Source organism: Nomia melanderi, chromosome 3 (assembly GCF_051020985.1).
Source record: "Nomia melanderi isolate GNS246 chromosome 3, iyNomMela1, whole genome shotgun sequence".
In the NCBI taxonomy this organism is placed as follows: Eukaryota; Metazoa; Arthropoda; class Insecta; order Hymenoptera; family Halictidae; genus Nomia; species Nomia melanderi.
This window is the reverse complement of record NC_135001.1, coordinates 5423896-5479237: the sequence shown is the minus strand read 5'-3', so window position 1 is coordinate 5479237 and position 55342 is coordinate 5423896. Positions and strand designations below refer to the sequence as shown.

Sequence of the window (55342 nt, the reverse complement as noted above, 5' to 3'; positions counted from 1 at the left end):
CCTTCCCAACGATCATACGATTACAGTATTATACAAATTATATGTTAATTGAGAAGGTCGAAGTTACGCGCGGATTGCGTTTGACGGAAGCCTAATCAATTAATCCTAGAATACAACGTTGCGAACGGATGACCGATTACAATAACCGGACAATCCTGTTTCTCTGTAATATTTAGAGTTCGTACTTTCAAAAGGGATAACAGATACGCCATCATTATCATCTAAAATTTCGACGTTACCTTTCCCCGCTGGAAGTTCTGCATACTTCAAAAAATCCTCGTAAAGAATCAACGTTGAACGCCGCGATTTCATAGAACAAAATACAGAAAATGGAAAAGATACCAAATCCTTTGATTAAATTATTATTACTGCACGTTCATTTAGCTAAATGTCACCGCATCAGCTAGCATGATTTATAATATAGAAATGTTTTCAAATAATCATCGTTTAATGAACCATAGTAATTTGATTTAGGTGTCGTCGGTGATCTCCACAGCATTCAACGTGTTAACCTGTAATAGTGATCCTGCATCTCGGCCAGACACGCAAAGTTCACGCAGCTGGTAACAAGTTCCGCGGGAAGAAAACAAGCCTGGAGGGTTCCGGCGATCGCGAATGCGGCCGAGGGCGGACGGGCAAGACCTCGGTGGACGATCCGTATTTCCGGCGGCCTCCCGACGAAGATGATTCGAGGCGTGGCCCTCGCGTGCGCCAGTTCCATCCGGGATCCGCGTTTTCGTTGTCGGCGTTCACGAGATCACCGTGGAGAACACGTCGAGCAGGCTTCTGCGGCACTCCGGATAAAGGGCGTGGCAGTTTTCGGCCGACACCTGCTCGCCCAAACGCTCGGCCGCCCGGTACTCCCTGTCCCCGTACTCCTCGTACTCCTCCTCGGTGCTCGACGGCCTGGAATTCCACGGAATTCACGAGTTTCGAGCGTCCGATCACGAAGAATCGAGGATCGATCGCTCGCGAGAGAGATCGGGCCGTGCGGGGGTAGAGGTGGGGTGGAAAAGAATTCGGGAGCGGGCGCTCTGGGTCGGGACGTGGGCGAGAGAGCGCGTCCGTGGGGTTCGCGGGATCAATAATACGAGCGAATACGCGAGAAACCCGCCAAGTTATTTCGCACCCCGGCCCCGTTAATTGATCCTGCGTTCCGCGGACATCGTTTAATCCCCGTGCAGCCGCGCGCCGCGCACTCCTAATCCACCGTTACACGTTATGTCATCGGAGCATTGATTCAATGCTCCGCTGCGCGGCCTGCCGCCGATCTTCCTCTCGCGCGGTGTACGCCGAGTTGTCGGAGAGTCGGCGCTCGGGCTCGAGGCAAGAGGTTTCGCCGCGAGTTTTATTCGCTGGTATTTCGTTTATAACTTTACGAGCATCCACCCACTGCGATGAATTAGACCCGCGTTCCTTCCGAGCGCAAAACTCGCCAAGGGCGCGGGAAACTTACCTGAACAGCGCCTGCAGCAGCTGTCCCAGTAGGCTGTGCTTGTCGTCGAAAGGCACGGACGCTGCCTCGCAGATGGCTTTCATCAGACAAGCCTTCCCGCCGAACCCGTACAAACCTGCGGCTTTTTCCAAGATTCTGTAGACGCTCCATCTGCTGTTCTGCGCGCGGGAGTAGTAGACTCCCGGCTCAGTGAAGTCCGAAGCGTTGGCCGGCATATTGAACACGATCTTCGCGAAGTAGCCGACGATCACGCTCTCCCTGTCCAGCTGCAACGGCGTCCCCAGGCCGAAGATCAGCTGTCGACATGCGTGACGGAAACCGTGAAACTTTTACGGAGTAATTTTCCTCGGATACGGGGAATTCCGCAGCTAAAATCCAAGTCGAAACCGCGGGAACGATCTACCGGGGCGAAACGATCGATCTCGAAGCGGTTTCGGCCGGGCGAACGGTTCGAACGAATAATAAGAAGCTCGGAAACGTTTATTTCCGAGCCCTATCTCAGTTTCTGCAGGTGTCCGTCCCTCTTAAACCCCTTCTGTGAAACGTTTCCGTGAAATCCGTCGCTGCTGGTCGACCGTCTCCGGATACCGAGCTGGTTCGGGGTCGCGAGATTCGATCGGAAAAGTCGCGGTTATGGCGGTTATTCATAGGGGGCGTACCGTCCAAAGAGGAAATTGGATGAACCGAGATGGGATCGGGTTAAGGTCCAACAGCGTCCGAGCGCGTTCCCCTCCCCGCGTCGTCCGCGAGCGAATCGAGAAACCGCTTGCCCGCGGTATCTCGACCGCATTTCCGTCGAGCGTTTGCCAGAGGAATCGTGAACCCGCGGGCGAACCGTGCCAGTGATGTTTACGGATGCCTGCAACGCTTTTTCCGAACCAGAGATATCACTCTCCGGACGTCATCTTCTCGATACCGCAGGAATACATCCACCGAATCCCGATTCGCCTAGATTATCGAGGAACGCGCGAGACGTTACTCTACCAGCCGAAGATACCGATGCGAAAGCTTCAGTATCTTTTTATTTCTTTCAGAAGAATCACGCAACATTGACACTAGAACTGCCGAATGGGTCAAAATTACCCGTTCATGAATTATTCTTTTACAATTATTGATAAGGCAGTTGATGCTTCTTTGCGGAATTACTGAAGAAATTGACTTAGTAACATGCAAATTGAATCATAAGTAATTGAAATCTCAATAGCTGTCTTAGAGTCCCTATAGAAAAATTTGAAAATTTCAATTTGACTGCTGTAGTTCTAGTGTCAACGCTAAAACCACGAGCAATTGAATCGACTTTTTGAGATTCATCAATAGAAACTTGAAAAGTGCATCCATTGAGACTTGAATTAACCCATATAATTCAGTTTGCGTGTTTAAATAATTTTAGTAATATCTCTGAACATCTGTTATATTTCAAATAATTGCAAACTGAGGAAATAAAGAATGGGTCATGTTGTCCCGTCTGGTAGTTCTAGTGTGAAGCAACCGAATCTACTTTGTGCAGTGCTTCAAAGCAAAATTTCAACACATACACATACGAATTTCTATAAGAAAATGTTTCACTCGTTAAGATAATCACCTTCGTTAATCCGCCACTCTTTCCCAAAGACACCGAGGCCTGCTCTCCCGATAAAATTCGTTTTTCCTGAAGTCTATCAAAGACCGCGCGAAGTTCTACGGTAATCTAATCTGAAAGCTCTTTCCCTTCGTTCTTTCCCTTCACTCGTACTTACGATCAAAGGTGTATCGTTATCGCTATCGCCGTCCCGATTATTAGAAGCGGTAGACGGGACCGGGACTCGGTGGTTCTCGGCATGTATCGATCTCGATTGGCAGCAGGCCGACGCTCGATGGAAAAACGCTTGACGCCCTTCCACCTCGCCCTCCGCGAATCTCGTTAAACTGTCCTCCCCAGACGCGCGCGCGGCTCGAAACGATTCTCCGTGGAAATTCGCGGTTTTATCGAAAATTCATACCGGGCCACGATGCCGTGTGTACGTGTGCATGAATATGTATAGAGCGCCGGCACAGCACCAGCCGGGCCTGGCGCACGTGCGCGCGCGGCCTGGATAGAGGCGGTATCCACCTGGCGCAGAAATTGGATGAGCCCTGAAAAGGTCAGGTGGGTCGCGTTAGCCGCGCGATACGGCCCCCGAAACACGCCAATCGAACCGCGCCGGCCGAATCTTCCGGGACCGATTATTATCATTCGCCCCGTTCCTCCGCGATTGCGATCTTAATCGGCCAAATAGATTTCCCGCGATCGCCGATGGACGTTCTATCCCTTGCTCGGCATTCGACCGGTCCATCGAATCGCCGTTCGCAAACGCGCGAACGGAAGGGAACTGCGCGTGTTCTGTTTATCCGTTTATAGGAGTAGTTTGAAAATAGAAGGATACGACGCAGTCCGGCCGCCTGTGGAATCTTCAAATTCGATTATGCACATAATGAAAATTGAAAACTAGCAATATGTTGCTAAGTAATCTGCTACTTAGTGATAAGAAAACATAGTGATTTTCATTTGAAATATCAAAACTCTATGCAAATAAATTCGTGTCTCTATACAACGTTGGAGTAACACGAAATATCCATTGTTGAAAACCTTCATAATATCCACGTGATGTAACAAAAATATAACCATATGTTTACCTCTGTACTTTACTACCCTTGTTCGAAGCGTTTTATTGTATCACTTAATTTATCGAGCTTCGTCCAGAAGGCGGCTGTCCAGCCGCACTGTGCGACGAGAGGAAAAAGTGTTTTCGTAGAAGCACGCTAGGAAACGCGATACCGGTGCAAATTTGCTAGATAGGTGTTATTACGAGGAGGATCCGTCGGTTGGGAAGCGAATCGCGCGAAAGAAGATCCTGACGAACCAGAAATTCAAGTTTCCGAGGGAGCCCGGATCGGTCGGTGAATTCCTCGACCGCACAAAGCGGAATCCGGTGGTCCGGGCGGCGGATTCGACTGGAGATCCGTGGGGCGCGTCGGTGCCGCTGGTCACGGTCTCGTTCATCCTATCAAGCCGCGGCGGTTGTAATCCGAACGGCGACCATTTCCAAACACAGTGGATGGAAAATTGGATGAGCCTCGGACATGTGGCTCGACCAGGAATTATTCAAGGAGCGGCCGCACCGTAAACGCCGGACGGTTTCGCGCGACACCACCCCTGACCCGAACGTTTCTCTTTCGGAATAATTGACTGGACGGATGATAATCGAGCGCGGATTCGCCGCCGGTGCTTACCGGGTTGCTCCGGGCGACGCGCAACGCTTTTCATCTTCCAGCTCGCTTGCAGCTCGACGCTCGACGTTAATGGGTACTCGTTTTTAGGCGGAGACGATCGCTCGTTATCGTCCGCTGCCGGTCCCGTCGTGACAACGCGATCGTAACCTGTTCCTCCCTTTTTCTCTCGCTTCTTCCGTTCGTTCGCGAAAACGCTCGGTCGTCGTTGGCGATATGAAGATAATAGTAAAATGAATTTATCGCGGACTCGTCCATTAGAGCTAAATTTCGCGACATTGTTGCGTTTGCCTTGTTTTTACTCGCACTTTTGTTATAATGTTCCATTACGTTCGGTAAAGTGCTTCCGTCGATGAACTTATTACTATTATTATTCAATCTTAATTATAAATTTCTCTACAAGCATGAACTCGCGGAGATTGGGCAAGCGAACGACAGTGACAATCGAAGGAGAAACGGCGGCTTCTCGGAGAAAGCGGAAAGGAAACGATCGAAATAAACGATTACAAGACAGCCATTCTAAAAGCTAGCGTCGCGAAACGTATTCCCCGATAGGTCTGGCGCAAACGAGACCGAAAGCGTGTAGCGAGTGAGATCCCCAGTTTTCCGATACCGCGAGCTCACGAATTCGTCCCGAGCGACGGAAGAAAAGCGGAAGCCGATGCGAAGCACTTGAGCGACGCGCGGCTGAAGCCTCGATTGGCCGCAGAGATGGCTGATTACCCTCGTCAGGCGGGATCCGTGAGGCTATACGTACCAATAACTGCGAGTCATGGGGGAAAACAAGGGCTCTGGTTCGCCGTGAGGGACTTTCGATCAGCCCGGTCCCGTTCCTCGCCGTGGAATCGTCGCCATCGCCTCCATCGCCGCCACTGGAGCCGCCGCAATCGTTCTCCGGAGTCTGCGACAGACACCGCGACAGGCAAACGAGCAACAGCGTCAGGAAGACGTTCGTACCAGTCATCGGAGCGGAGCTTTACAGGCCCGGAGCGACGGGAATACTCGCGAGGCGAAGTCTGCAGCTCGGCCAGCTGGCACCGATCCTCGAATCTCCTCGAGCGAACGTTCGACCGAGATATTTCGCGCGGGAAACGAGTCTTCGCGGTACCGGTCGGCGGAAGAGTAACCGGTCCCGTTCGAGTTTGTCGAACGACACGCGCCGACGTCTCGCCTTCGTCCCCGGAACGGTTTGCTCGTTCAATTGTCCGTGGTTCTCGTCGATGGGCCAACTAACTCGCGGAGAAGACTTTGGTAACGGGAAGCCTTGTTAACGCGTCGCTCCGAAAGGACCTCTTCCCGTCCCTCTATGTTCGCCTGGCCGTCTACCCTCTCTCCATTTGGATCTTTGATTAGTCTTTGTTTGGCTTTCGAATTCAACTCGGCCGTGAACCCCTCCGCGGCCTTTAATTCCCGCTGATGGGCATTATTCGCGAGCATTGAACGTTCTACTCTACGACGCACCCGGCTCCGTTTCTGCGGACCGTCTTCCGTCTGCCCACGTTGCAGCGCCGACCGCAACGCCGGAATAACGTTTTCGGCTCCCTGTGTGCCGCGCTGCTCGCCACCGTAATTTCCAGACATGGTAAAATGTTCGCGAAGCGCTCGACAGTCTGCCCCGCATTAAATTGAATTACAATCCCCGAACAACCATTTTAAAGATAGCCCTCTCTGTTCCTCTTTCTTTTTCCTTCTTTCCCCTTCTCTCTCTGTTTCTTCGGTTACGTACACGAATCTTTCTCTGGCGAACGCGAGCACGCATACCAGCCTTTATCTATGTCGGTTAAACGATGTCCATTTGTTGTTCCTTATCCGGCGGGCCGAGACGTTCGAGCAGGAAATCGAAAGCTTGTCTCCATAGCGTTTCGCCCGGAGAAAAACGATGGGTGGATTTTCGGTGAATCGCTCGGCGGATATCGCGGGAAAATTCCCCGGGAAGCGCGAAATATTCTCCTCGCGTGCCCTTTAACGCCGCTAAACGAACGTCTCGCGTGTCGCGCTTGCATGGAGATTTATTCGACGGTATTGAATTCCTACTGCGATTTTTCTCTCGACCCCCCGTTGAGCGTACTCGCGGAACCGGAAACAAGAGCAACGGAAGTCTTCGGCGTCCGAGTCGAGACGCGCAACGCCGGTCTCCCCAAGTTCTCGCGGCCAGTTTCCGCTCCGTGAATAGTTCGAAAAACTCGCCGCAGTGGTAACTGATTACTGCTCGGCCATTAGCCTATTAGCGGGTGCTGTTTCCAGTGACGGCGAAAACTCTTGGAACGGGAAATCTGCGTTAACACCTTGCCTTATGGTTTATTTCTCATCTGTGATCAATAGAATAATTTTGTCATTAAGCCTAATCGGACCACGATGTAACTTTGAGTCACATTTGAACTTTTCACTTCAATTTCGATTATTTCATATTGCATTCCCAAAAGTTTTGTTTGGGCTTTGAAAATTTGGTCCCTACAAACAAAAACAATAACATTTTAATCATTCCTTTTATTCTCATAAGTGACTGAGAGTCACATTGTGGTATGATTCGTTACAAAAACACGTGGTACGATTAGGGTGAATAATGTATTGAAAACAGAAAAATTGTATGCATATTCTACGTCCACCTTTGCTCTAAAATATAACAATTGATAACAGAAACATATTTCATTTTAATTCATAAGACTCGAGTAATATTTATTTTTGCTATACTTTATTTAAAATTCTCATCACGAGTCTCACGCGTTATTGTCAGCCAAGGGGTTAACTTGCCACAGAAATTTTTCCATCAGCTGTCGATCGGCGGGGAACTTTATTGCAATTCCGATTCTGTCACGCGGCCGCGGCTATCGGCCGCTAGTCGTGCGCTTGATCGTTCGAAAAATGCGCGCGGCTCTCCGGGAACGCGAATTATTAGTCAGTGTCCATGAAACGAATCGGAAATCTGAGGCTGCGGTGGACAGACTAACGAAGAGTATTTCAGCCCTGATTTCGAAGTAATTCGACGTTTCCGAAATTCTTGAGATCCAACTTTACACGTTCACGACCAGCGTCGCACATTTACGAACGTTGTTGTATCTCGCGCAAAGAAAATGAAATTACTTTCATCTGCGCTCGCATCTGAAATCGTAACGCATAGTGCAATGCATAAAAAACTGACGCAACTGCTCTCTCAGGTTTTATTTGTGTTTTACACAAACGATTTGTTGCCCGTAACTAGGTATTGTACCTACAAAGTCAACTACCGGGAGGAACGCTGGTCGCGAACCTGCTCGAACATCCAAGAATCGACGAGCACCGAAACCTATCCGGTTGTTTCCCCATGCGTACGTATCGGAAATGAATTCGAAGTCTCGACAGGCCATCGCTACGGTCGAGGGAGAGGAGAAAGAAGAACCGGGCGAGCCAATAGTTCGCGAGGTTCCCGATAAATTGTGGGAAGATCGTCCTCGCGAGTGGTTACATCGCCGAGTTCCTCATTTTCGCGTAACGAGAATCATCGACGATTAACTCGGTCCGCGGAAACGAGCGAAACGGAGGGACGGGCCGCGAGACGGGCGATGGAACGATAGGATAAAGAGAGAGAGAGAGAGAGAAAAAGGGAGACAAGGATCGAGTGAAAGAGAGACCGCGAAGCTCAAAGGTTTCGGCCTCGGTGGCGTTGTAACGACGCGGAAGTAAAATCGTATATTGTCGGCCCGTGTTAATTACCACGAATGGCTTTGCCCTGGAAAACCATTCTCCCCGTGTCCCGCGTCCTCCCTCCATCTCTCTCTCTCTCTCTCTTTTCCTCCAGTTTCCCGGTCGGACTCTCTCGGTCACCGGCGTCACGGGCCATTTTTTTTTCCCCCGCTCCGGTCGTTCTACGCCCTCTATAAATTTCAACCGGAGTATTTTCTCTTTTACGTGTACCTGTTATTGAACGAGAGAACTGCCAATAACGTCGGATAACTGCGTCACGTTTCGCCGCGAAACCCCGTTCACCCTCGCCCGCAACCTATCATCCTCCCGCGCCCCTTTGCCGCCGCGCGCCCTGTTCCGGCGTCCTGGCGCGTCCTTCCTTCCCTTGATATTTCTAATATCGTACGACATCGGGACACATAAATTACCACCACCGGCAGCTTTCGATACAGTGTTTCGTTCCAGCCGCAGCTTTCTGCCGCCTCCTTCCTGTGAACCTTTCTTTTAACACGCCAGCGTTTCCTGCAGGGGAGGTTCGTTATCACCGGCACGGAACCGACCGATCTAGCGCCGCGCGATTTATTTCGTATTAAACTGTAGGGGGACGCTTCGGGCAATGCCGTTAACCATCCGGGCACGAGAATCTCTTGAGCGTCTGGAAATTCCTCCCACGAGAAGCTGAATTATGCGTCGGTTCCCGAACACTGGAACTATTACATAGATCAAACGAGCCCATCTTGGATTTATATTTTTACTAGTCTTTTGAACATGTACGCGACACTCCAGAAAATTCTTTGTTTCATTCGCTAGTCAGTGCGCTAAATTGTCAGTCCGATAGACGAAGTAAAACGCTTAAAGCGTTCATTACCATAATCACATATTTGTAACGGCTATAATCCTATATATTACATAATGAAAATGAAATTAATCCTATAGACATTGTTAATAGAAATTATAAACTGAGATATTATATTTAAGAACTCAATGACTCGACTCAGTTTCATTTGTCTAATATTTTGTTTAGATTTATTTGATTGAAGAAAATATAATTGAGGAGACTGCCACCGAAGTAAGCGCTGGTAGTGAACGTGTTAACTCCTTGTCTACTTTAACGAGTTTCACTCGTGATCTAAATTTTGGACCAAACATAAGTATCACGAGTCGACTCGAGGTGATAATACGAGTAAGATCACGGTCGCTATAATTATAGGCCAAAATTTGTTCGGTTAAATGCTATGACAAGGGGTTAAGGATCCACGAGGGCTGAGCACGCGTAACGTTCGTCTAAATTCAATTTCGAAATTATATTTGTGGTGAAACTATAACTTGCTAAATATATCAATATTCTATTTCTACTTTACATTTCGTTTTACGCCTACATGTTTAATATTAGATTTACGGAACCCTTAAAATTGACGGATGCTGAATTTGTTAAACATTATTTAGTAGCAGTTTAAGTCGATCTTGATTCACGCAACTATGCCAATACACATTACAATACTCGAATTTTGATGCTACGATTCTCGAAATCCATAAACACGTAGTTTTCTAGAACTAGTAGAACAAAGTAACTAGTGTTAATGATGCTGCGAGACGAGCAAGCGAAGCGAGAGATAGACAGAAACGAAAAATTAAAAGGAATTTAACCCATTGTCGCACACTTTTAACTTTAAAATCGTGTCCAGGAAAGCAGTTTTTTTAATTGTTTGTTTTGACTTGTTCAGGTCATGAAAAATCGTACGCAAAATCAGCTTTCATGTTATCTAGACTGTTACGTCATTTTTGTCCAATGTATTACTGAAGAATGAACAAGTGAATGCGTACTAATAATATTTCTGTTTTCATGAACACGTTCGCGTGTACGACCCACACTTTTACAGTTAAGTAAATCTGTTTTCAACGTACGCCTTACAATTTTTCAATAGTACAAAATCATAATTAGCAAATTTTAAATTCTTCATTTTTCAATGCGAATTCCAAGCGACCTGAACGGAAACTTCAGCGTGGGTCATATACGACCCTTGGCTCACTATTTATTTTCGCCAATAAGCTCGTGGAATATTTTACTACCGACAATTTCGAAAAAATGCAACAAAATCGTTCATTCTACTGCAAGTGCAAAATTCCGTTTGAAGATAATACATTGATAATAGCAAAACAGTTTGCTTTGATCCGTGGGTGATGAACAATATTGATTAATGTTAAGTTAGTCTAGAAATCTTCATCGCGAGTCTCACTCGTCATTGTACGGCAAGGGGTTAATGAAAATATGCAGGATGGTTATAAATTGCTTACATATTGCCAAAAAAAATGGACGACTATAGCTGTTTGCAGTAATGGGTTAACCTATTAAGTCCCATGAAATTTTTTTTTTTTAATTCTTAGATGGAATTTTGTATTTCGAATAATGAGTGTCCATACTATCTTGGAGAAATAGTGAAAAAAATCTGACATATTCAATACACTACATGTAGCATTGACATATTCATAGATCACCTAATGTAATTGTTCGTAACATTGTTTATGTTCAATGTTAGTGCATATAAATAGAGTTTTCATTATTCTGGAAACATTTATTTTGTAATTCCAAGTTGCAAAAATTTTAACTTTGTTATTTCAAATTTTGTATATAATTTCTCGCGGCAATGCAATCATTTATTCATTCTAAATACTAACTCGTATTTATCCTAATCATTAGATACATTATTTATTAACAAATAAATTGTCTATAACAATTTAGAGTGAGTGATCTATTAATAGATCACTGGGACTTAATGGGTTAAGGAACCAAGCGAGTAACGTTTTGTATCACTATTCGTTGATTTCGGTGAAGTAATCCAGAGGACTTTCCGCGCATTCCGGGAACAAACTGTCGCAGCCTCCGGTTTCCTGTCGTCCTAGGATTTCAGCGGCACGATACATCCGATCGAACTCGGTCTTGAAAGGCTCGGAGGTGGTCGACGGGCTGAAACGCGAACGAAATTACCGCGCGTCGTGTGAAATTTGAAATTCGTATTAGCAATGCAACGGGGATGTCGACGGAAACCGGGATTAGGTGCGGCGCGTTCTTCGTGTAGACTTTATACTATGGAGCAGTGGTTCTTAATCTATACATCGTGACCCGAAATTGGGTCGTCCGTTCGCTTTAATGGCTTATGAACAATTTTCGACAGAGTATACGTAAACGGTCGTTTACTATATTCAATAAGCGTGTCTTCGGCGAGGCATCGATAAAGTTGAGAAATATATTTTCAACGATCGTTCGATACGATTCGAAGTAAACATTAAAACATTTCATTCTCCTTTGGAGTGCCAACGTAGCTGTGAGCGACGCTGAAAGTTTGTCCAAAAAGTGCCAGCGTCGCTGTCAGCAACTCATTTGATACCGATAAATGCAACAGAAAATATGAAAAATTCCATTGATGATTACGAGGATGATTTAACCATCCTGAGAGTGCCAACGTCTGGTACTTTTTGGACAAACACTGGGACAACAGCGACTTTTCATTTTCGATAGCGATAAATGCAACAGAAAATACGAAAAATTCCATTGATGATTACATTTATTGCAATAAAAAATAAAGAGTCTCTATGAGCGACGCTAATTATTTGTCGAGAAAGTGCCAGACGTTACACTCTGGGGGTGGTTAAATCATCCTTCGCGAAATCTAATTGTTTATCCCTTTGGGTCGTGAGCGAGAAAGGTTAAGAACCACTGCTGTAGAGGAACAGCGCCAGGATTTCCGTACTCACGCGAGGAGAAGACGGACGAGCTGCGAGCTGAGGCTGTGAACAGCGGTGAAAGGAACCGCGGACGCCTCGCAGATCGCTCTCAGCAGGCACGCCTTACCCGTCCGCGAATCTCCGAGCACCGATTCCAAGATTTCGTAAATTTCCCATCTGGAAATGACGCGGCGCTCCCCGCCTGCTGGCAAGAAAGTACAGCTAGAAAGAAACTGCCGCGAGAGCGAGTGGGGAACGCGGCTGGGCGAGCGGTTCGAAACGAGCGAGCATCAACTCGGATAAAAGCCAGACGGTTTCCGGCATTGTGCTCGGGAACGGCGTTATAAGGCACGCAACAAAAGTAACCTCGTTAATATGTAAAGGAAGAGGATCGTTCCGTCGTATTCAGACACCGGAGCCTCGTCCGTCGACCCGAGGCCGCGCGGTGCTCTCGCGGATTTCGAGGAATGGGATTGTTACGCTTTCATCCGTGGCGAGCGCGATTACCTTCTTTCAAGAGTAACGCGAAACACTCGTTTCCAACGGAACATTCGAACTTTCGCTCGACATCTTCTCCGAAAGTCCGTTTAGTCTGTCGTCCAATGGTTTCTCTCGTAACATCTTCGTTAATAATTTATCAAAAAATAAAGGAAAATTTCTAATTCATCTGTATCCTTTGTTACTTTGGAACATAGTAACTCATCCTGTGATATTCGCTTGAGTTCGAATGAAATGTTATTTTATTACCGCCTGGTAATAGGAAAGCAAATTTAAATATCGATGAAAAATAGTCTCTTTTTCTAGTAAATGACTGACGATCAAATGATTCTAAATCGGGCAGCTATGAAAGAAATTATAAAGCTTGAAACATTTAGTTCGGTGAACGATATTTCGAAATTTCTAATGATATTTATCGCGATGACAAAGTGCTCTTAGAATAGCTGAGATATCGATGAAATTGAAGGGATCGAACGGGCGAAAGCTAAAGGAAAAGAAGTTAAGAGGAAAAAAGGAAAGATGCTCCGCGAAGAAGAAAGGTCGTGTACCTTTGCGATCCTGCGAGTGGTGGTTATCATCGTCGGCTTCGACACCGCTGCTGATCGATCTGTCATATCGAACGTACGAGTCCGTCAAGTAGGAGGCGTTATACGGTAGGACGTAATTAAATTTCATCACATATCCGATAATCAGGCTGACGTCGACTTCCATGGGTAAACCGAGTCCGAGGATTACCTGGAACCGTTTTCAAATGCACGAAGGTGTCATCGATCGTTTATAATGACCGCCAATCGAATCCCAATTGGCAGGCTCATTCGCGACTGACATTCAACCGAATGAAATTAGATCGGGAAACATAGGCACAGTGAAATTCGGGAACGGGTCGTGCACGCTCTCGCCAGGCCTCGCCAATTTTCGGATTTCAATGCGCGACAGACATTCCCGGTGTAATCGAGAGGGAGCGAGAGGAGCCCCGCTCGATCGCGTCCACCTGGAATCCCGCAATATGCTATCGGGCATCGGTGTCTCAATTTTGAATTGCCGCGACCGAATTGCTCGGGATACGAGTGCTCCGACGGCTTCCGAACGATCGATGTCGATTCTAAGAAGAAACAGGCAAAAGTTGTTGGTCCTTAATCCATTATGTCCCATGAAATTTTTTGTTTTAATTTTTTAGATGAAACTTTGTGTTTCGAGTAATGAGTGTCCATACTATCTTGGAAAAATAGTGAAAAAAATCTGACATATTCAATATACTATATATAGCATGATCTATAGATAGATCACTGGGAACATACGGTAACAGCAATACAACATACTATAACAATTTAGAGTGAGTGATCTATTAATAGATCACTGGGACTTAATGGGTTAACATGTTGACTGCCACGGAAACCTTCAGAGTTTTATGTATCGCTTATTCTTTTGTAGTAAAGATAAGGATGAACATTTACTATTTGGTATCGCAATTTACGTTACACTATCTGGTAATTTACGCTATGACGAGAGAGCGGTACGGACTGCAAAGGATTAACACCTCCAGATTCGCGTCTAGATAATACAATTGAATAGGGGTTAGTTTTGTGTCAAACAATAAGTTAAAGATATAGAATAAAACTTTTTCATATGAGGTTTTGCCTTCGAGAAAATCAACTTCGAATATTCTCCGAGTACTGTCCATGTCTCGTTATTGGATCTCACTGTGGATCCCTCTCTCGACCGAAGTTTACCTTACTCAAGACTACCAACGAGAACAGGACATGGTGAACTGCACGTGTACTCGACGAATATTCGAAGCCCATTCTCTCGAAAACAAAGACTCACACGAACAAATTGGATTCTATATTTCCGACTCAGCTTTAAACGTCGAATCATCCCCATCCAGGTGTACCACCAGTTACACCCTGTAGAATTAAATTTAAACGGCAAAAAAGAAACAGGGGTCAGTCTTCGTAGAACAGAACTATCCTCTTTCCGACTCTCTAATGCTACCACGCCCGTAATACCTGCACTTTAGTCGCGGCAATGTTGCCTGGCGTCGGAAAAACCAGGTACCTTTTGTTCCTATTACCCGCGCGTTCGCTCGCAGCGTCGCGGAACGCGAGTACGACCGACAGCAGAAGAAATCCGCGGCGCATGTTACCCGCGATCCAGCTGAAGCCACTCATCGGACTAGCCCGCGGTTCTCGTTGCGCGGAGATAGACACCGAACGACTCGTTAATAGCCGCAATTAGTTGGTTATCGCTAGTCGAGGGAATAATGAACCGGTCGGTTTCGATCGGCCGGTGGTGCCTATTAACACGAGCGAAGGTGGACGCGCGTCGGGCGAACAGGTTGCGTCGAAATTGCGCCGCGCCGACTGGCCGGCTCTCGGCGAGGATTAACGCGGCGATCAGTTTCTATTCATGAATTGGTAGGCCTGAGCGTATCCCGCGGACGCAAACTTTTCGAGCGCCGCTGCAATTAATGCGGTTCAACGTTGGGTCGAGACGAATCGAGTCGAGTCGAGTCGATTAACGGGCTGGAACCGTGCCGCTTTTTTTTCTCGCTCGGAGTTCTGGGGAGCGGAGATCGAAGTGGCGAGATAAAAGCGAACGAGAGTGCTCGATGCAGTCGAATGCAAGCTCGGGGACGTAAGCGGAATCTAGGAAATGTACGTAAGATCGGCGGAGCTTATCGTCGAAACGGCTTCCTCGGAATTAGACGAGTTTCGGAGGCCAGGTTCAATCTCCTCGAAACGCGAACGGCCGAAAAAACGAACGGGACGGCGAGCGCGAAGATCCGAGCCAATTTAATTCGAAGCTGGATATTAGATTTCATCGGCCATTCGCGGATATCCCGTACGCGGAACATCTCGTCGCAGACGCCGCGGCTCTTTTCGAATTGTATCGTCACGTTCGCGCGACATTTGCATTATTTTCGTATTACGCTCGGTCTCTCGCGCGCCGCGCCGTCCGCCCCGGTCATAAATCTTCTTAACAAGGGCCCGCAAACACACGGGAGAGGAATATATTCTCTGCCTAGCGCAGTACCCTGGGGATTGATTCGTACGGAGAAGGCGATATCGCGGAGAATTCACGCGAATGGCTGCTCCGCGAACCTGGCAAATGTAACGGGAACAAAATGAGGCCGCGCTAAGCGATCATCGCGAGACCCGCCGCGAGTCGACGTCTTTCTTAGACACTGTTTGCTGTTCGTTTGCCAAATCGGTCGCTTTCCAAATTTTCGAAAAATTTCGCCGTCGAAACGTGCGATTTCGACTGCTTCTGTTCATTTCGCAGTGTTATCACTCAATGATAAAGAAACTTACTTTTACGAACTTTCCTTTGGTCATGTGAAAGTTGCGATAATAATGAAATTTAGTCGGAAGATATTCTATTTCAAGTGATTCGTATGTTCGATAGATGAACGGTGAACCTTTAATACATAATGTTTACGTCTACGGTATTTATTTGTTTCTCTTGCGATATTTAACACGTTGGATACCATGGGATCACTGGTGACCACCAAGTAAATCGAATTACTATAGTTCACTCAATTAAACCACGACTATTTTAAAACATCTCTATATTATAAATAATGCTAGTTAGTGTGGTGACACTCAGCTAGATGAATCTGCAATAATAACAATGCAATTCAATCAAATGTTTTAATATTATATTGTAGGATGGGTATTGTGAGTAGGGACAGTTAATATTAATACTATAATATTATGATATAATATTTAATTATATACAGTAAGGAGCATAACTGAACCAATAACCACAAGTTTTGTGTAAATCATTATTTACTGCTAGGAATATATAAGAATAACAAAAAATCAACATTATATTTATTTTTATCATAACTAGAGGTAACTCAAGAAATTTTTTTCAGTGATTAATGTCTCTTCGTTTAGCAATGACAAGAAAAATAGGTTGAATCGGTTTTGCACCACGTTCAATACTTAGCAATATTTAATATATTATTTATTTTTAATATTTCGTCCACAGCTCATGCATATATGTATATTAATACTAGGATTCACCGCACTACGTGCTACGCTATGAAGTCGTTCGCTATGTCGCCGGAGTCAAACTCGCCGTCGTTCGGTCGCTCTCGTCCTTCATCTTGCTCTGCACTTTCTCCCTCTCTCTCTCACATACACACATACACACACGCTTTTCCCGAAGGAAACACACGCACCCTTCGCCAGATTTCTAAAACTAAAACATTCGTCCGACGCATCGTCCCAGACACTTCAGGCACGCGGTTCCACACCGCACTCACACATTCCTACACACAACGCGTGTACGCTCGGCCACCCTACAATATTTTTCTCATTACGAGTACTTTGTACTATACAAACCTGCGGCATTCAACGTGTTGAAGGGAAATTTTTATAATCAACCCTTTGCCTTATAATAACGTGTCAGACTCGCGATGAAGGTTTTAAACAAAACTTAATCAATATAAATATTAGTCTATTATTATGAATGCAAATGAAATATTCTCCTTTTGTTATCAATTATTATAACTAAAGGCAAACATAGGCATAGAATACACCTAAAATTTGTCTCTTTTTTCAATAAATTATTAATGACAAAGTAGTTGCGTCGATCATGGTTGAAAAGTAAATCGTAGGGCGAGGGGTCAACGCACATCCTCGTATCAGTTTCTCCTAGATTCTACTCCGCAGAACTGGCGGATTTCTCTAATAAGCGGCTCATTTATCGGCGATGTCCTGCCTCGCAGACACCCGTCTACGTTTTCTGGAGACGGGACAGATCCGAACGGAGCACGGCGGCGAAGATTAAGATTCGAGTTTGCGGAGATGGTTCTGCTTGTCCTCGTAATTTCATTTCCGGGGATGAATGCGACGGCGGTTGAATCCTGTCCGCGTCTTGATCGCGTCTGGTTCCTCGGTTACCTCGGTTCATTCACCTTTTCTTCGGGCCGATGAATGCTTCCGTGGCTCCAGCTGCGGATTCAGTTTATTTCAGCGACAATCTATTCCCATCTGTACCGGAAGCCCGAAAAGTATCGCTTTACTTTCTCCCTTGGAAACAGACCTTCCCTTAGAAACGCCGCTAGTATAGAGTTCCGACACGTTTATCTGTTCTCGAATGCGACATCAACGAGACGCTGCGTTCATCTCAATTACAAACCCTCGTCCCTCCGCGAGATGACAGAAATACGTTACACGTATATATTTGTATATTTCATTTTCGTCTTGCAGCCAAGAAAGCTGACACAGTTGTACAAACTTTGCATCGTATGCTTATATTCCTACCCATTTAATTTCTACATTTAATTCCCTCTTCAGCTCAACTGTCCTATATCCGAAGAAACTGTCCGAAATATACACTGAAATCCTCTATTATTGCAATTACTTATCACCGCGCGTAATCGATACTCGATTTCCTCAACACGGTTATCTAAAAGTTCACTCGAATCGAATGAAAATAACTAATCGATGATAGAACATCCGCTCCCAAATAGTCGCGTTTCGACCCGCAGAACTGTAGTATCGTAGCTTAAGGCAGTGGGACAGCGAGTATTCGAGTATAACAGGAAAAGGGCCATAAAAGAGAAAGGGACTGATGGACACCAGGCCCATGGATTGGCGAGTTTTCCCGAGCGATGCGTAAGCGAGGATGATGAGTGCGTGGTGGTGAGAGTAGAATGTCGTTGAGAGTTTGTTGAAAGTGCGAGTGAGAAGAATGCTTGTGGGGGAGAGAATGATCTTCAAGTGCGGATGACGAGAGATTTTGGAGAGAGTTGCGTTGGCTTTGGAAGGGAAAAGACCTGTACACTGCGAGCTATATCGTTTCTATTTATTTGTATCTTGTTCGATTAACCACTTGCGCTGGCAACGAATTGAGAAACTCGACACGATCTCGCGCAAAAAATTTTGCCTTCGTGTATTATATATAGATACGTACACAAATATCGTTTGCCAATAATTTTGTACGAAGTAATAGATTTCAGAACAATCTGGAATATGTAATCCAATAAAATTACCAACGTGTACAATATGTCGTTGGTAATTTTCGGACAAAAACATCATGACGTGCGTAACACGTCTATCCAGCGCAAGTGGTTAACTATTCCCATGTTTTTTTTTTAAATAAAACATAATTATTTCCATTAATACCTGTTCAGCACTCGGACTGTTCACCAATGGCACCCGGCTCGTGGGACCAAATTTTAAATAATCGGACTGTCACGAATACTTTGAATATATGCTGAATTTTACTAATCGAAGGACCATCCAATGTTGGAACTAAAGACTTCTAATGACTAACTGACTAACTGACTGACTGAACTTCCTAATGGAGGTTTTCTGAATTGTTTCTGAACTTGTCCCTGATTGAACTTGGTTGCTAATTGAACATGTTCCTGATTCTAATTCTGACTGAGTCCCCCAAGGGCCTTTTTGGTTCTTGTCTCTCCGAGTGCCCTTCTAATTCTGTTGTGACGTGTCAGGGTTTTTCTTTAATTTTCCTGGGCCCACTCCCTCCCTCTCGATGTACAAAGAAGGTGGGGCCTCAGGAGCGGTTTTTTTATCCCTTCCTATGATGGCCACTCCTGTATTATCCCCTTCCAGTACGCCCGTAGCGCGATATTTCCTTGGAACGCGGGTGACGAAGTTAGTCGCTACGCTGGACGTATGTTTGGTAACGTTGGGGAAATTCCGTTAGATCAAGATCCTTGAGGTCACTCATTTCTGAAATTTCAAAGGACCCTCTGGAACACGACTTCACGACACCTGGGCTGAAGTGAAAAAATAAACAATGGTTGGTTTCTAAGATGAATCCTTATGTGCCGCATATTGGCTGCAGGCCAGTCTGCTAAACTACCGAACGGAAAACTACCGGTTACGAACGTCTCTACGAATATGTTACCGTATCGTAAAATTGTCCCCTTGTTGTCCTAACAATATCACGGAACTTCGAAGGAATCTACTCCTCGAGACTCTGAAACGGTAACTCGTTTGAATAACGCGAGAACGTCGAGCGTACGTACGACTAAAAATTCCGAGGATGTGTAAACGGAAGAGATTGCGGAGGATTCGGGGACGTTAAATTACTGTTTCGGACCCGTATGGATCGTAATTCCGAGCCGGCGCCGCGCGGGACCGCCTTTGAACAGATTCTCCGCGCTGACCCCGGGGACAGGCCGAGAGGACGTTACGTCTCTATCATTGAAATTGGTAGGTAGCAGGTACTTTGTAACGGGACGAAAATCTAACGACGCGCCTCGCCGCAAACCACGCTCCGTGCCGGCGTGGAACGTAACGCGCGCCGGGATTCCTTGGATCCTCGCTGGCCGTTCCGTCTCGGAAATTTCATAATCGGTTGAGAAACGACTCGCGTTTTCCGACGAGCCGAACGAACTTCGACGAAACGCGGGACAAGGGAGAGAAACGGAGGCCAGGCGAGAACTTTCAGCAATTTCACGCTCGCCTCGCGCCGCACACTTGGCGATTTCGCGACGCGCCGTGCCACCTTCCGCGCGAACTTTCCCTTGTAAATTTTCCACGAGAATCGCCCGCATTTTTCCGCGCCGCACCCGTGAACGAGTTTTCTACGAGGCGCAGCGTTTTACGAGCAACGTGTGTCGCCGCTCCGCTGTTCGAAGCGTTCCGAGAATCCGAAATTATTTAAACCGAGAAGTGGCTTGCTCCTCGTCCCCGTCGATTTTCACCTGCCCCTCTCGTCTCCTTATTCATTTCGTTGATTTCGTTCGCGTTCTACCGTCGCGTGGTCTTCGGGTATTTATTGCGAGCGTTAAATACGTTGCGACGCGTTGCATCGATAGCGTGATGGATCACATTTCTTCGAAACTCTCTATTTTATAACTGTTAGAACTCGATGGAGATGCTTCGGTGAAACATTGTGGGATATTTACGAATGCTGCGAAGTGGATTTGACGTGGAAAAACTATAAAGTCTGACATTTAATGTTGACCTTCGTATAATATTTTGATACCTGAAATATTGGAATAAAATAGCTCTGTTCCTCAATGCACTTGTGATTTCCTTTCGACTTAGTTTCAAGGAATATCGTCTTCGCCTCGTCAGAAAATGTTAAAAATTTCTAGTGAGAAACTTCCTAGTTCAAAGGGTTAAGATCTCATACATTCGAAATTCTTTCAATGATTACAAGAAACTATAGTTACTTTCATTGCTGAGTAGTTCCAGTATCGAGGGATTGAATCGTAGACATGTTCAAGACGAAAAGATTCAGAAGATTTCCCTTTCGATCGTCGATACTGAATTTTCTCCGCGTGCGATTCAACTGAAAACAACAATGCGTGCCTTCGGGGACTCGAACCGCATGTTGCAGTTTATTATCGTGTTCCAGTCGTTAAGCGGACGCGCGCTCGTTTGCCGGGAACAGCTCGCTGCCGCGCGGCCGGCGTGTATTGATGTAAACGAGAAAGGGAATTAAAAACGAGAATAATCCCGGCAAAGTGGCCTCATTTACGCACGCATGGGTTCACCCCGGGCCAACATTTTTACCGCGACCCACTCCACTCGGTTTTTTTCCTACGCGAGCCGGCGTGAAATCGGTGAAGTTTTTTTCATCAGCCGAACCAGTTTCCCTGCGATCTCCTTCCTCGCCCGTGATCGCGATTGCGTTCTCGAGATCCCCGGCCCGGATCCGTGGAAAAATTTCGTTCCCGGGAATACTCGTCTAAACGCAATGATTAACACGCGCGCGTTACCTAACGAACCGTCGACCTGTGCCTTTCCTCGGTTCGTCGGCTCGGCGATTAACACCTCGGGAACCGGTGCTCCCCTCGAACACGGATATCTCAGTCGTTGATACTTCAAATCAGTATCTTCCGTTCGAGCTGACGGTCGAGTGTTCCGGTCGAAACATGCTGGATATTCGAATGCTTCTGTATGTCTCGCGGTTGAACGTTAATTTCATTCTCCCGAATTTACTCGCGTTAATGGAAAGTTCCGATTCGTTCCACGGCGGAGGGAATAAATTTGTGCTTGTCAAATTAAGAATGGCGTTAATTTATCGGAGGATGTGAACTGAAATATCCAGCGGCCTCCTCTCGTTTCAATAATGTTGGCTTTGAATATTTGGGAAACATATTTACTCGCACGATAAAATTCCGCTGCTAATCTGCACGCGGTCCCGAACTTTTTGCTGGTTCGCGTTAAACGTCGAATAAATTCCGTGGTGCCCGTGCGCGCGAGTGTTCGCGTGTACGTGCTCGCGGGTAAAAAGTTATCCGGTGAAGTGCTCGGAGAGGATAGAGGGGAAGTTGACGCGTTAAGAGTTCGTAAGGAGAATGAAGAAATACCGGCGTTTCAACTTCGCCCGATGAATTTTCATCCCCTCGGGTCGAAGAAGCTTCAATTTCGTTCGGCGCTCGTTCATTTGTAATGCTAATTAAGGCTGCTCCCGTGCTGCCCGCGATGTATCGCGGCCGCGTTAAAGACCGGACCCCAGAGATTTCCATTCTCCCATCGAGCTCGCGTTTTCTATTTTCCCCGGTGCTCGTGCGTGTAAACTTTTACGCGTTGCTCCGTCGAATCCGTTTTACGAGGACGCCGGCCTGCGGTTTTTACCGTTCCCGCCGTTTACCAGTCGAAGCGAACTTCTTTCTTCCCGTCTGTTTCTCTCTGTTTTTACAGGCTCCTCGCGTTCAATCTCGTGCTGATACTCTGCCAGGCTTATTCGAAGTCCTCGAATTCGGAGCTCGCCGAGATCCTTCGCCGACCGATCAGGGCTCTGACGTTTCCGGAGGAGAGCACCAGTGGCGTAAGTACGAACGCGAGTTCCCTTTCGTCCTGAAACTTTTACTATTACGAGTAAACCGACTCCAGCGCGATCGGTCGATCTTAATTCATCTTTCTGACGCAATTGCTGTTGATTATTTTTCTCGTAACTAGAACTCCGTAACATGTATGTTATTACTGTTCCTTTTAATCTAAAAAAAAATGAATCTTCGCGTTTCTAACTAAAATCTCGCAGTGTATATCACTATTATTAGGTTGTGCCAAAAGTACCACTATTACCGTTCCTCTTTATGTAAAAAAAAATGAATCTTTCCGTTTCTAACTAAAATCTCGTAGTATATGTCATTACTATTAGCTTGTCCCAAAAGTACCTTTATTTTATTGATATAATCAATGCACATTTTATATCTTATTACGTAACTCCGATCTATTCTACCTTCTCATCATACTGATCCCATCTTCTCTCCTTTCCTCAAAAGCCTCGCAGTGTCATCTTTCCATTTCTGCCAAACGAAATATTACAACTAGACCACGAAATAAACTTATAGGACAGCCTAATTTTATTTCTATTCGCCTGAAGAGCATAGGCATAATTGATTTAAGCAACGACAACAAGGAACACGAAATAAAATCAGACACAGTCGAAACGGTTGGCCCGTCCGACCATTGCTCTACTATTTCCACTTCCGGCGAAATTCCAAGTCGCTCCTGGGACTAGGCGAACCACGAGAAAATGTTATTCTACGCTTCCGAATTACTTTTCCGCGTAGAACAACCTCTGGTATGCGAAAAGCGTTTAGCGAAGCTTCGGTAGCCGGGCTCAAGTAGCAAGGTTTAACCCTAATCGGGCCATGATGTGACTATTAGTCACGTTTGAACTTTTTATTTTAACTTTTTTATTATATCATTTTTTTGGGTTTTTAAAGTTTTGGCCCTGTTACATTGTCATAACGCACGAAAGGATTTCCGTGTAAACGGTTAGGTTCTTGTCTCTATCGGAGAATGACACACGAATCGTTGGTATAAAAGTAATGCTTTAATATAATTACACCGATTTCGAAGTTTCAACGTTTGTGAAAATAGCGGGTTTGCGGAGTTATGTCTTGTGGTTCGTAGCATTCTCCTGATTCTCGTAGCGTCATGTTTTATGTGAACTTGGGTTTTCTGGAATTGGTCAGTTGCATTTTCGTGTGAAGGAAAGTTGTGTTTCGTTATTGGTCGAGAGTGCGTCTATTTCGCGTCTTAAAGTGGGAAATTGTCAAAAGTCTAGGTTCGCTTCGTCGTCATCGTAAATTATAATTATTCATTTGGTCTTTACGGTTACGGATTTTTCACGGTGACGGCTTGTGGCTGCGTCACACGTGGCATCAAAGTATTTTATGATGACCATCATAAAAATTAGCAAGATTTCGGAGTGCTCGTGTACCTGGTATGTGATTACAAGATTATCTTAGGTCGCTTCGCTGATTGGTTTATGATTCGAGAAAAGTATGTCGAATGTAACGGGCCCTATAAAGAAAAACACTGACATTTTAATCATTCCTTTATTCTCATAAGTAACTGAAAGTCACATCGTGGTATGATTCGTCATTGTTGAGAGTGAGCATTGAATATATTTTGAATGGTGAGAAAGGTGCATCCGTTGGTGCTGTCCTCTCCCTCGCAGGAGTCAGTTGTTTTCCTGAGGACAACCATTTTTATTGCGCTTGCTGAGCGTCTTTTTTTCGTGTCGTTCGGCAGTTCACAGTAAACGCTCAAGCAACGAACAGCCTTATAACAATATGTCAGACTCTCGGTGAAGATTTTCAACATGATTTAACCAATATGAATATTACTCAACTCATTCGAATTCAAAGTAAATTTTACTTTTCTAACGTAACATAGAAGATATCGACAGTTTTCTCTTTCTCCAATAAATTATTAATGACAAAGTAACCGTATCGATCAGAGTTGAGAAAGAAATCATAGGGCAGGAGGTTAAAATACATACTAATAAATGTATACTTAGTTTCAAACCCTGTTGTGTTTATTTCAGCAAATAAATATTCAACAGTTCTAAAAAATACGTGGTACGATTAGGGTTAAAAGCGATCGCGCGCTCGTTCGTTTCAGCTGTTCTTCGCGTTGGCGGTGCCGCTGGAGGATCCATACAAATCGATTTCTCTGGCGAACTTCTTCGAGGCCACTTACACGCTGCCGACGAACGCTAGCGACGAGCTTCCCTGGACGGAAATTGAACGGGCGAGGAGGAAAAGGAGGAGCCTGGACCGGGCCACCGTTTATCAGGCTGTGGCGAACAAGTTTATCAGGTGAATTTGCGAGTCGCCTTCTCAAGCCTCTTTCCGGGTTAGCATTCTCCTTAGACGACGTTCGAGACCGCGGTCTGCCGGCGTTCGCGCGGAACGAGCGGACCAGCGAAACTGTTACGCGTACAGAAACGTATAGACACACGTACACCGGCTGACCTAGAAGTCGCAGTGGGTCAGAGACGGTCTTATTTTATTTTTCGCTTTGCCTCCCCGCTTTCTGCGCAGCTACGGGTATCAGGGTCACGAGTGTCTGCTGAGGGCAATTTGCGAAACTTCGGAGCATTCCCTGAGACATAACGGGCTCATCGGTGACATTCTGCACGTGATCTTCACGTAAGTTCCTTTTGCGTTTCTTAATACGCTACATAGACTACGTTACTCGTCGTTACTCTTAACGAGCGCAATGCGCGGTATAATTGCTAAACGATTCGTGCACCTGCGAGATTTCGTTTAGGACTAAATCCTTCTATCGAAAGATGAAGTATTCTGATCGCATGCTCGCGGAATACTGACGCGATTCTTATTAACCGTGAACTCTAGTATATCTAGTATATTGGGTCCTTGGAATAAGACCCAATGGTCTTAGCTTCTTCCTCTAACCGACACGACCACAGTGTCTCCAGCGACCAGTTCTCGAAAAGTAACCCCCGCGTTCTCATCACAACTGCGGGTGTACGACCGAAGCGAGAGGCATTGTTCGCGGTAAGAGTAAACGCGGGAAAAGGACTCGGCTGGAAATTTGGCCGGCGCGACCTCCTTTCGCGCGGCGCGCACCACTGCCGTGGAAGAAGTTCCAGCCGGAGACCTTTTTTCGGCCGGTCGAAGGCGGCGCAAATTGGAGTAGATACACAGGGGCCGTGTGGAAAAGCAAATTTGGTTTAGCTTTCCTCGCTCCTCCCTCGGCGTGTCGCCGGTCTCCGTTCGCGCGCACGCGCGCCGCGCCGAGCGTGGGTGGATAAACTCTCGAGCCAGGGACGTATGAATAAAAAAAGAGGACCCGCGGGCGGCCCGTGACGGCGCATTGTCGTCGTCCTCCGCGTCGACGACGTCCTATATCCTCCTCGTCGGGGAATTTCCGAGCGGTTTCTCAGCTACGAGGTAGAAAATGGACCGGCCTGCCTGCCAGGGAACGCGTATCACCGCCGGAACCGTCGAGAACCTTCTTTCCCCGTGTTTTTGGGTCGCCCGCGCGTCCCGCGATAAGTAATTTCGAGGTCCCGCAGGATTCCACATCCGTTCCTCCTGGGAAGTCTTTCGTCGGACGTATTCAACGTTTCCTAATGGGACACAGGCGTAAAGTACGGGACAACGATTCTGTACAGTACTCCACGGAGCGTCGATGACGGAGACAGCTCCAATGAACTCGCTCTCGGAAGCATCGAGCGACTACAAGTTACAACATTGTACAGGTTGCGGATATAGGTATCGGAGATTCAATTGACAAAAGCAGATCACGGAGGCTGCAGCGAACGCTTGCCACATAGGCTTCGAGACAACTTTTTCTTCGTAGAGTCTACCCTCGTCGGATAAGCGGAAAGTTTCGACATCCGTGGTTTACGCACGTCAAACACGCGGCTCCCTTTGTTCACCGGCGAAGGCAAAGAAGCGTTGTTTGACTTCGGCCGATTTTCAGACTTCCGGAAGCACTCCCTCGAATCGATCACCCGACGCGATGGGCCGGGATCTCTATTCAGTTTTTCACTTACACGGCTGCGGCGCGCGAGCCATCGCGATACAGACGCTACGCGTTAAATTATTATTGCGAGCCTTAGAAAGAACCTTAGTTCTCAAAGTTTCCTCGACGGGAAAGGAACCCGCGGTGATTCATGAAAGGAAAACCGCGCTTCAACCGAGTGCGCCGGGAAAAGAGAACGAGGAGCGCGCAGCGAGATGGAAAGAGTGGAAGGGAAACGGTGTGTGTGTTTGGGTGTCTGTGTGTTTGTGTAAGAGAGAAAGAGAAAGGCAGAGGAAGATAGACAGAAGGAGAACGATAAGGTGGACGAAATGGGTTTTGCGAGGAAAATAAAAATTGCAAATGAGGTTTGTTTTGCCGTTGAAGTTATTATCGCGCGGAGACGAGCGCAGGACGCGTTGTCCTTCCGGGGATCTCTTCCGGCCAGTCTCACGGGTAATTTGAGGGAATAGAACTGGCTAAGAGGATATGAAAAAATCATTGGGACAGCTTATTTGCCCTTTCACCGCACACGCGGCGAGTTATCGCGGCCCCGGAACCCTCGTCGCAGCTCCGAGTGGTTGGCGTTTTATGCATTTTCATATAGGACACCCGAATACATACCCGGCATCCACCGCGGCGGAAAGATTCACGAAGTTTATCGCGATTTTTATCCCATCCGAGCGGGTTGATAAGTTCTTCGGACAGAGTAAACGAAATCTCTGTTGAATTCCGGATCCCGTGAATTACTTGATGAAATTTCAAATTTGCTGAAACATACGGCCGGTAAATGAAGTCGGCGAATAAACGGACGCGAGGGCCGCGCGGACGCACTCGCGGAGTAATTATTGCGGCCACCCTAAAGGATCGGCGTTTCTCTAGAGAAAAGAGGGATTCTCAAAATTGTTCTGGCAAACATTTGTTCTCGCGGATAGCCGTTCGTTCCCCTTTTGGAACCGGGTCCAGAGGAGGAACGAATTTTGCGACTAACGGAGGAATACTCTGTTCTATCCTCTCCTCTTTCTCCCCCCCCCCCCCTCTCTCTCTCTCTCTCGCATCCTCTTTGTCTGTCTCGCGCGCGTGTTCACGGGTCAGGTGTTTTTTAAGCAACGCGGCACGCTCTGATAACGAAATCGTATTGTTTTTCGCGGGCGTATCCCTGGAGCGGAACCTTTTCTGCAATAAAGCAGAAAGGAGGAAGGAAGACAGAAGCTGCGGGACGCGTTCATTCGCACCGGCGCTCGAGCTCGCACGGTTTCTATCTCTCGAATTTTCTTGATTCGATTCGAAACACGGGTCGAAGGCTCGACGTAAAAACGCGTCGGAAGTGTCGACGGTTCCCGAGACCTTTTTACTACCGTGGGATACGCCCGTGTTCGCCGGGAGCTATCGGTCTCGCGCAATCATCCGCTAACCTCAATGAAATCGTGGAGCGATGATCGGATTAACGATAACCGAAGAAAGAAGTAAACGAAAGAAGGAACGCGGAAAAATTCTGTTTATTTCCATCCAATTTTCTGGCCCCAGCTCGCCGCGAATCCTCGATTACGTTTATACCTTTAACTGGAAAGGGCGTATTGAATTCTAAGAGGTTTTCAGCTCATCGGCTGACCTGAAATTCGCTAAAGATCTTTCGCGCTCGAGAGATGACTCTCGGCCATCGCTTGATTCGATATAACAAAATTACAAAGTCTTATGTGCTACATTAAGTTTCGTATGGCATATCGACACGTGAAATATTGAAACAAAATAGCTTTCCTTAACCTCTCTATGCTCTCTCATTAATTAGTTTCAAGGAATCTCGTCTGCATCTCATCGTGAATCGTTAAATATCTCTACCGAGGAATTTTCAATCGCGAAAAGTTCATTGAATCGCTCAAAAGCCAACGCGATTAATTCCATCGGTGAATATTTTCTAATTTTCGTAAATGCTAATGGAATAAATATTCTTCTCAATTATTAAAGCATTTACTCGCCTCTTCACTTTTCTAGGTCAGAAATCTTTTCTTTCTGTAGCTTCCGAATATATTGTATGACAATTCCACTGACCAAAACACAAATTGCCCAATGTCCCTTTTCCAAATTGAACCTCGTCGGCTTCAACGCGAGCGCAACAACGAAAGAAACCGAACGGAAAATCGGCACGCCTGAATCGCAGCGCGATGTCCATAGAATTTGATCTTTCCCCTATTCAATCGACTGTCTGCACCCAACCCCGACGTCTCGAAGCCCTCTCGATTCTCGAATAATACCGGGGCTGACCTTAAATTGGCCAGAAAAAGAAACGTCTCGTGACGGCGACTTAATGGCCGTTCGTTAACGGAGTCGTCCCGCGATACGCGGTGCTCGTTACCCTGGCCCCGTATCGTGGCAAGAGAAAGCCCCCTTATTATCGTCCGGATGTACTCGTACGTATGCATGTGCGCCGCATAACCACGCGGCATCCTCGTGTGTGTATATATATAGACGTATGTACGGTGCGCGCGTTGTTTTCAGACCGACGAGCTCGCGACACGAGGAACTGCCGCAGGACATTCTTCAAGCTGAAGTGGCCGGACGTAATGGAGGCTGCTCGAAGTACCAACCGCAATGCCCCGTGGGACTCTTCGACTTGATTGGAGTCCTCGGCTGAGCCCTGAAAAACCACCGTTGCGGTGCTCCGCTCCGCGCTTCCGTCAAGAGTAAACAGTTCGATTTTATGCCTCCGTTTCAACCAGTCGGGCGGCCACTCGAAGAACTGTCGAGGACCCCGGCTATTGTGTACTCGGCTGATTGATCGACTCCTATCTCGCCTTGTATCTTCACTGTGAACGCGAGCCGAAGGGACTCGGCTTCTTTCCACGCGAAACCTATCAATTTCGAGACGGTTCGCGAGCGGAGCCGGCATTCCGGCAGGAAACCGGTCGAATTTCGACGCGTCCGACGCTAAAGTCGGATATTTTGGCACGTTAGTTTCAAACTTCCCTCCAAGTTTCGTCTCGGATTCGCTCGGGCTGCAGTAGTTAAAGGTACGCGCGATAAGTAGAGTTAACGCCGGAACTACCGGGTAAGTCAAAGTTACTGATTCCTCTTTTTCGAATTATTCGAAAGGCGAGGGATCCTTTCTCGAGGAGTTACCAAGCGAATTTAACTGAATTGTGAGTCACCTGGGTCCTCGATAGCTCTTTAATGCTAATCGTACCACTTTGCCTGCTGTAACCAGTCAAATAACGGGCTGTAAAATAAACGTAAACAAGTTAGATAATAAATGTTCCGTAGTGAAAACAAAAGGAAAGGCAAGAATTGAAAAACTTAGTAATCGGACAATATAGGCATTGATATTAAAATTACATATACGTAAAGAAACCTATTTTAAATCCGGTTGTATGTGCCCGAACGTCGAATTGACGGAATTCGCGCTGAATTTTTAAGGATGGTTAGACGACGTTAAATTCACAAGCTTTCATTCAATAGTTGAACTGGTAAATAATACAGTGTCGTTTCTACGTTCCTTCAGAGGTCCAAGGCGACAATGTTCCTGGCGAAAAGTGTGGCCGACTTAACACTAAAACTGCCAAGCAATTAAATTGACTTTTTGAAATTGCTCTATAGACTGTTAACTCTAAGAACACGTCTATTGAGACTTTAATTGATTTACAATTCAGTTTGTGTATTGCCAAATCAAATTCTTGAATAGTTTCTCAGAGAAACAGCTGCCATCTTTTTAATAATTGTAAAAAGAATAATCAGGAATGGGTCATTTTGACCTGTCCGGTTGTTTTAGTGTTAAATATGTTAAAATGTAAAAAATAGTCACTTTTCGATGTTCATCGGTGGCTTCGGGTTTGAACGTCGATTATTTATCGCGGGAACGCGCGGGCAGCGTGAGAAAGCCGCTACAATGTCGTAATACCGGTCATTTGACCGGTTCTCGGTACGGTTAGTGTTAAGTTCTTGTATAAAGAAACTAGAAAATGTCGATTGCAATAATGTCGTCTGTGTCGCGCATCGATCCCTCAATTTCGTCGGAGCAAACACGCGGCGATCAAACGCGGTCGAGATTCTTAGACGCGGCGCGAATTCCCGATCAGCCGAAAGTTTGCCCGGCCACTTGCACCGCATGGCCGTGAGCTCGAGATCTGTCGCCGGGATCCTTCGAAGCGGGTATCGAAGATCCCGACGAGGTCTTGGGACTCCCGCGCGGTTTCAGAGGTCTCCGGGAATTTAAACGTTTACCGGCAGCCGCTCTGTCGGAGAACTGTTAAGGTGTTTGACAACTTTCGAGCTTTTCAACCGGCGACGCGACACGGCGGCTCGAATCGGCTCGAACTTCCCGGCGAGCTTGACTCGATTAAAACTCGCGGAACCGAATTCGTGCGAAGCTTGCCTCGTCCAAAGTTACCCCGGTCTGCGAAACGTTATTACAGCTGGGTCCCGTTGCTGACAACCTCGATTTGTCCTGTGCGCCGGTAACTCGTCGTTGCATATTCCGCATCGCGCTCAGCCCCCTTTGTCTTGGCAAAGAGAGGCGACGGAAAAAGAGGACTCCGCGCTGAAGCGACGTCAACTATCTGCGCTTCATCCTAAGATGAAGCTTCATCTCTCGTCATCGATCTCGCGCGATTCACTGTTTCTATCGCGAAAGATTTCGATGCGATAGAACGAGTGCGTATTGCCACATTTTCTTTTACGCGATAAACAAATTACGAATTTGTTCAATGTTATAACGTTTTCTGGTGCGTCGAACGTGGAATAGCGAAATAGGAGTCTTACAAACCTTGGTTTTCATGAAACATTATTTTCCCTTTTACATACATCTCTTTTATATGTATGTACGCGTTTTGTCACGCGTTGCGCGTTTCACGTAACGCTATATTTAAGTTACAGTGAAGCACGCGCGCGATAAATTTACATTAATTCGCATGTGCGAGTAGCGTTAAGGGTAATACTAAAAGATTCATAGGAATCCATATTGTAAAGTGTGCATTTCCATATTACTTGCCGAATGAACGACGATGAAACTGCAATTTATCGCGTCGCTGTTTACGCTGAATTCCTCGCGCATTAATCTCGCCTAATTGTCCCGGAATTAACAGAACATTGTCGTCAGGATTTTTGATGAAATGCGTAAGCATATGCGTACTATAAATGCGTATTATATGAACTGTGTGATACGAAGGTGCGCCGTGGATATCCTATGATATAAAGCTACATAATATATTACGCAGGTATCACATCGCGTGAAGCGCATAATAGAACGATACACAGCACATTACGCGTAACGAATAATACACAGCGGCGTAATACATCGTCCTCTTCCTTATCCCGCCTTATATACACAGGAAACGCCCGTAATGTAAATAATAATTGCATGCTAACCGAGATGCGGCGAGCCCAGCAACGATGCGAGTGTTGCATTACCATCGCATGTCTTCCGTGCTGTGGAGAACCCCTCGGTTCGTAGGATAAGAGATTCTGCGGCGACCGAGTCGCAATCGCAGGGGAGCACTGTATTATGAAAACGTCGTGATCTCGTCGCGTCTTAAATTAACCAGACTTTCCTGTGCTAGAAGAAATCGAGTCCATTCTTATTTCCATCTGCGAACGTCCATATTATCGCGCGGAAATACGCCCTTGGACTCATTAGAAATCCGCGAATTATATAATTGCGACTCTCTTCGTGATATTACACTGTCAATCCTTTTGTTCGAAGTGCTTCTGACTTATCACTTTGAGGTTCGACGTTATTTCATTTAATTACAGCTTAACTCCTTGCTCTATGATTTCTTTCCCAAATGCGCGCAACAGAGGTATTTTATTATTCATTAGAAAAAGAGGAAAATTCTACAACTATTCTATGGCTAAGTTTACTTAGAAGCATTACAATTCATAATGGAAAAATAATATTTAATTCGGACTTGGAAGAGTTAAGTGATATTTATATTTGTTAAATTCCATTTGAATTCTTCGCCACGAGTCTGAGACGATATTGTCAAGGGGTTCATGCGACGCACTGTTTGTTTATTTAAGAATACTTGGGAGCCACTGAAATGGTACCTTTAGTGGTAGCACATCAGTTTTATTCGCAGATATGATTCTTTGTCAAGATATTTTTGAAATAAATTATATTATGTTATTTTCAATAGTATCAGTAAGAAGAATCGTTTACGCTCTCTAGAAGCTAACTATTTTTTGCAAATGTATTTTAAATGAAATACCGTAGTAATACAGAGTCATCGAGAAAAAAACGCAAAAGACATTCGGAATGAAAAAGGTTAACACGTTGATCGCCACAGTGGTCATGGATGACCGGAGCTACTAAAGTGTTTGAAGACAATTATACGAAATTAATGTGGAATCAAAATATTCAATAACACGAGTAACCAAATAACACCATACCACGAGAACTATGACATCAAACTATTAATAACCAATTCCAGTAGTATTTACCTTCATTACGGAAGAACAAGTAATATTATATAAAATACTCAGAATCCTCGTGGCAGTCAACCTGTTAAATGGTACAATTGTGACACTATAAGTAAATTCAGAAAAAATTGTTGAAACAAGCAGGCGTTGAACCTAGCTAAATGTTAAACGATCAATTCGATCCACCGCAGCTCGGTACCGAAATCTCCGTCGAACGTTTCCTTTCCGAGCAGAACACAAGCAATGAAGTGAAATAATAAAGAAAAGATAAGAGCGAGACGAGTTCTAATCGAATAAGACCCGCCTGTATTGCGAAGGATCGGCGCGCGATCAATCTAAACCCTGGCGCGGATGATCCATCACAGATTTTCTTCGAGCGAACGATGACGAGACAAATGGTTCGCCGGCTAGTGACATCGATAGCGCGCTGTCCTCATCGGCCAGACGAAGAACGGACGCGCGTTACACGTTTCCGTCTCCCGGCGACGGCCCCCGAAAAGGGTGGCGTGACGAACGACGATGAAATTGGCTCCGGTTCATCGGCAGAACGGTCTGGCGTTGCCCGTCGACGCCTATGAACTCCGAGGCTAGCGTTCTCTTCCCGTGTGAAACAAAGGATCGATGGTGGCCGAGGCTGGGGATACGTGGTCGGGTCCGGGCAGAGCCTGGATTGTCGTAAATCGACGATTGCGGGGGCGTTTCGCGCCAGAGGCTACGAATGAATAAGACGCAGGAAGAAAAATGACGCGGGACCACGCCGGGCGAACGTTCCGTCGGCCTTATTGCCGCTCGACGGAACTTTCCGCGCATGTGGCTAGGTAGCCGAGTTCTCGGGTAGAAATCTTGAAATAATGACGACGCCCTGGATCGAATTTCTTTGTCGTTTATGTCTTCATCGTTTAGTACATTGCGAGGAACGTGGGAATTAGTTAAGGTGGCTCAATGATTAAAAATGCACTTGCAGTAGGACGATAGAAGAGAATTCGGAATAGAGTGATATGAAGTATTTTTCTTCGATGCATTTACAGCGAAGTATTACAATCGCGTGGTTTCGGTTGTTTAACGGTAGATCTATGATTCGTTTAACAGGTAGAGCACTACGAAAGGCTTGACCATTTTTCTGTACAGTTATCCTTTTTAGCAAAGGAAAGTAGCAACAATTATTCACTATTTGGCGTACAATCTTTGCATTATGCTATTATCAACTTAGTTACGTTATTAAACATTTTAATTCGACATCGATTATCTTGCACGTTACGGTTGTTCTCAAGTAACTCAGAAGCGTCAGTCATCGGTGACATGGCATTAACGTGTTAAACATTATTCAGAGATAGTTCAAGTCGATTTTGATTCATTATGCGAGCACGCATTGCAATGTTCTAGTTTTGGCGCTACAATTTCCGCGACTTACATAGACGAACAGTTTTCTAAGAACAATAGGACAAAGCGTAGAATAAGCATCCGTAGATCTAGTGTTAAACCTTGACCAATGAGTGATGAAACTGAAGAAAGCGTGTCGCGAACGCGAATGTTACATGTCACGCGTCAATTAGCAACCGCAGCTGTACCGCGGCGATTCAAGGCAAACGCTTGAACGGTAAAACAAAAGCACGTATTTCCACGGTCCGATAAAATCGGCGTTCTGATCGAGCATCGCTGCTCTGCCGTGGACGTGCCCTAAGTAGAAAGAACTCGAATTCGAAGAAATCCAATCTGCGAGAAGCGCGAATATCCGGGGCGCGCGAGCCGATCGATCTCGATAAGCGGGAAGGAGCTCAACAGAAGCCTCGAAAGGTACAAATGCTTCCCGCCGATAAAAGGACGAGCAAGGATACGCTCGCGGTAACTGTATGGCCCCTAATTAATCGCCACGCCCAAGCCTGTCCTCCGGCACGATTCATCTTATCAGCCGGAGAAGATTGATTAACGCTACCGTCCTCGATTGCGTTCCGTAGGTCCCTAGTCCTCCGCTCCCTTAACAAGTTCTCCCCGACGGAGCTCGGTCGCCTTGCGGCCCGCCACGTAATAATCCTCGTAAAACCGAACGAGAAGACCACATTTTTTTAAGTAGCTTATACTTACGCGATATGTCTCCCAAAGAAGCCCGGCGAGACGATGGCGAATTTCTAGTTAAATACTAGTTTTTCCGGCGAAACCTCGTCGCACGGGCTCTTTGATCCATCCGTAAATCCGAACTCGTTGGAAGACGAGCTGCGAACGGCTCGAGACCTTTCGCGCGGATCTTCTTATTTCCATCAACCTTTGACTCTTGGCGATTCACCGTACCTACGCGACGCGGATTGCTTTCTAACACGTTAAATGCTATGTCAGTCATCGATGACTGACGCTTCTGAATTACTTAAAAACAATCGTAATGCAAGATAATCGATGGCGAATTAACATACAAAGGTTGTAAAGCCAAATAGTGAATAATCGTTGCTACCTTTCTTTGCTAAAAAGAATAACTGTATAGATAAATGGTCAAGATTTTCGTGGCATTTAACGTGTTAAACAGATTCGATCTGAGCGGGCAAAATTAACACTAGAACTACCGTACCAGTTAAAATTACTCATTTCCGTTTTCCGGTTTCGCAATTGTTAATATCTTAAAAACATTGGATATTCGAAACGATTTTGAAAATAAATAGTTTCACTTGAATATTATAATGAGTGTCTGAAGAAACTGAAAATAATATATTGTTACAATTTTTATAGAGATTACATACGAATCGTATTAAATCCTCGGTAGTTCTAATGTTAAAGACAGGTTTATGCCGACTTTTTACAAGATATAAGAATGCAATGTAATAATATACAATAGTATGCACATAATAATAAATTTATTAATATAAATTATGTATAATTTCGTAAAAGTATGTAAGAAATATATGTTTATATATCATCTATTATATGATGTAATATGCAATAATAATGCGTCATAATTAATATATAATTGTTTAATTTATTCCTTTTTTGTAAATTCTCTTATACTAGTGAGCAAAATTAAAGAATCACAAAATTTCTATTGAAAAATTGCTGAAGTTGGAAGTGACATAAATTTGTAAGAAAAAGATTTGCTTCTAGGATGAAAAGGCGGACGAATGCGGAGGTTTTTATGTTTAGATAATTACATTATCTTTTTAGACAATAAATTAATTATATTTAGATTACCACAGTATGAAACATCGATGATTACTTATGTTAAAATGTCGACATTTACATAAAGAATCACAGCAGAAAGGTAACAAACTATTAGAGGTAGAGCGTACACTTACCTGAGAACTTTGATACTAAAGAAAAACTAGCGCAACTTTTCCAAAACGTATGGAAACTTGCGAGAAATGTAAAAAGTAAAACGCGTAGTCAAAAACCACCAAACTTTCACAATAACTCAGCACTTTCCGAGTGCTCCGAGGATAATATAATTCGCAAGACATTGTTCCTCGCACATTCAGCACTCTCAAACAATAAAAGTTGTTCAATTTAAGTAAAATTTTTAAAATATACCTTTGACCGCCCAGATGGCGCGAACAGTCCACTGCGTCGATAGCAATTTCCTTAACGTGCAACTGAAAATAGAAACGTCTCGTGTAGAACAGTTCGGTGGTCAAACGTTTCCCAGGCATTAAGAGGACGCGCGAGGCGGACGACTTGCGCGAAGAATGCGCCGGGCATTCCGGCGAATTCTCGGTTAACGGGAGAAAGAAAAAAAACAATCGCGCCTGCAACCGTTCCCTTAACGGACAGAGTTTATTAGTCCTGGAATTTTTTACCTTGGTCTGCACCGAACGGCCGGTCGACCGGTTCCCTTTCAAAGAGAATTAAACTCCTCGGAAGTTTCCAACGTGGAAAAAACGGAGGAGGAAGCGAAAGTGAAAGAACGGAAGCCAGGTGGAACGATAAATCTGGAAGTTCGATGTCGTTTACGGCGAACGGCCGGTTCCGGGCGGGGAATCTTGCCCCGCGAGATCCACGAGAAATAAATTCATCACACCGGCAACGGTTCGCGCTCGTCCTCGTTAAAAGTCCCCGCAGCGGTGCGGATCTCTTCCCGCGATTGCCGATTTTCGTCGGTCGATCGCGACGGTTGGGAGTTCGTTAACCGGCGATTGCAATATTTATACGGGCAAATTGAATCCTCCTCGACAGCCGGCATTAATTACTTTCTACGAATTTCCCGGAATAATCCAAGCCCCGTAATAGCTTCCATTGATTCGCTCCTCGACGGCTGCGCCGCCGCCGTCGCAAGCCGCGCTGAAATTTGCATACCGGCCAGAGAAATTCGCGCGCGCGAAAGCAGGCTGGCAGCCTTCGAACGCGCGAGCCGAGGATTCTTTGACGGGGCCGGGCTGTCGAGGAGTCTTTGATTTCCGAGAGTTCGCCCGGCCGGGAAATCTGTGTCAACGACAGGCGACCGAGAACGTCGAGACGTTCCGCGAGAACGTCGGAGCGAATCGTAGATTATCGGTATATCGACGAGAGATATCGTTTCGCGGGATGCGGATAAAACGTGGAATTCTCCGATCGAGGATCGGCTGCAAAGCTAGAAACCGGAAGCTGCAATTCTCCCCCGAGCGAATCGCGAAAGAAGAGTTTCGAACGATCGGTCCGTTAGCGAAATCTAATCAACGCTGGACCAAGACGCAAACCAATCGAACGCGGCCAGTGCATTCCGGCTCGAAAGAGTTATGAGAGATCATAGTCAGGGCGCAACCGCTAAGCCGGGCGCGGCCGTGTATTCCGCAGCGATGAGGCAATCTGATAGGATTCAAGTTCCGGGCCGGCCGGGCTGAAAATAAAGCCGCCGCGCGGCCACGATTAAACCCTCTTGGTACGTTGATTACCAAACCGGACAGCTCTGGGAGGGCAGCGGTTGGCCAGGCGCGTTCCTCTGCCGGAACGAGAAACGAAAATCGATGCCAGACCGCGTCGGCCGGGCCCTGGCCTCTTCGGGGACTCGATTTTCCCGCTTAACCGAGAATCGCCGATTAGTCTGGCGAGAACCGGTCGATGACGCGTGTCACCTCGTGACCGAATTCCGGATCGAGGGAGCGTCGCACAGCGGGACGGAACGGTCGGCGCTGATCAAAAATCTATGACTTTGACGCTGCTTTATGGACTTTAACCCTTTGCGCTCGAGAGGCGACTCCCAGTCGCCGGATGATTTGATACAGAAAGATTATAAATCTTTGGGATTTATCGTTAACTTTTGTATACTGCATCAATTTGTGAAATATTGAAAGAGAATAGATTTGTTACCTAATTTAGTGTGTCTTGTCTACGTCTAATTTGAAAGTATAGAATAGTTCAAATGATAAATTTTCGAGTGCAGAGGGTTAACACGTTGACTGAGAGTGGCGAGTGTTTTGTATCGTAATATTTATTCTTTCATAACAAAGGTAAATGGTAGCGGGAATTATTAATGATTTGTATCACAGTACTTATATTAGGTTGTTAATCAGCTACTTATGTCATGAAATATTTTTATTTCACATCAGTTTTCTTATTGTCATTGTTATCGAGCAATTTGGAAGCTTAACCACTGGCAGTCAACGTGATAAGGAAATTTTTAGGGGTTGATCGTTGCGATAGAGACTTTGTATTGTACTAATTTCAAGCAGATCATAATTATACACTCGGAAAGAATCAAGATTTTTCACTTAGTTATTAGGAAGAAAATTCGTAGAATTTACCTGCGTTTAGGACGTCTAGGTGGAGTCTCCCCTTAATTAGATAATTAATATCTTAGTATTTAACATGATACTAAGACTCGTTGCAAATGATTGCACCTTTTCAGAAGCTTCAAAGAAGTTTCAATTTGTACTGAAACTTGACTTCTTTCGTTTAAATATTGTTATTAAAAAAGTTGTTTGCATGTTATCTTATTTTTGTAATAAGATCGACATGCATGTAGTTAACTATAAAGTCAATTTAAACTACATCTTGCGAAGTAATATTTCATAGGACTATACAGTGAAGTCACTGAGAATAACTTGGTAACTTGTATATCCATTGACTTTGAACATCAATAACAAGGAAACAAACGCGAATACTAAAAAATGGATTTTATCGTATCATAATACAACCATTTTTCTACCAAACCGAATTCCTTTTAATACACAACACTACGAAAAACGACTTCTGATCGCCGATTGACCGTCAGGAACGGAAATTCCTCCTAGCGACTAGACACTGCCCGACTACCCGGAAGCCAAAAAATTACAGATGCACGAGAAGTCTTCCGTTCGCCACGTATCGCAAACGTTTCGCAAAAACAGCGCAAATGAAGCGACCAAGTGAGACGCAACAGAAAACGACAAGTGGTTTCTTATATTCACGGAATCCCGCGGACATTCTATTACCTCGTACTTTCCTTGAAACAGACGAGGCGATTTCCGTTGCCTCTATATCTGTGCAGCTTGTACGTAGTTTGCGAATATCTTGTCGATATACGGAACGGGTGTACGCGGAACGATCGGTAACCGAGAAAGAAAGCCGGAGAAAAGGATCGTGAAAGAACCGCAGAGAGGACGGAACGTTGGCGGTCCGAGCGACGCCGTAGAGTTCGGAATACGTAGCGAGAAAAGGCGCGATGAAGCCGGGGAGGAAATGTAAAACGAACGAGGTGGGCGTAACCGAGAGGAGAACCGCCGCGCAATAATCAAAGAAGATCGCGAAGACAGGAACGGGAAACGATATTTCAATCTTCGCTCCCCCTGCCGCCGCTGGCGCGCCTCTCTTTTCATCTTTCGGGTTAGTTTGTAATTCAGAGGGTAATCCGCGGATAGACGGGCGGCGGATAGATTTCGTTTAGGGATGGACCGCCGACGAGGGTTTGCGCGGCGATGAACGGCGAAGGATGGAGAGGGGCGGGGGATAAAGACCGTCGAGGACGGTGGACGGGGTTGATTGTAGCCGGTCGAGCAGACCAGAGAGAAATTGCATTTCCCACCGCGTGTATCTACGAGCCTTGCGTCATTTCGTTTAAACAAACCGCGTCCATCCACCGCTACCGACGGCCACCCTTTTCATCTCCGTTTCGTCTTTTTGCCGTCCCCTATCCATCACTCGGCCCGCCTCCCCCCGCCGTACGGAACCGCGAAACTTTCATTTGCTGCTACAAGTGTATCCTCTCTGTAAAGCGGACACGCTTTGATCCCGGGCCATGGTATAATTCCGTCGAACCGGTGAAAATTATCGATCGCGACGAATCTTTCCCCGCGGTCCGTTCCGGAAATGGTAATAGCCACCGTGCCGGAACTCGTTGGACGCTTGTATCGACGCGGCGGACCAGCAGGCAGCTTTGCGATCCTCTTCGTCCGCTCGTCCCCCGCCTGTTCGTTTGTTCGCTCCCTTTTTTCTCCGCTTTTCTATTCCCTCGCCCCGGCGAAGTATCGTCGTCACGCATCCTCAACGATCGCTCGAAAAACTAATTGCATTCCGATGTAGCTCCACCTACACCCGGGTCTAACTAACACGCGATCACGGACAAAGGCTCGGGTCTCGCGGCCGCGGCCGCGTTCACGCCGGCAGGGCTTTTGTCGTCCGCGAACTTTCCGGATTGTAATTTTGCCGTAAATTAACTTTCCCGGATCGCGATCCCTTCTCCTTCCGCCGAGGGAAACTTTTGGCCCCAATGATTGTCACGGAACTCGCTCGAAATGAGCGGCCGCGTTACCTCTTTCCCGAATACTTTTCCCTCTCTGTCTACCGAAAGTTACGATCGAAATTGGAGGGCCGCCCGTTTCCTTCGTTTCCCGGTTTTCCCTTGGACCTCCGCCCTTCCTCGCACATCTGCGCCCGACCGCAGCCGTTTACTTAAACGTTAAACGGGATATTCCAACGTGGAAGATACACGCTCGAATAGCCGTGAAATTAACGGGCCGTTTGGCCGATATTGGGAACGATCGCCCTTCGAGAAAAAGAAGAATCCGGAAAGGTGAAAAGGGAAGACGAGGAAGAAAAGCGGAGGAAGCCTGGCGATAAGAGCAGCACGTCGACCTTTAACCCGATAAGTGGGAGCAGCATCGAGGGGAACGCGAATAATTGTCACGAGCAATCGATCACGAACGGAACGGCGTTGGATTAAAGCGTTATTAACGATTGCGATCTCGGATATTCGGTTGGAGTTTCCTGCCGATCGCGATGCTCAACCTCGATTGTTTCGGGAACAGAAGGCTCGACCGCGTCGCGATACGGTTTCCAGACGATCTAACCGTGCTCACAAGTGAAAGCGTCGACGCGCCGTTCGGCCGAACGATATCGCGTCTTGCCGACGATCGGGTATTTCAGTAGCTGCTTTCAATTCCCAGTTTCGCGGCAGCAACAAAACTAATTTCGCCGTGGATTTATAATGCCCGCGCTCTGCCGGGCCGCCAATCACCCGGCTTTGAGCCCGGCTCGCTTCAATCAGTCACGGTAACTACTTTTTTTCCCTCCGCGTCCGTGTAATTGTTCGCAAATTGAATGTCGGCGTTCGTGACAAGGTTTCTCGCGACAGCCCCGCTTGAGAATTAATTCGCGTCCCGAATCCACGGCAAACAAAGGCGGATCGATCGCGGTATCGATTTTTATGAAGCTCCGTCGCGAGGAAGAAGTCGATAAAACGGAATGGAGGAGGAGGAGAGACGTCGATGATGAAAGCTGTGTAACGCGATGGCCGGAGATAACCGAGACGATCTCGGGGACGCGTCCGGGGGGGGGGTTAGCTTTACGTTTGCCGGCGGTGGTTCCTTTTATTAGCTTTCTAAGCGACATATTAACAGCCGATATTCGGGGCACGTAGCCTTCCGTATTATCCTCGTCAGCCTTTAATCCGGTCCGTATCTCCCCGGAGGTTTGCCTCTTACAATTAGACACCGGGAATGGCCGCTAACCCCGTCATCTCTATGTCGACGAACGTCGTTAATTGTATCTGGTGTATCCGCTCAATCGTTTTTGCGCCAAGTTCACGGCTACAGTAACGTCCCGGCCGCTTCCAGGATAGAGGATCTCGGAAATTAGAAAAGCAAAGTAGATGCTTACCATTCGAGCTCGCCCTCTGAATTATTAGTCGCGAGCGAAATACGACGGCGGGCGTTTCCTCTTGCTTCCTCCCTCCCTTTCCCGATCCCTCGATCATCCCGAAATTTCCAATTCACGAAACATCCCCCGTGGAAACGACTTCTCGAGAGTATCGAGCAAACAACCGGCGAATTCCGTATTTTAGGATTCGCCCGCCGTCCCGGGCGTCGCGACTGTTCGGATCCTATATTTTCCGGAATAACTCTCGCCCCGTTCCTCGGTAGCTTCCTTAGCAGGCAGCCAGCCGTTCCGCGCTCGTCGTCCGACCCACGCCCCCGTGCACCGCGCCCCCGCGTGACCCGTTCAACACGTTCGGTCCCAGACGCACACTTTACGAAATTAGCTTTGTCAGCCCGCGACCAGGTATGTGTGCGCCGCCACCGCCGCCGCGTTCGGGGGCTCCAGATGGCGGAGGACACGAGTGGAACCACCCTCGAACTAGCCAACGGGAATCGAGGTCGAGCCGAGTCGACGAGTTTCGTCGCTGTTGGACGCGCACACCCTTCGCTCCTGTCCTGTTTTCCTTTTTTCAGTCGCCTCCTTGTGCTCCTTGTTTTTCCTAGCCCGACGGACCAATGCCGGGCCACGCCACTTCTTTCCCTCTCGGCTTTCATCCACTCCCGGCGAGATTACCGTCACCTGTTGTATGATTATGTTTTAGCTTCTTGCCGATCATCTACTTCTGCGCTGTAATCGACTGTGAATCTGGTTTGATGGCTGTGTACGGATGACGGAGTAATTCTGTTGGTCTTATCGATAGTACAGATCGTGGATCGACAACTCGCGGCTGTTACATTCTGAATTTCTGGCTGTTTTAGCTCAACTAATATAATTAACCACTTGCGCTGGAAAGACGTGCCACGCACGTCGAGACGTTTCTATCTTAAAATTCTCAATGGTGTCTTTCACAGATTGATAATCTGGTTGCATTGCGCCTGTTAGATTACTTTGAAATGTATCACTCTATACAGAATGATTAACAAACAAACTTAGTGTACATATCAGCGTAAAATAGGTAAAATCAAAATTCATCGCAGGAGACTTTGCCAAATTTCTGAATTCATTTCCAGCGCAAGTGGTTAAATTCGATTTAACTCTAATCGGACCACGATTTTACTTTCAGTCACATTTGAACTTTTTATCTAAATTTTTTGATTTCATATTACATTTCCAAAAGTTTCTTTGGGCTTTTAAAATTTGGGCCGTATAAATAAAAACAATAACATTTTAATCGTTCGTTTTATTCTCATAAGTGACTGAGAGTTACATCGTGGTATGATTCGTTATAAAAACAAGTGGTACGATTAGGGTTAATATTTCTGTTGGTAATTACCATTCTCGAGATTTGGATCAAGTTTAACCCTTTGCAGACGAAGATTCTTTGAAATGTACAAAACCTTCAAGAGATAAAGATAAATTATGTATCAATTGCTTAATTAACAGAAAAATGGGAAACTACGTGCTAATCTCTTGCTGTTCGAGTAATTAAATCATTTGCCAGCGACTTAGTCTTCCGAATATGAACATTTCATCTCGTCGAAATGTCGATATTCGTCCGCAAAGGGTTAATAATTTTGGAAAGACGCAGCTATTTGTATTTATGATTTATAAACCGATTACGTACATGATCTGCGCTGTTTTAGAATGAACGCGACAAGTAAGTGCGCGTCGGGCACCAGAGTTTCCGTCTTCCATCATTCTTTTCAGCTCCAGAGAATTCATTCTTCCCCGGGAACGATCGAGCGCGCCGATGTTCGCGTCGTGAACGAATTTCGCGGGAAAAGAACGCGGCCGCTGTTGATTGTAGCGAGCGAGACGAGTTATCCTCGCGGTAATATCCAGACGATCGAACCGTTCGCGTGTCATTACTCAACGGGAAATAGGGTTCGCGTTAAACGGTCATCTATTCGTCTTCCGAGCCGACGCGGCTGGTCCCGAATTAACAAACTACTTGTTGAGTGCCTATGCATCGGAACGAGAAATTGGCATAAAGGATCACGCGCCTATTACTCGTAAGTACGTAAACGAATTTGTAATTAAAGCGCCGCTCGAGTTATCGGCCGGCACAGTGGAAACGAAACGGGATACCGAGAGTTTCCGATTAATTGATCGCGGCGCATCGTAAAGAATTCCTAATTAGAACGCTTGTTAACAGCGGACCAGGTCCACCGACTGCGAATTCCGCAAGTTGAATAAATTCGCGCGGCGCGCGCCGGGTGACGCGTATCACGTTTTAATTAATTTTCCCGATATTTTCAGCAACCTCGAAACGAGAGCGCCGCGGCGGAAACGAAAAACGAAAAGCGAAACCCGCGACGAAACAAGCGTGCGGTGAAAGAGGACGCGAATAGAAATTTCGACCCGATCGAACGTGATTTCGCCGGTGGATTTTCGTTCGAAAGATTCGCTAACGACGCGAAAAACGCATCACGCGCGCCCGTCGCCATTCGGCTCTACTGTCGTTGCCGGAAATCGGATAAATATATAACGCTTTCGCTACTCATCCTGTCCGTTGTGGCAATCCCTTGGAAGGAGACGGTGCAAACTGCTTCGAAAAGCCTATTCCCGGGACAAACTTCTATAACTTGAGAAACATAAGTGGTCCAAATGTAAGTGTGCAGAAAGAAGAGAACAGTGGAAATTAGAAGTAAATATCTGCAATAACATTCCGTAATTTTCTTTTTCTTTTCCGTTTGATTTTCTCTTCCCTGCTCGGAGCTTCCTTTATAATTCCGAAGCGTGCTCGAGTTAAAACAGTCGGCACTTCGAAGCGTTTCCGCTAACTCGATTTAGAGGCGGTGCAAATTTAATCCTAACGTGACCCTAACGTTTCCGATAGCTTCTTCCCGTTCGCTCCGCGCGAAGTTACGTAGAAACCGGTATTATTCCAGCGGCGTCGGCGCTTACGCGGAGACAAACGGTGGAGGGGCAAAAAGGAAGCTGCGATTTCGCGAGGGAAACAACGTGGACTCCGCCCCGGTGCTGAAAAAAGATGAGAAGAAAAAGAAGATCGGCGAGCCGGCGGGAAAGTGCGAGAATCTATTTCCTCTCGGCCAATTTAGCGCACGCGTTAACTTACCAAAATGTGTACGCACACCTGCCAGGGACGGGCTCGCGATCCTCCCGCGCGAAAGTAATTTCTCTTGATAATAACCGGACTCGCCGGGACCGTCGCTCGACCGCAAAAAATTATGGCCCTTGCGGAATAAACGCTTACGGCACGCTTTCCCGCGGCGCGACCACGATCATTCCGGCCCGGATCGCAGCGGCCTCGGAAAAGAACCGCGCTCTGCAGAATTCTTTCGCGGCTCGCCGGCGAACCGGATGACGGACGTGACGTGCAGCCTCCACCGTTGAAAATCCCGTTAATTTCTTTCTCTCGCGCGCACTCTCTGTCCAACTATTGCGACACCGCCTGCTGAACATAATTCCCACCGACGCGCGTTGGAAAAAGAACGTGCAAAGGGGACGGGCCACTTTCTCTTTCTCTCTTTCGCGCGTTGTCTAACTGCTAATCTATCTTGCCAACCTATTCGGCCCGTAATACGATCAAATTAGTAACATACGCGGAGAGAAGAATAATAATAGTTGCCTCGAGAGAGGCACCTACGTCTGCCGAATACAGACTATTCAGCTGCAGTCGGTTTCGAAGACAAAAGCGACATTCAGATAATATTTTCGCGGCAACATTCGGGATGAGCAAAAGGAGTGTTATCGATGGAACTATAGTTGGCTGGTTTTACGACGTTCGCGAGCCGCGGCGAAGCTTCTAATATTTTGAGACGATGACCGTTCGGAATCTGAAACTCCGAACGATAGATCGTTGCTCGTTTCGTATTAGATAAAGCTTAGCTCGCTAGAATTTGCTGGGATAAAATTGAAAGTTTAATCGTCGTACACTAGACGAAGCCCGGTCGACGGGGAACGACAACGCGTCTACCGCGGGCATAAACATTATAATTGGTGGGCTCGAGGAGCTCCGTTCTTAATCTTCCCGGAGTTTTCTGCTCGTCCCGGTTGTCCAAAGATCGAACTTGTTCGGTTTTACGGTGCAATTCCGAAAATGTCACGCGAGATTAAAGTTTTCGGGGCTTTCGGGGTCACGTCCCGACGAAAATCTCGGGGACACGCCCATTCGGCGCGGCACGCGGCGCATCCGGCCGCCGCGTCCGAGCCGGGAAAAATGATTAATAAAATTCATCGGCGGGATTGCCTCATTTCGATTGAAAAATCGTCTAACTCGAATCGAGGTTTCAATTAATTCGCAACCGATCGATTCCGCGAATGGAGAGCCTGCCGCGCGCACGGCGGATGTTGAATTGATGTTCGTAATATCGTATCGCGTTGCACGAATCGCCGCGAAATACCGTGGGACGTTGTAAAATTAATAACGGCGGGAAATATTTGGATTCCACGCGAGCGAACGCCGCGAGGAATTACAGAAAAATTCGGTCGCGCCGCCCCGGCGCGACGGAAGGCAACGGTCGAAGATGAAACGTCTTTGAAACGGCGCGTGTGTTTGCGCGAGGCGTTTAGTCCCGCGTCCCGGCCGACTCACGTCGATCGTTGCCGTGTTCGGCGTTGAGCAAACTCATAATCGGCCCGATTCGCCAGCCCTCAAAGCGAGCTTCGAACTTCCGGCGTGGAAGAGGAGCTCGTTTGACGCAGCCTAAGGCGGTTCGGAATTCCGCGCAGTGGATTCTGGCCAGTACTTAACGTTGTTTCCCTCGCGACTGCAATAAGACTGACAAACGCGGTTGCTCGCCGTATAGACTGGGAATTGTTCGTTCGCGGTTTCGATATCGCGTTGTCCACGTCCGGACGCGGTTACTCTCGATTAATGTAACGCTTTCACGTCGCGCAGTTGCCGATTTCGCCGTTTTTGCCGGAGAATCGAGGACACTTGTGTATCGAACTTCGTCGACGAAATATATATGTATAATAGTATAGAATAATAATCGGTTATAATGTATATAAGGGAGAAATATTGAGTATTGTTAATTATACATGTTTATATGGAAAACTGTATATTTATGTAGAGTGGGTTACATTACACAGTATATAATAAACAATAAGACAGTAGGTAATAATATATGATTGCAATCAATTATGTAATGTAGAATAGGTCAATAAATACTAATTATTACCCAGTTAATAATTATTAATATTAATTGCTACACAGCGCCTGGGCGATCGAACGCTTCGTGTCATATATTAGAAAAAAATGCTGTAAAAAGAAACAGAAATATGTGGAAAAAGGTATTGTGTATATTAGTCGCAAACCTTCGCCGAATATAATAGTGCTTGAACGAAGGTCGAATCTCGCGGAACAGCATAACGAAACCATTCGTGATGTATTACGATTATTAGGAATATCATTGGTTATAACTCAGGCTTAAATGTAAATAATGACACGAAGATCCATCATAAAAGAATCACGTACTAGCAAAAGTATATTATACTTACCGTACTTACCTGAGGAACTTTCATTTCGGAGAAAAGCGTGCACAATTTCTTCGAAACACAAAAATGTTTCGAAGAATTAGAAGATCGAACCGTGCGCAATGAAAACTGCGAACGTACAACAAAGTACGCGAGTATAGAAGTTCACGAATGAAAAAGAAACAACTGTTAAAATCGTGCGTCGCTCCAAGATAAACGCGCGGCGGCAATAAATCATACAAGCGAATGTGCTCCCTGCGAATATCAAACGATAACAAGAACGAAGACTTCCCGCGCGAACTTTCGTCGTTAACAAAATTCGTCGAGCTTCTCGGTCGACTTAATGCCGCGGCTTCCTTATAAGTCACAGGATCGTTTTGCAACTCGAATCACCGGGATTCCATAAAAAATGTTTCGCGCAGAAATCACCGTGGAACGGAAATGAAGGGAGACATTTAACGCGGCCTCCTCCGCGACAACTCGGAATATCATTTATATAAAGCGTTCCGTAACGCGGGGATACAACTTTACCAGCGAAGCTTACGTTCACGCGCCCGATCCGCCGCTGCCGATGCACGCATTACATAACAACGCCTCCGTGCACCGCGAGATATCCTCTTCGAGCACCGCTTCCAGGGAAAGCTGCGCGTACAACACGGAGTCGCGTATCTCTACGATCTCATGGACACCGCGAGATCACAGAGCTCGGAGAAACAAGGCTGACTCGCACCGCAAGCGGTCGAAAGTGTTGGCGAAGATATTCGAGCGACACGAGTGTCCCCGCAACCACCGAAAGTTGCCGCGTTTACGCCAGAATTACGGGATCGATCGCTTATCCTTAATTAGTTCGAGAGACGTCGCTAGACTCGGAACAGCCTACACATCGAGCGGTGGATCTTACAGTCGACACGGTTTTCTCCGACTTAGCGTAATTGTAAACTCGGAACGCGCTAACTGGAATTTTGTAATTCCCCTAGTTGGTTATCGAAGTCTGATTCCTTCCAAACCCCGATTATTGTTCTACAAACAAGCTGGTCCTTCGAGCGTGGTTTCGTCTGCTCCGTCTATGCGCTGATGCGAGATCATCGTCGCTCGACGGGCTTTTACAATCTACCACGACCGACGTTGACAAGTTTTTCGCTAGTCCTATCGAATCCGATAGCTTCCTTCGATCCCGACCGCGGTACGTTCCCTTTCGGCGAGGATCACGCTGAAGAACTGGTTCACGTGTCTCGGCAGAATTAACTCGGAATTGTTCCTAAAGTCAGAATTCCGCGTGACGGTAATGCTCTCCCGAGTAATCGCCTTGCGACGCGGAGTAACTCAACTGCACTTCGTTACACGATGAATTGCCGAAGTCTGAGGACAAGTTTCAAAGGCGAGGGGAGAGCCTTCTGTGGGAGAAGGGTGTATCGAGTAACTAGTTGCTCGTCCGCAACCCTTCTCCCCAGCGCCCCCCTCCCGGAACGGCGCGCAGTCACAAAAGGGAATCGCTTAATGACACCGTGCGTCTTAAGTTCGCCGTTCCGCGGCAAACGGTAAGCTACGGACGGAATGCAATAATGCATCAGCCGATTCTCCTCCGAGATCGTGACGAGAAAACAGCGGCGCGCTACCCTCCGGTCCGAGCATTTCCTATTCGCGACGATCAAGTCGGATGACGAATATCCACGGATAGCTGGAGGTGCGCGCGTTAACCTCGTTACTGGGGGAATCGGCGGAACTGCGGGCGAACGGATCGGATAGGATTACAGACGCTCCAACGACGCTTCGGGAATGCGCCGCGCTTTGTATTGGAATGATAGAAAATTCCGGAAGTTCTTATAAAATTGGATACGGCTCTCGTTTACGAGGAAACGGGGAACTCCGCGTGCTTGTACTTTCGGAACACGCTTCCTTTCTTGCTTCGAGGAAGCTCCGTTTCCCAGCGTTCTCTACGATTGTACAGGGGTTTTCCCGTAGGCATGAGAGAAGCATCAAACGGACCTCGCGAAGAACCGGAAAACTATAAACTTACCGACGTGGCGCGTGGTTCTGTTAAAACGTTTCGCGATTGAGTGTATCGGAAGTGGCGTGTAGTGAGACGGAACGGACGGTGATCAGAAATCTATAACTTCGCTACTGGTTTATATATTTCTGTGAAACTTGGGGAGTTGGTTATTGCGATAGAGGGTTTGTGAGGTAGTGATTTTACTTAATAGTTATCTTAATAGTTAGTAGTAGGAACATTCATAAAATTTAGCTATGTTTCGGACGCCTCTAGGTGGGGACCCTTCTTAATTGGATAATTAATATTTTACAAGGTAGCGCCTTGTAGCAATCGATTTTATTTGTTTCTAAGAGAGGAAGGTTCGCTGTTTGAGATGCTGCTGATAAGACTCGGTGCAGATGATTGCAACTTTTAAAAACGTTAAAAGAAGTTTAATCTTTTGCGGTCGAATGTCGTAATTGAGATTCTGAACTTTGATATCTAAATTCGAGAACTGAAAATGAATAATTTAATTATTTGAATAACGAGAGATGAATATACAGTTACCTTTTTACTAGTATTTAAGACTTCTACGCAGAACACTTTTTTATGAAAGAGCTTTCCAAAAGTTCAAAGAATTATCGTCCGCAAGGGATTGAATCTTTACTAAGACTCGAGTCCTTTGATCCAAATATTATTATTCAAAATTTTATTTACATTTTATCTTTATTTACTTTTGTAATAAGACCGATATTCATATAGTTAACTATCCAATTCAAACTCCATCATGCAAAGTAATATTTCACAAGATTATAAACTAAAAAACTTGTCTATATTCGATGGCTTTGAACATCAGTAACAAGGAAACAAAAGCAAATACTGAAAAATGAATTTTATCATATAATACAATTATTTCTCTCTGAAATCATATAAATTTTTTAAAATTTACAACATTGCTCAAATCGACGTTTGATCGCCACCACTGTTTCGTCCCACCGTACAGCGCTCCGATAAAACTTTTCTCCGGGAGAAGGGACGCGAGTATCCTCCGGATAGAAATGGCGGATAACGATCCGAAAAAAGCCACGGGGGAAAGTCGTCCGACGAGAGATATCCGTTGGCGGCGATGTCTGCGACGATACCGACGAGGAAATTCAAATTCGTGCCGGAATCCAATATTTCTGGGGCTTGCAAGAAAGTCCCGAGGAATGCCACGTGGAACGATATTACGGCGCATTGCTGTTGGCTACGAGGGTGAAAACATCGGGGATGGGGGAACACGAGACAGGAACCGATCTACGAGGTGCAACCAGCGGTTGGATATTTCTATCCCGATTCCGAAGCTATTAGATGCTTTCAACATTGTCAAAATTCGAACGGGACTGGATACCGTTCAACTCTTGAATACTATAAAACCTTTAAATCTCGATCGTGCTTCGATTTCGTTCACATCGTGTAGAAGTTCGAGCAAGAGTCATTAATTCGAGACGTTCAAGACATTCAAGAATCGGCGGGTGTCGAATTCCATTCGAAGAGATTCGAATTCTCCGTCGCGTGTACATATTCGGAAGGATTCGAAGTTCTGATAACCCATCGTTACGTACAAACAGAGGAAGTCGAGAAATCCCGGTTAGCCGGAGTCCTTTAACCGACCGGCTGAAGGATCTCCAGTAGAAGTATGTTGGGAAAGCACTCGAGAACGAGCGAAAGCTGGCGGGGATGGGAGAAAGCGGTCGCCAAAACAGTTTTACCGCGGCTCCGTTTTCGAGAGATCCACTCCATGGTTTTCACATCCCCCGTTCGTTTGCTTTTACGTCGGCGAATCGATGTCCGCGTTGCCGTCCCGCCGAATCGCCAACCCGCAGCCTCTGGCCGCGTCGCGTCGGTTATTTAGAAGCTGCCAGCCGCCGAGACGGATTCTCGAACAACATCCCCTTCTTCGACAAAACGGCAATCGAATCGAGGCGAGCCGTATCGAACGGAAACGGGCGAGCCCGTATCCCGCGTGCTCGACACACACGCGCGCAACCGTTCGCAAAGTGTCGGCAAACAGCCGCGGCAACCCGACTGCGTTTATCGCGAAAAACTTTTAATTGCGGGCGGTCATTCCGCCCCGCGACCTGCGACTCGGATTTTCAATGGAACTTCGCGGAAACTCGCGCCAGCCTGGCCGGAAGCGCGAGACAACTGTTCGAGCGACTTCGGGAAGATGGAAACATCGGGAAGCGAGCGTTCTTTGGAAAGCTAACGTCGCCAAACGAGTCTCTCTTCACCGACTATTTCCCCTGTTCGAAAACACAACTTCGTTTTCCCGAGACGATTCTCAAATCAAATTTACCGAGCTACTTCGGCTAGCAACTTGAGCCGACCCAATTCCGGGGACGCATCCGAAATTCTTAAATGTTCGCTGTTGCGATAAGTACGATTAGCACGATTGCGTGGTCCCGAGACTGGCGAGCTTATATCCGAAAATGCTGATCGTCGGTAGCAAACTTGCGTGACTGAAACTTGGGAAAGCGATTTTCCAAGTCGCGCCGGTTCCCTAGGTATCCGTCCGTGCGAGAAACGCGAGGAGGAAAGCGAAGAAGTATAATAACCGTAGGGTTATTCGTCATCCGAGTGCACGATTACAGCGTTTTTCAGGCTGCTTATAAACTCGTTAAGAAGTCTGTTTGATTTATTAATCGCGCCGCGTCCAGAAAGCGGTCATGGAAGCCAGAAAATAGCTTCGCGCGCGCGAGGCGTCCCGCCAGACCCGGCCAAGGGAAAAATCTGCTTAAATCAAGCGTTTCCCCTCGGCAAAAGTGCCAGCTCGAGAATATTAATGCTGATGCCGAGCAACTCCGAAACATGGACAAACGTTCTCCGACGTAATATCCATTCGTCGCGTCGAACAAAAAGTTCCAACGCTTCTACCGCGGTCGTGTTTTACACGGTGACTTCGCGGAGAACGCGATACGCCCTCCATTACCGACACATCGAACTCTGAAACCAGTGATTTGTCTGCGCGACGAACGATCAGTCGGTTCGAAAGACCTTCGCGACGGTCGAACAAAAATCTGTGCTTCTAAACAGCGACGGTGATACATTTCGAGGGAGCGCGCGGTCGCGCTTGCTCTACTATTCGAACAGTCCTCTCCGACCTATATATCTCCTCATCCAGGGGCGTTTAATTAAAATGAAATTGTTTTCGTGTTACGATTCCATCCAGTGCATAGACCTTCCGCCTACGTAATGAGGCAACTGCCACGAGGAATCGGCTTTAATTAACCGAAATTTATTATCCAGCCGAGACAGAAACAAAGGGGCCGGGAGGGGCGCGACGAAGAAACCTCGGAGAACGACAGGAGGAAAGCGGGGAAGAAAGGGAGGAATAAAGAAAGAAGGAAGACTGGCCGGGCGTAGGAGCCGGAGAAACCAACTTGTGTTTCACTTAGGAAAAAAACCGCCTTAATTGTTCTTTATACACTCCCGTCGCGGTGGCTTTCCAGCCACCGCCGCAACCTGGAAACTTCGTCCTAATTCTTCCGCTGGGACGTATTCTTCGGCGCTCCTCGTAATTTCCGGTTTTCTCGCGGAGACGGAACGGGAATAAATTTCGATACTTTCGAGCCGCGTCCCGGAGAGCGACGCGGCGCGACTGAAAAGAAATCCACCGGCGAATGCGGACGGTGGCTTTAGATGGTCCTAGAATTTGGCTCGTCGCGTCGACGGAGAACGAGGAAATCGAGAGAAACGAGGGGAATGGGTGAAAGAGAGAGAGAGAGAGGGAAAGATTCGTTTCATCGTAGGACGAAAACAGCGCGCGCTTCCTACGAGAACGTCGACAGCGTCGACGGAGATTCTCCCCGGGGTAGCCGCAACGGCTAAGATGCTCGAAAGCGGGGCCAAAGTTTGATCGTTAGCGGAGAAAAATGTTTGCGCGGATAATACGTAGACCTGTCGGTTGTAGCCTGAGCTAACGCAATTATCTTTTCCACGAGGTGCGGTTGATTTATCTAACGCAACTACTTCCGTTGCACCGATGTTACCCGGCGAGACAATTAGCTCGGCGGTCCCGCTGCGACGCGGCGCGACGCAACCCTCATCGGGACACCGTAAAAGTCTCTGTCGGTGAAAAACGGTCCCGAACGGAAGCTCGATAACCCTCGTAACTTACCCCTGCGCTTCCGATTCGACGGCAACCGGCTAACGACTGGCGACTGCCAGCCGAACGATAATATTCCCTGTATTTATCCAGAAAAGGGGAGTCCGCTGTTTTTCTTTAATCCACCGTCGCCATCCTGTGTCCACGAGCTTTACGAACTCGGCGCCAACCCCCAAAACATCTCAGAACGAGTACCTTTCTCATCGCTCGCACCCTTTTTTCGTCGATAGCCTGTCACTTCGTGCAGGCAAAACAAACTTACGTCTTCCGTGCTCGGTGATAAAAGTCCGCAACGTTGCGATTCAACGTTTCGATACTTACCCCGTTGATTCCCTCGTCGCGGAACCTGTTACGCATACCGTGGTAAACACGATTAACCTTTTAGGGGCTGAACATTGCCGTTTCGGCGATGTTAAACTTTCGTGTTCTGGGATACGAAGTTCGAAGACCGAATTTGTTCGAATAACGATAGATCAGTAGTTCTCTTTTTCAGCGTTCGAAAGTTCGACGCATAATTTAGCTATCTCTGCTGAAGATTTAGTACACTTTAAAAGGCAAGGGGTTAAAAGGCTAGAACGTTTACCGATGGTTCAGCTTCCAGTACATACGAACGTTAGTTAATCAATAATGCTACGAATCTCGCAATAACACCGGATACACAAATTTGTCGCTATCGCGTTAGAAAGACGACGCCCTCCCGCAATGAACGCATGGATACGAATGACGTATCGTTTCGTTCTCGTCGACGAAGCAGATTAATTTCCTCTCCATCCTCTGCGAGACCAGCTTTCTCCCCTCGGTGGTTGTTTGCACTGGAAGCGTTGCCGTAAAAACAGTGGAAGGTTACATCAACGGGAGCAACGCGAGGGGCTGGAAGTCGGAAATTAGGGTGCCATCAGACATGTCTCCGGTCGCTCTAGTCTCGTCTGTCCCTGTTTCCGGCGAATATTCGCGGTAAAAGCCGCCAATAATGGATTCTTATTAAATAAAATAAAGAAAGGCGATGGGAGGCATAAAGCAGCGTCATGGAACCGGCTAATGGCTCCAGCCGGCGACGACGGGGGCTTTTGTGCGGACACGAGCTTCCCATCGATTAATAGCAATTAATGCGTGCGAATGCGATGGGGACGCGCGTCCCGCTATGCTGGTATCCGCGGTTTCCTCGAGTTTCGGCCAGTTGGATGCTACAGGAAAAATTCGACGAAACGCCGCGCAATGAGGAAGATGCATCTGTGGTTAAAATTCAATTTTTCGGAGTTCTTCGAAAAACGAAACGATTCGTTCGATTAACAGCGAAATATCTACTAATGATAAATATAATAATCTTCTATGGAAAATAATAGACAAACATAAGCAATGGTAAATATTGATAGTGAATCCTATACAGTATCTTTGTGCCCACTGCGCGCCGTAACGACCCGACAAAATGGCCGGCTCGTAGATCAGGGAAATCCAGGGGTTCACCCGCGACCCAACCCAATCTTCCTCTTGTTTCATATATTTTTTTTCAATACGTTTATTATTTTTTAAACAATAATTTTAACCGCTCGTTTATTTCAATCGTTTTACATACGTGGTTAGTTGTGTAGAGTGTAGACGTTAGCTTACAAATAGGTTAGTTTAGTTTTCCTTTATCCATACATAACGTGTTTTTATACGTATGCTCCTGTCTCTTGTGTACATGCGCGTATGTGTATGTATGTGTGCACGTGACCCGTGTGTGTATGTGTTTCTGTGTGCGTGTGCGTGTGCGTGTGCGTGTTCTTTTACGTTTTCGTTCGAGCGTGCATACGTATCCACGTAGGTATGCACATATGCAACTATATACACATGTGTATATACATATACATACATACATACAAACATACATACATACATACTTACATACATGCATACTTACATACATACATACTCACATACATACATACTTACATACATACAAACATACATACATCCTTACATACATGCATACATACATACATACATACATACATACATACATA

The 55342-nt window shown here is 46.5% G+C and overlaps 3 protein-coding genes across 3 annotated transcripts; 1 reads left to right on the top strand and 2 right to left on the bottom strand.

Annotated features, from left to right (window-relative positions):
- Positions 1 to 749: 749 nt before the first annotated feature.
- On the bottom strand, positions 750 to 5666 carry LOC116431983 (uncharacterized). Its single transcript, XM_076365671.1, has 4 exons — positions 5426 to 5666; positions 3193 to 3398; positions 1457 to 1752; positions 750 to 906 (listed from the first exon to the last, which is right to left on the bottom strand). Exons 1-4 carry the CDS (start codon positions 5664 to 5666, stop codon positions 750 to 752), a joined length of 900 nt encoding a protein of 299 aa, XP_076221786.1.
- Positions 5667 to 11135: 5469 nt separating this feature from the next.
- On the bottom strand, positions 11136 to 14741 carry LOC116432532 (uncharacterized). The gene is made up of 3 exons (XM_031989615.2): positions 14590 to 14741; positions 13132 to 13318; positions 11136 to 11327 (listed from the first exon to the last, which is right to left on the bottom strand). The coding sequence occupies exons 1-3, from the start codon at positions 14719 to 14721 to the stop codon at positions 11260 to 11262; spliced, it is 387 nt and encodes a 128-aa protein (XP_031845475.2). The 5' UTR covers positions 14722 to 14741; the 3' UTR covers positions 11136 to 11259.
- A 1330-nt stretch (positions 14742 to 16071) lies between these two features.
- On the top strand, positions 16072 to 28942 carry LOC116431986 (uncharacterized). Its single transcript, XM_031988202.2, has 5 exons — positions 16072 to 16094; positions 22225 to 22351; positions 24442 to 24638; positions 24864 to 24971; positions 28807 to 28942. The coding sequence occupies exons 1-5, from the start codon at positions 16072 to 16074 to the stop codon at positions 28940 to 28942; spliced, it is 591 nt and encodes a 196-aa protein (XP_031844062.1).
- Positions 28943 to 55342: the final 26400 nt, after the last annotated feature.

What these genes read in the sequence shown, in the direction of transcription:
- LOC116432532 (XM_031989615.2), bottom strand. Translation starts at nt 14,721, where the DNA reads ATGCGCCGCGGATTTCTTCTGCTGTCGGTCGTACTCGCGTTCCGCGAC. An exon ending in TTGCCGCGACTAAAGTGCAG is followed by an intron (nt 13,319 to 14,589) that starts GTATTACGGGCG and finishes AAACGGTTCCAG; the next exon opens with GTAATCCTCGGACTCGGTTT. An exon ending in CCACTCGCAGGATCGCAAAG is followed by an intron (nt 11,328 to 13,131) that starts GTACACGACCTT and finishes TTCGCGTTTCAG; the next exon opens with CCCGTCGACCACCTCCGAGC.
- LOC116431983 (XM_076365671.1), bottom strand. Translation starts at nt 5,666, where the DNA reads ATGACTGGTACGAACGTCTTCCTGACGCTGTTGCTCGTTTGCCTGTCG. An exon ending in ATAACGATACACCTTTGATC is followed by an intron (nt 1,753 to 3,192) that starts GTAAGTACGAGT and finishes GCATGTCGACAG; the next exon opens with CTGATCTTCGGCCTGGGGAC. An exon ending in CTGCTGCAGGCGCTGTTCAG is followed by an intron (nt 907 to 1,456) that starts GTAAGTTTCCCG and finishes GTGGAATTCCAG; the next exon opens with GCCGTCGAGCACCGAGGAGG.
- LOC116431986 (XM_031988202.2), top strand. Translation starts at nt 16,072, where the DNA reads ATGGGATCACTGGTGACCACCAA. An exon ending in GGATCACTGGTGACCACCAA is followed by an intron (nt 16,095 to 22,224) that starts GTAAATCGAATT and finishes CTGTTTTTACAG; the next exon opens with GCTCCTCGCGTTCAATCTCG. An exon ending in GTGGCGAACAAGTTTATCAG is followed by an intron (nt 24,639 to 24,863) that starts GTGAATTTGCGA and finishes CTTTCTGCGCAG; the next exon opens with CTACGGGTATCAGGGTCACG.